The sequence below is a fragment of the Mangifera indica genome, chromosome 10, assembly GCF_011075055.1.
Source record: "Mangifera indica cultivar Alphonso chromosome 10, CATAS_Mindica_2.1, whole genome shotgun sequence".
Classification (NCBI taxonomy): Eukaryota; Viridiplantae; Streptophyta; class Magnoliopsida; order Sapindales; family Anacardiaceae; genus Mangifera; species Mangifera indica.
In genome coordinates, this window is record NC_058146.1 from 8,741,053 (window position 1) to 8,813,141 (window position 72,089).

The following is a 72,089-nucleotide window of genomic DNA, read 5'->3' on the forward strand; positions in this document are numbered from 1 at the left end:
TATTAATCGAGTGGTCATGATGTCTTACTAGATGCCAATCTCGGTTTATGTTTAGATTTGACCTAAATTCAGATACTGTTGGTTTGATAGAAAACTTGTAAGTCACACACATATAAGAGTTGATTTAGATTCTAAAGAAAAAAAATATTTGGTGATAATCTTAGTGTATATGGGATGGAATAAATTTTGACCTAGTGAATTTTGACCTAATATGAAAAGCCATGTATGGTCATACATAGTTGATATCTTAGTGTATTTGGTGATAATCTTAGTGTAAATGGTCATACATAGGTTAAAATTAAACATTCTTATTTGTTTTCAATCCATTTCCAAATCCACAATCAACATAAGTCAAAACACATGGAAAAGATTATTTTATCCCTAAACATACCTATAAGTGTTACAACTCATGTTATGTGAATAAAATGAGATCAATTGTAGATTAACCATGATTTTATTCATTGCCAATATATTAAGGAATCTACAGGTTACATACATATGGTTATCAAAATATCCCGCAATTAGTGAATTTAGATCTTTGAAATTATGTTTTGAAAATATTTAGAAATAAATATTAAAACATAATTATGAGCTAATTAACCAAAATTAAAGGATTGAGTCAATTGTGCAATTACCCAAAGATTTGGGATAAAGTATATAAAGAAACTACTAGGCTATAATATAAACACGTAACTTATTATTACCATTGCCACCACATAGAGAAAAGAAAATTTCTATTCAATATTTCTTATCGTTCTCTCTTTCACATGTACTCAATTTTTATATCACAAGCTAGTATCTATGTGTCTCTAACTGTCATGGAACCCCTATATAGATGAGTTAGGTCTTACAAAAGAGGTGTTTTTTAAAAGGAGAATGAATAGAAAAGATACAAAACATGTCATACATGAACAAAAGAGAAAGAATCAACGCATGCAAAAACAACCAAAGAAAGTTAGGAGATTTACCTATTCATTTGCCTCATATAGGCATATAAGATGATGGATAAGCCTCCCAAATAAGCAAGCCTCTGAAGAAAGTCCACCCCGAGCTTTTTCTTCACCTTTGCTGAGAGACACAAAGAAAGAGAGAGAGAGAGAAAAAAAAGATTTTGTTTTTCTTTAGTGAGAGAGAGATTTTGTGCAAATGAACTTAGTTAGTTCAAAATAAACTAAAGACATTTTTTTTTTTTATAATGATTGCTCAAATGTAATTTTAAAATTCTCTTCTTGCCCATCAAATTCTTAATTCAAAGTTTTTTCATGCATGTATACCCATCATATATTGTATCCACCCAAAATCTATCTCATTAACATTTTAGCTTTTAAAATGTTATTTTTGCACCTATCCAACATTTATATGATTTTTTTTATCCTTCAAAAGGTGCTAGCTAACCTTGGATAATTATTCCTTATTCTTGAAAGTTTGGTTTATTAGTGTGACCTTTTAGGTTTACCATGGTGTAGTCGTGAGCTTACTTTTGAACAATCCAAAAGGCATTCAAAAACTCAATAACTGTAGTAAACATTTAACAAAGTATCATAGCTCCCAAACCATGATAAAGAAATACTCTATCAAATCTAATGTCTCTAATCATACGTTCTATGTAGGTAATATCTTTTCGTTATTTAATTCGAAAGGATTTCAAATTCATTAATCATTAAAGCCCTAATTCTGATTTTATATGAATCATTGATTTAAATGTTCAGAACATATCATTACAAATAACATTTGCATGACTTACATTATACTCTAGCTAGAAATTCAATTTCTTATATTCATTGGCATTTGCTCTAGAATTTAGATTCGGGTCGAATTAAAAAATATTTATGACCCATTACTTTCCAAGTCAATAGATCTCATCTTGACTGTCATTCTTCTCCATATAAAAATAACACATGACCAATATAGTTTGTCTTATAGGATATGGTTGACCTCGTATTTATACACCATATGAATCATGCGTATTCGTATCGAATCTGACCATGATGTCTCAAGTCAAAAGATTATTTCGTACACTAATATGATCTTATGATATATCTTTGATTATGATTTAATGATCATGTGACTTATCGTTATCAGTCATGTTCAAAAAATAATTCTCTAACTGTTGATCTATATTGATACCCTAATGACATGACTATCATCATCATTTACACTAATGTTATCTCATGACATTCAACAAAGGTATTTGATATGTCTTATATGTCACATATTTGCTCAAGTTATGTCACGTCTATAAAGAAAGTTTGATGACTTAGTTTATATATTAAATGAGTCATCCGAACAGTTCACATACGTATTTTACATTATCGTAAATAAAGGAAACAACTTATGCATATGAACCAAAAGACTACTTGTTTTATTAATAAGTCATGATAAGTGTACATATAAGATAAAATGATCTTACAATTGACAACATGAATGGTTCCTAAGGTATACAGTAACAAAACTCTTAATTGCATTAGAGTCATTCGTTGTTATATCGCATACCTATCTTCTCAAGATAATGGTCTAGTTATTTCAGTATCATCACCTTAGATAGTGGGTCAACTATATTTTCTACTAATAGTGTCTTCTATATCATTATCTCTCTAGTTTTAACAAATTCTCTCAAAAATGATATTTTCACTAAATATGTTTGGACTTCTGATGCGCCTTGATTCCTTTACCTGTGTTGTAACACTGGTATTGTCACAAAACATGGTTATTAGATAAGCTATGTTTAGAACCACACCAAGTTCAGATACAAAACTTATGTATCCATGTGGCCTCTTTTGTTGCTTCTGAATCAGTAATATATTTAACTTCCGTAGTAGTGCCAACTGTGGTTGACTATTTGAAACTTTTCCAACTAATTATACCTCTATTAAAAATAAAAATAAACCCTAATGTAGACTTTCTATTATTAACATCTGATTAAAAATCAGAGTTCGAGTACCCTTGAATGTTTAAGTCTAAACCCCTATAATTTAAAACAAGATCCTTAGTCCTTTTTAAGTACTTAAACATTGATTTCATGGCTGACCAATGTTTTTTTCCTAGACTGGCATACTATCTGCTTGTAACACTTACAATAAATGTTATATCAGGTCTTGTACATAACATTGTGTACATGAACTCTTCCATTGCTAAAGCATAGGGCACATTACACATTTGTTATCACTCTTTATCAGTCTTTGGATCTTAAGAAAGATGAAGATCGTGAGTGAAAGGCAAAAGTCTTCTTTTCGAGTTTTCCATGTTGAAACTTTTCAACAATTTTTCTATGTATAATTTTTTAGACAATCCAATTATCCTTTTTGCTCTATCTCTATAGACATGGATTCCAAGGACATAAAACGTATCTCTTAAGTATATCATCAAAAAGAATCTAGATAACCAAATTTTAGCCTCATTCATCATTTTAATATCATTACTTATCAGTAATATATTATCTACATATAATATAATAAATGTAATGACATGATCCTTGACTTATTTATAAACATAAGGTTTATCCTGAATCTTTTTTAAAACAAATGATTTAATTGTTTCATCAAATCGGATGTTTCATATTTAATAAAGTACAATTTCTCTTTTTAGATGCACCATTATGTTGAGGTGTGTATGAAATAGTTATTTGGGAAATAATTTCATTGTCTTTCAAGAATTCCTAAAATTTTGTACTCAAGTATTTTCCTTCACGATCTAATCATAGAATTTTAATACTCTTTTCAGTTTGTTTTTCTATTTCATTTTTGAATTTTCTGAATTTTTCAAAGGTTTCTAATTTGTGTTTCATCAAATATAGATACTTGTACTGAGAATAATCATTAGTAAAGGTAATGAAGCAGTGAAAACCTCCCTTGACTATGTGATTAAATGGTCCACATACATTTGTATATACTAACTCTAATAATTCTTTGGCACATTCCCCTTTACTCTTGAAGGGAGAGTTGGTCATCTTGCCTTGGAGACATGATTCACATGTTGGATAAGGTTCATAACCCAATGAACTTAAAACCTCACTTTCTCCAAGTTAAATCAAAATTTTTTCCCCGATGTGACCTAATCTATAGTGTCATAGAATCTTAAGAATTGTTTCATTTCAAATTCTTTTATTAGTGATAAAATTTATATGATAATCATTTAATTCCAATACATACAAACCATTTGTATTTATATCTTTGCTCGCTACAACATTTTCAAAAAATACCAAATATTCATTTCAATTAAATTGAATATTCTAACCAAGCTTACATAATGCATAAATAGAAATGATATTTCTAGTGACTTTTGCAAAATACAAAACTTTATAAAGTCTCAAAATGTGCCCTGATGGTAGTCGAACTTGGCAAGTTCCCATGGCTTCAGCTGCAACCTTTGCCCTATTTGTCATCTTCAAAATGATCTCATCCTCTGTGACAAAATAGAACTATCCTATAGTGTTTGCATAGAAACACACACATGAGATATAGTTATTGAATCTATAATCCATGAATGATTATCTAAATCCAAAATCAATTCAAATTCAATGGCTTGATAGTGGATTATACCCGTTTTCTTCTACTTAAGATTGTTCAGGTATAAAGGATAGTTTCGCTTCCAATGTCTATTATGTTGACAATGGAAACACTCTTCTTTTGTTTTTGCCTTTTCGACCTTGGTAGCTCATTTCTTAAGATTCCTTTTCTTGGGTCTAACATTTGGACCTTTTTTTGGTTACTTTTTGGGCCTCTTATTAGCCAAGTTGGTAGAAGGTGCATAGACATCCTCATGTCTAGAGTTATTCTTCCCTTGCTTGTAGAACTTTTGGGGCTCATAAGCAACTCAGGGAGTGTCCACTCTATCTGATTCAAATTATAATTGGTTATAAATGATTTATAACTCAGTTGGAGGGACAGTAAAATCAAATTCACTTTGACACGGTCTGGTAGAACCACACCCCAAACATCCATCTACCCTAATGCATTGATCATCTTTATGACATGTTCATATGAGAGGCATGTCTTCCTTTAATCTTATACAGTGAAGCACATAACTTGTACTCGACTACTCTTGAGTTTTCTTGGTACAACTTAGGGATGGCAATAGGGAGGGGATATCAATCCTCGTCCCCGTTACAGGGATAACAAAGAATCCCCGTCCCCTTCCCGTGAAGGAAAATCCCCTCACCATCCCCTCCCCGTCCTCGCGGGGAAAAATCCCCTCCCCATCCCTTCCCCATACCCAAGTCAATAAATTTTAATTTCTCAATATTTTATGAATATACACTCTTCAATTATGCATTATTAATAATTCTAATAATCAATAAATAAATTTTACGAATTGATAAGTGGATAATGTCAACTTATTGTTCTCTCTATGGGATCCCACAAGCAACTTCTGTGATACATCATGATATTTTCTCTTTGGACAAATTTTATGATGATCATGTAAATGTCTAGTGCCATTTTTTCCCCCACTAACCAATTGTTTGTGACAATAGTTACACTCCGCCTTGTCTTTTTCATCAACCTTTACTTTCTTGAAATGTTGTCATACAATTGATTTACACCTTCCAGTAGGATCAGTAACAAGAGAGTTGTCAGGTGCATTTTGCAGAGGGCTTGAACAAGGACTATCCAACTCTTGACTTGATTTATTAATTTCATCAACGGGTAATTGTATCTGATTACTTCCTATCGGAGTTGCAGTATAAGGACCATTTTCAGAAGATGTTACTTTTTTAAAGGATTAAGAATTTTGCATGTCAACATCTTCAATGTTTTTTCTCTTATTAACCAAAGAGTTTTCAGCAAACATTCCTATCAAATAGTCCAAAATTTAGAATACAAGTTAATATAGAACATAAATATTAAAACCCATAATGTGAATCACAATCAATAAACTTTACTTATACTAAAACTAAGTTCAAAAAATTTGGGTCAAATACAAGCACTTAAATAAGAATAATTATAACACACAAGTCACATTTCAGCCGTACTGAATACACAAAATCAAAGACACAACTAGAATAAAATTTGACCGTTGTTTATCTGCTTGTAGCTTGACTCTATTCTTGTCAGTTAACATTTTTCTATGTTTTTAATCACTTACCTCTCAAGATGTTTATAAATCTGTATACAAAATATGCAATAGTTTGTATAAACCAAGCTTTCAGTCTGAATAATTGAATATTTGAATTATTGTAAACCTATTAGTTATGAATAACCAATAAACCTCACACCAATAACTAAGCTTTTAGTGTGAACAATGACATCTATAAAAAATAATGTGAATAGAACGAGTCTGAATAGCTTTCAGTGTAAGTTTGATTTAAATAAAAAGAAATTTGCGATTCAATGGTTTGAATTTGTTTATTGTTTGGATTAGTAATTTAATAGAATGATACTTTAATTTACATATGGATAAATGAAGAACAAATACCATCAACCAGTCTTACAGAAATTGTTCTGAGCATGCAAACAAGCAAACAAGTTCAGATGTATTTGTCTGTCTGTGTGTAGTGTGCAAGGGCAGGCAATGTTACTTAATACTACACCAGTGGTTCCATTAATAATTTTTGTGGCCATGCCAAGAGCTGAAAATTAATAAACAAAATACATAGGAAAAAAAAAATGGGGTCAACACCAAAAGGTTGTGCATCAAGTAATGCAGACACGACTTACAGAAAAACACTAGAGCAGGAAAATGAGTTTAGCTGATTACACAGGAAAAATAGAGAAATAAGGTACACTCATCAAGCAACAATTAGCTAAGTCTCTGTACAAAAATTATCTAAGAAAGTCATATTTGCTGAAAAATCAATCTTACTGAATAGGAATCTTTTAGGTAAACCAAAGAGTATAAGAAGGTAGAAAAGATTAAAAAACAGAGGTATCACTAGATTATGTTTCATAGAAAATAGAGAAACAAAGAAAATGTTAAAGAAAAAAACTGAGAAATAGAACTCCACCGAGGTAATCATAATACTTTAATTTACATATGGATAAACGAAGAAGAATTAAAAGATGGAAGGAAGAAGCCTACCTCTAACTACAAGACAAAAAAGCTTTGGCTGGGAAAGAGAGTGTGCAGCTGTGGAGTGAAAAATGGAAGCTTTGGCTGGGAGAGGGAGTGTGCAGCTGTGGAGTGAAAAATGGAAGGAAAAGGAGATTTAGATTTAAGGTTAAAAGATGGGTGGTAATTTTGTAATAAAAATTATTAAGGTTATAGTTTTTAGTAAATATGTATGTGATTTAGGGTAATTTTGTAATAACATTAAATTTAACACTTTTCATTCACTTCAATTGATTTTATCAAGTTTATAATTTGTTTTTTTTTTTGTAAAACCTGGTAGATTGGCTGAGTAAGTTTTGAAGTTGAAATATAATTAATTTGGTGCATTTGTATTTTATGATAATGAGACTCTGAGGTTTTTTTTAATATATTAGATTAATAGTTCAGAAATTAGTAAAAACTGATAATTGATAATTAAAAAATTAGTCAAATTAAAGTTATAATTTTAATAAATCATAATGTAAAAGTTTATAGAATTTAATAGTTCAAAAATAATTATATTAGATTTAGGAGGTAGGGAGGGGAGGGGAGGGGAGGGCCGGGGCGGGGCAGGGACATATGTATCACCGTCCCCGACCCGTCCCCGATTATGGGGATTTTTTTCATCCCTATCCCCACCGATTTCCCTGTTTTTATCAGGGAATCCCCTCCCCATTAGGGTCGGAGAGGGTCGGGGCCCCTAAATTCGGGTTCAAATTGTCATCCCTTGTACAACTCTTGTAAAACAATGAAGATATCATAAGCCCTTGAAATATTTTCATGCTTGGTTTGAAGCTCTTTATTCATTAAGGCTAGCATGTAGCCCTTGAGCTTTCCTGATATCCTTAACTCATGCCTCGAATGTCTTACGTTCCTCATCATAGGCATCTGGAGTTATATCGATAGAAAGTGATGCTTCTAAGATGTAGGCAATTTTTTTGAAATCTAGTACTGTTCGAAGGTTTCTTAGCCAGTTTTTGAAGTTAGGTCTAATCAAAATATTATTATCCATGATCCTTAGGAGTACATTGTTGGCCATTTTTCGAATATATCACACTTAAACGAAATTACTACAAAGAGAAATAGTTCTATTAGTGAATCAAACATGTGAATTTAAACCATTCTTAATTGTATAATCTTATTAGCTTCTACTATTTTATTCGAATCTCACACTCCCTTTAGATAGGATTCGAAAATTCTATTAGATTAAATTTCTAGTGGGAAATCAAATTCTTATTAAAAGTAATTAACTTCATATAATAGAAATCTTAGTTAATTAAATTTAAGAAGTATGAAACCCTTTCCATTTATATTGCTATGCAAGACTCGATCCATTTTCATGCCTTTTGCTTCAGATACCTTACATAATAGAAATCTTAGTACTCTCAGCTAGTTAAATTCGAACCATCATGCTTTCCCTAAATGACATTTTTATCATGTCCTCATATAATAGAAATCTCAGTTATGATGAGAATAACCATCTAATAACAAAATAAATTTAATTCTATGACATAAATTTCACGTCCTTCACGTACTAGAAACTTATGATATAGAAATTCATGATATAAAATTTAATTATCTCATAATAAGAGATATAGATTTAATAATTTTAATTAGAGAGATTTAAGTTTAACTTAATATTTAATCAAGTTTATTTTTACATGACATACATACATCACATATATGCATAATATAAATCATGGTGGGATGATCATGGGGTTTTTGAAATTACAACTTAATGACAAACTATTCACCTAGGCCTAAGTCTTCATTCGCCTTCAGGTTCTTGTCCATTCGTTTCGATTACATTCGAAACATAGGCATGCATGCCCCATAAATATAATTAAATTAAATTAATGAGATGGAATTATTTAATACAAACCCCGTAATAAAAGAATATTACAACCCAATTAGTTAAATTTTGGAAAATGATAAATTACACCCATAATTATCCCTAAATAATTCATCCATCTAACTAAACTAATATTTAATATAAAATAAAAATTCATTCACATTCAATTAAATATTAATCCATAAAATTTGATCTAATAAAAAAAATAACATGCAATGATTCAATTACAAATGGTATAATATTTAACATAAATATTCTCTAATATTTATTTTAGATAATTTTTATCTAATAATAGGTCATGATGTCATGTATACTCATACAATTTAATATTATTAATTTTTAAATTGTCATCAAATGATTATATTAACTCTCACACTCAATCACCATCAAGAGTTAGTTGGTATTTATGCATGACATCATCATTTGATAAACACTAAACAAAGCAAAATGACACATGCGTCATTTTACAAGCCTTCTAAAATGTTCAATTTCATGCCAACATTAGATCATATCTTAACACCTAATCATCATTAGTGTAAATTGATATACATGCAAATCAAATTAAACTAAATTAAACACTAATCATACATAACCATTTAAACAAAATATGTCAATTCTCTCAACATGTATCATAACCGTTATTGATTATATGTAACTACATTAATCACATATACCATAATCTTAATCTAAATGTCTTAATCAACATTAAGACATCATTTAGCATGCTCAAATCAAAATTTAAAAAATACAAAATTTTTAATATGAACCATTCCTCACCTATATGCTCATATATTAACATGTCATCATATATTAATATTTTTAATGCATATACTATACTTATACACCTCTAATACGTGTATTAGATGTACAATAGATAAAATAACATCAAGGAAAAATTCACCAAGCATATCATATGCACATGGCCAAGACACATAATATAAGTTCAAGCTTTGTTTCTTCAATCTTTTCAAGCCAAATCACGTAACAAGCTATACATACATGCCCCTAAATCATATTATTTATACATTAAGCACAAAATGAATTCAAAGCAAAATGTATATCACAATATACATGGCTGCCGTGACATGCATCCTTATTTCATGAATCAAAATTCAGTCTACAAGGCAAAAATGCACATTTATGTCAAGAACAAGTCTATTAACATGCATCCAATGAACATTTCATCATGTACATGCAAAATATAACATGTTTTTCATCTCAAAATCATTAATACATGAAAATAAAATTAAAATCCAACGAAGAACATCCATCCGAGACATTTGAGGAAGAGTTCATGCTTGGAAAAGTGATTTTAAGGCGAAAAGACAAGATGCATGCATATATCTAATACATATACATATTCTTATGAACATCAAACATATTCTGGCTTAAAATGAACATGCAAGGAGCTGTTTCATCTCTAATACCATTTTGAAAAGAAGATGAAGAGAAAAAGATGTTGAACATGTCATACATGAACAAGAGAGAAAAAATCAATGCATGCAAAAACAACCATAGAAAATTAGGAGATTTACCCACTCCTTTACCTCTTATAAATATATAGGATGATGGATAAACCTCCTAAGTGAGTAAGCCTCCAAAGAAAGTCCACCCCAAGCTTTTTCTTCACCTTAGCTGAAAGACATAGAAAGAAAGAGAGAGAGGATTTTGTTTTTCTTTAGTGAGAGAGAGATTTTGTACAAATGAACTAAAAAATATGCTTTCATAATGGTGGCTCAATTGTAATTTTAAAATTCTCTTTTTGCTTATCAAATTCTTAATTTGAAGTTTTGTCATGCATGTATATCAACCATATATTTTAGCCATGCAAAATCTATCTTATTAACATGTTAACTTTTAAAATGTTATCTTTGCACCCATATAACATTTATCTAATTTTTTTTTATTGTGTAAAAGGTGTTATCTAACTTTGGATAATCAATCCTCATTCTCAAAAGCTTAGTTTATTGGTATGACTCTTTAGGTTTACTGTGGAGTAACCATGAGTTTACTTTCAGACAATCCAAAAACTTAACGATTATGGTAAACATTTAGTAATATACAATGACCTTTAAACCGTGATGACAAAATACTCTATCGAATCTAATGTCTCCAATCATATGTTCCATATAGGTAATATCATTTTGTTGTCTAATTCAGATCGATTTTAGACTTATGAATAGTCAAAATCCTAATTTTGATTCTATACTAATTATCGATTTAAATATTCAAAACACATCATTATCAACAACCTTTGCATGATTTATATTATACTCTGGTCAGAGATTTAATTTTTAATATTCATCGACATTTGCTTCAGAACTAATATCCAGATTGAATCATTGGGTATTCAAAACCTAATACTTTTTTAGTCAACAAATTCGATCTTGCTATCATTCTTTTTTATATACAAATAACATATGACCAATATGGTTTGTTTTATTGGATATGGTTAACCCATATGAATTACGCGTATCCATATTATATCTGCCCATAACATCTCAAGTCAAAGGATTATTTTGCACACTAGTATGATCTTATGATAAGTCTTTGACTGTGATTTAATGATTATGCGATTTATCGTTATCGGTCATGTTAAAAAAACAGTTCTTTAACTGTTAATCCATACCGATACCTAATAACATGACCATAATTGTCATTTGCACTAATGTCATCTCATGACATTTAATGGAGGTATTCAATATATTAAGTGAACAGTTTGATAACTTAGTTTATATATTAAGTGAATAGTTTGATGACTCAGTTTATATATTAAGTGAGTCATCTAAATAATTCACATATATATTTTATATCATCATAAATAAAGGAAACATCTTATACATTTAAACCAAAAGACTATTTCTTTTGTTAATAAGTCATGATAAGTATACATATAAGATAAAATGCTTCCGGAACCAACAATACAAATGGTTCATAGGGCATACATTAACAATTTCATCTTAGGCAAATTTAGGACGAATTTAAAAAGATAAAGCCACCAAACACAAACATTGAGGTTCCTAACCCTTAATTTACATGTATAATTGCCGCTTGATCCAATGACATAGGTTTTGTGCAACAATTTCAAATATTCATTTACCACAACATGTTTTATGTGATTATAATGCACGAAAAACATTACACATCCTTCAACCACAACATTGGAATGGTTGTAGTTTGACCGGATCTAAGCGACTACGTTCGCCTTGCTTTGTCTCAATCATACCATGATATATCCAAATCATTCTTGTTGTCACCATCACTGTATTTTCTCCATCATTCTCAATGTGCACACTCCATTGCAGATAGCCAAGTGCTCTTGCATTTGTGCTAAAGTCGACGATAGTGGTGGTTTGCGATAGTGTTTTGGTGAGGTTTTCCATAAAGGGATGAAATGTGAGAAAAAAGAGAGATTACATTATTCATGTCTAAATTTCATTTTTTTAATGTTTAAACAAATCCACAAATTTACTCTTTCACTTTGCATTTCCATTAACAAAGTTTAGTTTTAGAAGAAAAATTGTTATTTATGTAATTGAAAGGTGAAAAAAACGCTTTTTGCAGTCAACCTTGCGTGGAACAATGTTCACTCTAGAATAAAGTACATTAATTCAATATAAGGTACACGGTAAAGCCACATGTGAGTTGTGTAACAGCTCTTTATCAGCTAGTAGGAGGTCTTCAACAATTCGCAAAATGTCGGGGGTCTAATTAACCAAAACCTTAAGGGGTGATGCGTAGAGGACTTTAAGATGAATTTCAGAAAACTTCACTTAGTTTGCTACTTTTCAAAAAAGCCCTTTATATAAAAGCAGACTGCATTTGCCTTCCCGATTATACTTTCAATTCCGAACCCGAACACCACAAGAGGGAGGAGTCCGTGAAAGCTTAAGCCCTGGATTCTCTTCAAATACTTGCGTTTCAGTTCAATACAGCCTCATTGGATCCAACAACCTGAGGCTTTTGAACTCACAATAATGTTCGAAGGGCTGGTGCGCCAGCTGTTGCTGGGGTATTTAGGTCGATACGTGAAAGATATCCAGAAAGAACAGCTGAAAATCACTCTTTGGAACGAAGAAGTTTTGCTGGAGAACGTGGACTTGATTCTTGAAGCCTTCGATTATCTCCAGTTGCCTTTCGCTCTTAAACAAGGGCGTGTTGGGAGATTGAGCATCAAAATTCCGTGGAAAAAACTGGGCTGGGACCCGCTTATTATCACTTTGGAAGATGTTTTTGTTTCTGCATCTCAACGGGATGACCAAGAGGTAACTTTTGATACCCACTTGCGGAAATGTTAGTTGATGAGTTCTAATGAAAAGGGTCATTTTTACTTTGTCACGTTTCGCATTATTTGTTACTGAAATATTAATTTGTTTTAGTTTTTAAATTTAGTTTATATAAAATATATTAACTAATTTTTGGAACCCACATTGTTAATGGTGGAGTATTGGTCTGGTAATGTTACTGGATCAGTTGTTCATTTTTTATTTTTCTAAAATGATATTGTTTGTTATTATTGATATAACTTACTTATTCAGTGCTTAATGGAATGCAAAAATGTTATGCAATGAACAAATTTGTTACATTTAGCAGTTATGTTACAGAATTTGTTTTACTAGAATGAGAGTATTATTAGCATTGATATTTTGGAATTAGAATAGTTAAATGTGATGCTCAGATGGTATTATTATCAATTGTGAGGTTTATGTTTATTAAAAGGGGGGTTGTGTTATTTTTTGGTTTAGTTAATGATTTAATGTTGAATGTTAGGGAAGTGACATTTTGAGATAATGGAATCTGTTGTTGTTAGCAATGTTACTAGGATATGGCATTTCCTTATATGTTTATCAAAGACATGATATTGATGTCTCTACTTCAATTGATCTATATATATATATTTTTTAAAAATTTGTGGTAGTGGAGTTTGGAGGAAGTTGAAAAAAGAGAATTTGCTGGAAAAAAGGCTAAACTTGCTGCTGCAGAGCTGGCAAAGTTGTCAAGGCGCGTATGTGGTGAGCTATTGACTTCCATGTTAAAGTTTCAGTAATGTTTCTGAATTCATAGAATGCTTTCTGGAATGCAATTGAATGCATTGGTTATACAATTATAGTTGGAAAATCAGGGTGCTGATTGAGAAAGAGAGATTCTGAGGTGTTTTATTAGGAATTTGTTTGCTTATAGGAACCATGAAACCTTTGAGAAATATGCTAGCGAATTGACCATTGTAAGGTTTTGCAATCAAGATTATTTAAATAAGTTCTTGTTTGTGTTGGGTGATTTATTTATTAAGCATTTGAATTTGTTGTGTTCATACATCTTCTTGTTCTGTATATATTTATTTATTTTTGGGATAAGATGTGGTAATCTTCTGGGTAAAATAGTTGCTTGTAATTCACTTTGGAGCACTTGTTTGCTGATACTTTGTTCTACCATTTGCAGATAATCAGACTGGGCAATCATTTATTTCATACATCACTGCTAAGGTGACATGAATTCTAAATGGCAATTTGTTATGTCTACTTGTTAAGGATACAAAGCAATTGAAGGGGTTTTTTTTCAAAAAAAAATTTATCTAAAGGGATTGGATGGTTGTGCCATAATTTCCTTTTTGGAGGAGCTCCTGTTTGAGTTGTTGAAATCTTTTTTATTTATTTAAATTTTTTCTATTTATGGACATTGGTTCACCTCTCCATTTATATTTTAATAAGATTATTTGGTTTGTTGTCAAAACGAAAGACCTATTTTATTATGTCAATTAATTTTGATGCATTGTATTTGAATTTAATGATTCTATTCTTCTATAACTTCTCTCTTTTACTTCTAGGTTCTTGATAGCATCCAAGTTTCAATTAGAAACTTCCACATTTTGTACAGTAATATGCAACTTAACTCGGTATGTCACCCATATGTTCACTTGGTTCTCAGTGCTTTTGATTTCTTCTGTTGTTTATTGATTTATGAGATTAAATTCTGCAAAAGCTTGGATTGTAAATGATGTTGGTATTGGAATCCTTATATGATAAATGAATAGTTAAAAATAGATGTTCCCTTGTAGGGGTGTTAAAAACTATACAAAATCAAATATAAGAAGTATATATGAGAAGTTGAATTGTCAACATTTAAAAAAAGGTGGGGTCAAAGGTAAAAAAACGGAGTCTAAGGGATGAAATTGATACATTTATACAAATTTTTAGAAATTTGTCAGACAGGTCTTCCACCCCAAAAATTTATATTAAAACTAGACCATTCTCATTAAGGTGAATAGAGAAGTATATGGAAGCTTTGGGTGCATTGTTTTCCTTTTGGCTTTTGTGTACCATTAAGCTGAATTTCCATATAAAACATGCTTCCCCTGAACTTTAAAAACTAAATTACTTGGTCAAACCTTTCTTAATGGAGTATCATGTCTCAATAGTGATCTTGAGTAAAAATGTATTTATTTAAAAAAGAGCTTGAATTTCTAAGCATGAAGCCAAAATGATTGTAATGTATGCAGGTGCATATGATGTTTGGCTTGAGGCTTTCCAGCTTGACAATTATGAAGCAAAATATGGTTGGGTAATCTTTTCTGTTGTTTCCCTGCATTCTATATTTTGTTTTTCTTCTTTAATTTTTTTTTCTTACTCTTTTCTTTTCTTAGATGCTTTGTTATGGTTCGGACTATATAATATATTCTAAAGTGCAGATCTTGTTAGTGACAGGGCTAGAGGGGGGCAAGTAAACAAAAGTATTGAGGTTAAAGGATTGGAGATTTATTGTAGTATAATCCAATCAGATGTTAATTTCATGAGTTCGGACAACACTGGAGATTCCAAATGCTGGAGCATTATAACAGCTGAAGGTGATGAACACAATAAATTCGACCATATATTGAAGCCATTGGATGTCTCAATATCGCTTACGGTAAGCATGCTTCCACATAGTGATGTTGTGCTTCAGCGACCTAATTTTGCAGTTGTTCTTGAGTTGTTGTGGATAGTAGGTATAAACTTGAGTGTGTTTTTTTATTGTGTTTTGCTTAATTATGTTCTTTCATGTAGGTGAACAGATCAGGAAAGCTCGATAATGAACCTCAGTATTCTATCAATGCTGAGATAGCTAGATTGGTTAGTTCAGATTTTGCATTGCTTGTTATCTTCCATTTGCTTGCTAAATAACTAATCAATTAATCTTACAATTTTCTATTCTATATTTTTATTTTTATAGGTCTTGTCCTTGGATGAGGTTCAGTTGCAACAAATATTTTCTCTATTAGATTACTTATGCACAAGTCGATTAAGGGAAAAGTGAGTTATGTTTTTATTAATAATTAATTTTATTGCTCTATTGTTAGTTAATGCTTTTATTTGCTATGCTTTCATAGTTTTATATAGTTATGGGAAGATGCCATTTTGAGGGGGTTGATTTGGTTTGGGTAAGGTTGATTTGGCTTGGGATAAAGTTCAATGTTTAGTATCTTTATGTGCTTCAGTTTCTAAAAGATTTTATGATGATTCTTTTGTTTAAATTCTTACAAATTAGGAGCTGGATTTGATTTAAGTTTGTCTTTTACCTTTGGGGGTTTTGATTGAAATGTGAAGCTGTCCTTATTGGTGGTGGACTGCTGGTTTCACCTGTTTAGCTTCATTTCTTTTTGTTAATAAAATTTGCCTCCAATTTCATGTTAAAAGAACTGGAATTCTCAAATTGATCATTTATATAATTTTATCATAGAGTGTAGTTGACATCAGCTTTGTATCTTTATACAGTGGCTATATTCCTACTTTTCCATAATAAAATAGCTTTTTTGTTTTTGAGATGCAAATTTTATAAAGCATCAATATGCATGTGATCAAGGTGTTAACTTTGTTTATTGGATGTAGATATGGACGCTATCGTCCTAGGTTCAGTCCTTTATCAAGAAAACCAGATGGTTGGCAAAAGTTGTGGTGGCAATATGCTCAGCAATCTATCTTATCAGATGTTCGTAAGAAATTGAAGAAAACTTCTTGGAGATACCTTGGACAGCGACTGTAAGTTTATTGTCCCATTAATTAGATTATTTTATAGGCATCATGCCACATGAATGATTAATTCATTATTTAATATTTCATATTTGTTACAGAGATCATGGTTTTATAAAAAAATCTAGTGAAGTTTGAATTTTAGTTATTTAAATGACCATGTTTTAAGGACTGCATTATGCTCATACTTGGATTCTTTCTTTCATTTTTGCAATTTAATTAAACTCTTTTAAAGTTTTTCCGAAGGCAAAAAGTGTGTGAGCTAGTGTACATTAACCTTTCATCAATGCTTGCTTCCTCTGTGGTTAAAGTCATTCCACTATTTACAACTCTGGTTACTTGCACACATACACAACCCCATCCAGTCATCCATCCAAACCCACACCCCACCAACTGACAATTTAGTGTTTTACCTATTAGAGGTAATGTTTCTAACCAATGAGGCATAAGAGTTGATGTAAAACATCGAAGAATGCTCTCCCACCTGCAATTCTTAGGTGAGATATATTAGAAATCTTAGGCCCTTTAAACGTGGAGTGTGGATCAACATCTTTATTATTTATGGGTTTTAATATGTTTTGAGTTACAATTGTTAAAATGACTTAAGCCAATCTAACTTGGATAACCATTATATTATTTTTTTCTTCCCAATGTAAGACTTGTATGTTCCAACTAGCCACCCCGAGTGCAACTGGCCTACCCACTAACATTTGCCATTCATGGGGTGACTTATCTAAACTTGGGTTTAGCTTTATTGGTTCAGCTCGAAGCAAGTTCTAGCTTTTTTTGGCTAGTCCATTAAAACTTGGATTTGGCTTTTTATGACTCAACTTGAAACAAGGTCTAGCTCTTTTTGGCTAGCCCGTGGGTGGCTAACCTATGAGTCTACATGTGTTCTAACCTAAGGATCTAGCTTCTTTCAGCTTACCATATACTCAGATGGATCTTGGATTTACAAGCTCTGATATCATGTTCGAAATCTTGAGCCTTTTAAACTTGGGGTGTGGATCAATATCTTTATTAATTAAGTGCTTTGACATGTTTGATTCTAGTTGTTAAAATGACTTAAGCCAATGTAACTTCGATACCCATTATATTATATACCTTTCATTTCTATTTTTCTCCCCAATGAGAAATGTTCTTTAGCAAGCTTTATTGTTCTTATCTAATATTTATTATGACCCTAACTATTTTCGTAGCTATTTAAAATCAGTGAAATTTTTTGTTTTGAAAAAGGTAGGGTGGTTCTTGTAATAGGCTGGTATAGTATCTTTTAAGTTTTTCAATCTGGTAAATTGATTGTCAGTTTGGTTCTGGTTAGAAAAATTTTATCAAAATATTATTGAACTTCATATTTGATAACTTTTTCTTGATAACCCAATAGCAGATAGATTCAAGCAATTGTTGTAGCTGAAGATAGGACGAGATAAATTTCTCTATTGATTGTTAAAATCTCATTCAAAACAACTCTCTCAAAGTTTTATCTAAATACAAAAATAGATGTTAACTAAAATCCCTAAAAATAAAGAATTGACAATATCATATTAGATACAACAAAATCAACGTGTGACAACCAAATAAAAAAAGTCAAATAATAAAGATATGAAGAATCCTAGATTTCCCAATAGATGTTGACGAATAGATGTTTTTCACCCTCAACTTGGTAGTCAACTCCCAAAATCTTGCTGTGGGAGGTCTTTTTGTTAGAACATCTGCTAATTATTGTTGAGTAGGCACGTAAGGTGTACAAATCCGCCCTCTATCCATTTTTTCCTTAATTAAACGCCTATCAACTTCAATACGCTTTGTTCTATCATGTTGTATAAGATTGTGAGCTATACTTATTGTTGACTTGTTATCGCAAGGAAACTAGAATTGAGAAATTGAACGATTCTTGCTTCATTTTATTCATATAGGATAGGCAAATATATGTATAGCTTGCAATAAATTAGGTTGTAGAACATTAGGCTAAACTAGAAAAGAATAAAATGCAAAATTTACATAGTAGTTAATTTGAAAATGTATCCTAAACTTTCGGGATTTATTTTGGTTTCCACATTCCCTCTCAAGTTGGAGAATAGATTCTTTTCCTAGCTTGGATTGTTGATGATATTCCTCGTTTCCTCGAATAAATATCAGTTAGGATTCCTTAATTTTAGGAATTTGAATCTTAGTGTTAGGATATCTTAGTTTTAGGAATTTGAATCCTAATTTGATTTACTCTAATTATAGTAGGAGCATTATATTTTCTTTTATTATTTATTTTCCTTTATTCAAATTTCAAGTTGACCAAGCAATACAAGTCATAGTTGACTAAGGATTAGAAACTCTTTATCTACATAATGCCTTTTGGCTATTTTTCTCAAGCAGTAAAATATAATTCAAAACCTTTGGCCAATTTGGAGGTTGATTTTTTTGAAGTGATGAAATCCTTATCTTTTAAATTTTTTTTAATCAATTTTCCCAATTTTGTTTGATAAAACCTTAAGGTTTTATTATTTGTTATCAGAGCAGTATGAGAAAGAGACAAATCAATGTTATGTTGGATGAGAATAGGAGTTGGTTGTGGTTTTGACAATTGGAAGAATCGAAAGCTCGATATTTGTTGGAGAAAAGAATTTGTCTTCATTGTGAAGGCAAACTCGACTCTGATCACGACTATAGATTCAGGTGGTTAACAATGTTATTGCTGGACGAGGATGAATATGATGACGATGCTATTTTGATTGTGTCTGATGATAAGTGAGAGAGAGAAGTCCATCTAGTAAAGAAGAGTGGACCTAATTTTGTTGAGATGGAGGTTTTGATAGAAAAGTAGTAGTTTCTAATGACTAGAAGGTGAAATCTATAGATTTTAGCAACTTCAAACACAAATCAATAGGTTTCAATGAATTTACAAAGTTGACGATGACTCAAAAAGGTGATTCGATAGATTATGGAGGTAATTTAGTTGATTTTGATGAAAAATCGGCTATTTTTGACTAAGCCTAGCTACTAGAAATTGTTTATTTGCTTGACTGCCATGAGCTTCTGACATTAGGGATAAAGGTAGACTATATGCAAGGAGAGGGCGAAACGAGAGAACAGAGTTATCTAGGTGTTGGACTTGTCAAGGTGTCAGACCCAATTCAAAATATAATCCAACCCAATTCACCAATTTAAAGCACACCATTTGCCCAAACCTAATCTGCAACCCAAACACTTATAATACAAGCCCGAGCCTAACTTATCATATCAACTTAAACCAATACCAACCAAGTCCAAACCTTTTACCACTAAAAACAAGCCCAATCAATAGACTTGACCCAAAACCTAATTGGGTTAACCCAAAGGCGACTTATCCACCAAATTCAACTTACCCAATCATTGAAGGAGAAGTTTTTAGTATTCATTGTTGCTCAACCTTCTAGACAAGGCTATTTTAAAGAGGCAAAGAATGTTAGGATTCCTTAATTTTAGGGATTTGAATCCTAATGTTAAGATATTTTAATTTTAGGGATTTGATCAATGTGGAAATGACATTTCTTAAAGCTAGTTGGAAGATTTGTAGAGAAGAAGACAAACTTTCTTTGATCTAACTATTACTACTTATAATATAAATTCTTCTTCTTGAAGACAACTGCCATAAGGAGGAATTCTAAAAGTTGCCACAAAAGGGGTTTTTTAAAATTTTCTACGAGTGGGCCTTTTAAAATTTGTCAATAGAAGAGTGAAAATTGTTCAGTTGGCAATGATGACTATAGATGTTGATAGCTAAAACAATTGAAGATAAACTGGTGAAATAATTGGGTGAAAATTTTCAGCCAATCTGATGAGATCTAAAACTTCAAGATGTAGATTGACAACTTTTGATGACTTCTGAAAGTATATCAACAACTTCTGATTGCTTTTGATTGGAGATCGACAACTTCAAACCTTTTTTGGCTAGATTTGAATACTTTACCAATAAGGTCTATGGTTTTTAGCCGTGTTTGTGCTTTTTTGATAGATGGTGTGGACGTTTGGTGACTTTTGTGATGTTTGAGAAGAACTCTAGCAACATCTAATATTTGTAAAATTTTCTAGTTATATATCCTTAGGGTTCCTATAATACTTTGGTAGATTACCCCATTTTTTTGAAATGTATTTTACTAGCGATGTGGTTTGATGATGTCGACTCTACGGCCATTTTGGTGATTGTTTACTTACTCATCTTTCTATGTATTTGACGGTATGCTGTGCCAAACTGAGAAATTCATATTTCTACATAGGTGATAGTGTGAGTGTGCTTGTAAGACCTCCAATTAAGGTGTACAAGAGTTGACATAAAGATTCAACTTGAGGAGCACTCTTTTCTATTGAGTTGGCATAACTGGCACATTTTATTGCACAACCGACACATTCAAGTGCTCTTCCAACAAGAGTCATACACGTGTAGAAAGGACAATCGTTGGATAGAGCAAAACACAATTATAAAAAGGAGGAAAAGATAGAAGCCGAACATGAATTAAGTTAAGAGATTCTAGGGAAGGCAGTTGCCTTGTGAAGGATTTTGTCACCCTTTTTGCCAACTGTTACGAACTTGCAATAGTGGCAAGCAAGCTTCCAATCTGTTGGTTCCAGCACGCACAACAACTTCTTCAGAATGGTCCCAGGCTAAGCTCTTCCCACTCCAACCAATCAGGTAGAATCCACTCAACACAAACAGGTCGACAGCGGCAAAGAAAATTAGGAATTAATTGGAGTGATGCAACTAGTTTCAAGGAAAGAAACTATAAAATAATAATTCAATACTGATGTTATTAACTCAACATAAAATCCATGTGTCCTCAAGCCCCTTCAATAAGGCCTTTTAAATAACCACCAAGAGATAATACTAATTTACTTAGGAAACATATTAATAATAATATTTTAAATCTAAAGACAATATTTTCTAAGACAACTAATATTCTGTTGCCTATTTTCTTCTCTGTTTTCCATTATATGCTGCTGCTGAATATTCTGCTGCCTATTTTCTTTTCTGTTTTCCTTTATATGCTACTGCTGAATATCACTTTAGGACTCTCCAAATTGGTAGCTTCCATATCTTCTGAATTTCCCAAGCTGCCCCCTTCTGATTTTCCTAAATTGCTTTCCTGCTTCCTTTCTTCAATTGCATTTGTGGGCCTGTGCGTATAAACTTTTGTTATTAGGCTTCCATCACCAACACATTCATCAATTGTTCTGTGTTTGTTTTCCTGATACTGTAACGTTTGCATACATTAAAATAATTCTGTGAAGAATGTTGAGTTGAAGGTTGAATTAATAAAAACAACCTACATTTGTTGATATTCATCTTTATTTGGTTTTGTCATATTGTGTGGTGTTTGAGAAAATTGCTTGTTAGAGTAAACAAATTGCTATCAAATTGGTATCCAAGTGTTTACAAATTTTTGGGTTATGGCAAACACTTGCATGGAGTCTAGGATAGAACGTTTGGAAAGGAATTTGACGGACACGTTTGATGGAATCAAGTGTGAAATTTAGTTGATTAAGGTTGATTTTTGGGTGAGATTCAGTCATTGAAAAGGGAGTTGATGGAGATTAAGTATTTGTTGACTCTTGTTTATGAAAGCAATTGACTAGAAGAGAAGGGTAAGGTGCCGTTTGAACATTTTGTAGTACATGCTTGCGGGTTGTGCCTAGCCAAGGCTTGTTACATGCAGGCTAGGCAGCTTGCCACCTTAGGAGGGCTTGCGGCACGACCTTCACAATGAAGGGTTGTGGTGTGCTAGGCCCTAACCAGGCTAGTCTGTGGCCTTGTGGGTCGGCTTGTGTTTTAAAAGAAATATTTTTTTAGATAAATTTTTATGTATTACTAATCTATGTTCACTTTCAAACTAATACAATCGATGACAATATTTTGAAAATGGTGGGTTGACTCTCCCAATTACATTTTTTATTTATTCTCAAAGATGTAAAATCATTTGTGTTTGTATATTTCTATTACTTATTCTCATATTCTAATTAAAGGAAATTATAAAATTTTATTAAAAAAACCTCACCTCTAGATAACTCCAAAGTTTCTTTACTCTCTCAATCTCAAACTTGCTCAATCAAATTTTAATTATGTTTGACATCTTAGTTTTCATTTTGTTTTTACAATTTTATTAATTATTGATTTTTCTTCGGAATACTTTGATAATAAAAAAATTTAATATATTTTAAACGAAAAAAATATTCAAACGATTAGGACGAAATGAGAAAGAATAGGTTCAGTGTAAACGTTATACCAGAGATCTCATAGGAACAAATAAGAATGAAAACAAACCTCTCATTCTCATACATTATTACAAAGGTCCTCAAGTGTGAGAAATCCAAGTTGTGTAGTAAGAAAGCAAAAGTCGGAAGTGTTACTCTAAATTATTTGAAGTCTCATTTCTGGGTTTTGCTTTATCTGTTACTCTATTTGAATTTCTTAAACTAGAACATCTTTGTAATGATGTATGAAATTGAGAGGTTTGATTTAATTTTTATTTATTCCTACGAGGTCTCTCGTATAGTGTTTACACTGAACTTATTCGTTCTCATTTGAGTCTACAAAAATGAATTCGTCCCAATTGTTTGAACACTTTTTTTTTTAAAACATATTAAGTTTCTTCATTATCAAAATATTCTAAAAGAAAATATAATTGAAAAAGTACAAACTTGTTAAACAAATGAAAATTTAGTTGTTAGACATATTGAAATTTGATTGAAAGAGTTTGAGATTGAAGAAAATGTAGAGAGAGAGATTCGGAGATTATGTTTTGGAGAGGTGGGGAAGAATGGTTTATATAGAAAAAAAATAAAAAAATTATGCCCAACGACTATTGGCCAGTAGTCGTTGCCCAATTGTTTATAATTTGTTTTAATTATCTTTATTTTTTTATTTTTAATGGCCCACTATAGTAATAGGTTGTGCTAAGCCGGCCCACAGGCCTGATTTCCAAGCCCATAGGTCGAGCCAAATCCCAGCCTAACCCCTCTGCCATGTCTATGTTGAACCAAATGAGAGAAGCTAAAGGCGATAAGAGGAATGTAGAGGATGGAGTTCAACACTTGATCGATTGGTTAATGGTTCGGTAGGTATGATTGGAAAGTTAGAGATAGGTTTTGACTAAGAGGACATTCTTTTGTGAGTAACATGGTGCATATCCATCAAGGCAATGCAACAATTCATAAACTCAAATCTGGAAATTAATGTTCATATGGCACAGCAACACTTTGTCTTCCAATTTAACCAATCAAATGATCTCTAAAACATACAAAGTATAGATCATTGGAAAGAGTATTCAAAGAGCTTTCTAATGGTATATTGTAGCAATCACAACTCAACCAACAAGACATTCAAAACTTGTTTCAAAGTTTGATGACAAAATCTGAAAATGGCAAAATTACACACTGTGAACAACATCCGGGCATACAACACACATTCACACTTTGGATTTCAAGGGTAACAAGAAAGTTAACCAAGGCATAAAGGAAATTTCCACCAACCTTGGGGTCTTCCACCACCAATTCTTCCTCCAAGATGAATTGGATAAAAGAAAAAGCAACTAAAGAAAAGCTACAAAGCTTTACTTGAATATTTCATTATCAAAGAAGTCTAGGGCTTTACAAGTGAAAATCCACTTTCATATACAAGAGTAAGTGATGGCAAAAATTGGGCATTAATTTGACATGGAAGCTTTTCCCTTCATTTAAGCTTAACCATTCATTCAATACTAAGACCATACCATATTAATTGAAGAAAACAACAAAAGGGAATAATTTTTCCCTAAAAGGTGGAACTATGTCTACCAACTAAAGTTATTTGCTTCCTTTTTAGTTGCAATCCAACTAAATGGGTTTCATGGCATCTTGGGCTCTATTTAAGTGATGGAGGGCTGCCTCATCTACTTGGGCTTCAAGTGGGCTTGTAGTTGGCTTCTTAGACTCATTTAAGTTTCCATTTCATTAAGGCCTTGGATGCAAGTAATGAGATTGCACCCAAAAGTAAAGTTGGGCCAAGGTGGAAAAAGCAATGAATCTTTGGGCTTGCATGGAGCTAATTCTTCATTCTCAATGGTGGTTTGAGCCAAATGGAGATTTGATAGAGACTTGGAAGCTAGGGTTGGAGAGGTGGCCGAAAATACATCATAAGACAAGCAAGAAACCAAGAGATAAAAGGGAAGACTTGTGTGGTGAAAATGAAGGTTCAACACTACAGGCTAATAACATCAACTAGAAGACAATAGGTCCAAAAGTGAATTGTGACCAAACATTGAACGAGACTGGTTGTGAGATTGTTGGGGAAAAAAAATTTAAGAGCAGCCCAAATCTGCGCCGCTTTGATACCATGAAGATAGGAAGAAAGAAACTTTTCTATTGATTTTTTAAATGTCATTTGAAACAATTATCTCAAAGTTATTTCTAAATACAAAAATTGATGGTGACTAAAATCCCTAAGAATCAAGAATTAGCCATATGAGATATGATACAACAAAATCAACATATTAGAGCCGAATAAAAAAAATAAAATAATAAACATATAGAGAATTTGAGATTTCCCAGCAGTAGCATCACATGTTTAATTTTGTTATTTACTTGTTTTCTTCTGTAGCAATCTTTGGTAATATTATGTGTATCCTAATCTTACTTTTTTTAGCTTATGAATTTTTTTTTTCAATGGTTCCAGGAATTATCGTCGGAAATATGTTAACTTATACAAGACTAAACTAGATTGTCTTCAACAAGATCAGGTAACTTTATTTTTAATTTTAATTTTTTTAGTGTTTACACAAGGGGGCTCACCAATCTATTGACTATTTAAGATTTTTGAAAGAATAATTCAATGCTATTGAAATTTGTTGCTGCACACTCTGCCACTGCTTTGTTAAGTTGCCATCTAATGGAAACCCAACCAAAATGTTATTAATATAGAAATAAATACATTTGGCAACAAGAGGTGTCAACTCCTTCCAAAAGTAAATAGAGATGCCTTTCTTCTCCCAATCAGTTAAAAGCTACCCAAAAAACACAAATAACAATAATCTCCTCTCTTTTACAATACTCACTCCCCTTTATATATAACTCATTAAATATTATCATAATAATATCTTTATCAAATATTATCCTATAAATATTATGAAATATTGAATTGAATAATTTTTGTATATTTGATAGTGAATTAAATGCATCTATATATGCTGTTACAATAAACTATAATTGGAAACATTATAAATTAATTTCCTATTTTACAGATCCTAACCCTAATATAACTGTGTACAATTTAACAATAGCTTTATAAACACTCCCCTTCAAGTTGGAGCATATATATCATATGCATTAAGCTTACTACAAATAAAAACAATATGTGGGCTTCTGAGAGATTTTGTGAGGATATCCGCTAGCTAGTCATTTGAGCTGACGTGACTAGTAGTAATACAATTGGACTTAACTTTTTCTCGAATAAAATGACAATTAATTTCTATATGCTTAGTCCTTTCGTGAAACACTAGGTTGGAGACAATATGGAAAGTAGCTTGATTATCACAAAGCAATTTCATCTGTAATATTTCTGCAAATTTCAACTCTTGGATCAGTTGCTTTAGCCAAATAAACTCACAAGTTGTTAAGGCCATTGCACAATATTTTACCTTTTCACTCGATCTAATAACATCTTGCGTTTTACTTTTCCAAGATACTAGGTTTTCTTCAACAAAAACACAAAAACCTAAAGTGGAACATCTATCAGATGAAGTGCCTACCCAATTAGTATCAGAATATCCGATAATTTGTGTATGACCCTGTTTTCATATAACAACCCTTTGCTTAGTGAACCCTTGATATACCTCAAAATTCGAACAACTGCATCCTAATGACTATCACATGGAGATTGTAGGAATTGACTAACGCATTGACAGAGAAGGAGATGTCAGACCATGTGATGGTGAGGTAATTAAACTTACTAAACAGTCTTTGGTATTTTCCATGGTCTGCAAGGGGCTCTCCTTGTTCAGGTAAGATCTTGAACTTATGATCCATAAGAGAGTTTATCAGTTGCAATTTGACATCCCTGTTTCTTCAGGAGTATCCAATGCATACTTTCTCTAAGAGATGACAATATTAGGGTTGGATTGAACGACCTTTATACTGAGGAAGTATCTTAGCAATCCCAAATTTTTGGTTTGAAAGTAGCTGAATAAGTGTTTCTTTAATTGCTCAATATCATTTTGATCACTTCCCGTGATATCATGTGAAATATTGAATTAAATAATTTTTGTATATTTGATAATGAGTATAATGCATCTATATATATTGTTACAATAAACTATAATTGAAAATATAATAAACTAATTTTTTATTTTACAGATCCTCATCCTAATATAACTGCATACAATTCAACAATAGCTCGATACAACTCAACAAATATTATTCTAATCTTATATAAAATATTCTAATCTTATCCTAATCATATATTTTATCCTAATCTAATATGTTCTTCTAATCTAATGTTATCTTAATCAATTAATATTAATGTTAATATTATTATTTATTAAGTCCTAACACCATCCTGTGGATTTTTTCTTTTTCAAATGGATATTTATAACTGAAATTCAAATATACTTAATGTCTGGTGTTCTTCACATGTCAAACGAGGCTATCTGTCTCTAAATGATCTTGACATATGAAGTTTAATTGCTTCTGCGCTCTCCTCTTAGCAGTATATTTCCTTATATAAAGATTAGATTTTCTATTAAAAGTGAAAGTTGTGATGGTAGATTAGATAGGAAAAATTGCATGCTAGAAGTTGGTCAATTGAGAGGAATATACAATTTACAAGATCAGTAAGCCGCAGAAACAGTATGTTAAAGTAATTCATTAAAACCGTTTGCAAATTGTGTTATCTATGGAAAGTTAAGATTTCAGTATGTAGAGCAGGAAACAAATCGTATGACATAACAAGCAGTATAAGTGCTATATTTTTCTTATTCAATATGAGTTATGTTTGTGCTCTGAAATTGTTGGATCGAAAGTGGAGCGTGGTTGCAGTTTGTCTCAAGTTTAAAATTTCCTAACATAAAAGGATCCATTCAGCCCAGTTTAAAACTAGAAGCTAATTAGAAATTTATTTAGTCTTTTTGATTGTTTTATCATCCTTTATAAATTTTCTATTTTGTTGTTTTTTCTGCTGGTTTATTTGGGGTATTATCAGAGTTGATTAAATGTTTACCTGCTTGTGTTTTGTCTCTTGTGATCATCAGGCAATCGAGGAATCTGTTATTCTTGAATTGGAGAAAATGGAGAAAGATTGTGATATAGATGACATCTTAAGCTATAGATCAGCTGCTGAATATGAGCTGCAGGTATAAATGCTTCTGATGACAGGCTAGTATTCACATTTGCATGCAAAGATAGGATTCTGTATTCACAGTTGAAATATATAATTAGTTTATATTAAGTATAATATTTGACCATTTTGGTTAGGATGGCAGGTGGCATTTTTGCAACTTTGTTACATCATTGGTGTAAGCATCATTTATATTGTTAATTTTTACGCAATTGTGTGTCCACAGGAAGTCTTAATGAACCCTTCAAATTCCAATATGGGAATGAATAGTGGCACTTCCTCTATTGAAAAATCACGAAATGATGATCGTTCATCTAGCAGGTCCCGTGGATGGTTAAATTGGCTGTCCCGTGGTATGCTTGGTGCTGGAGGGACGGATGATTATAGTCAATTCTCTGGAGTAGTCTCTGATGAAGTTGTCAAGGTAGCTGTCCTGTGTTGTAAATAGTTAAAATTTCTGTTCTATAAAACTTAATGACCTTTTTGTGCAGGACATATATGAGGCGACAAAGTTCCATCCTCTGATTGTACCCAGTGTTGATGAAGATGGAAATAATAAGTTCCACACTTGTGCCATAAGGTTCAGCATAGCTCGAATTTCTGCATCACTTTGGAGCAGGTATTGTTGGATTGTATTCAAACTCTTTTTTGAGAAAATGGACCATCGATTAATCACAGATAACCAAATGTTTTAGAGAAGTCAATTGCTTTTTCTGAGTAGATGATAATGTCTCTTAAGGATGAATAAGGTGTATCTGTAAGGAATTTGAAGGTCTTTTTTGTTTTTAAAGATATTTGGAGCAGTCTTGGCTTGAACCGGAGCTTCTTTTTTTCTGTATTAATGTCTTGCAGTTTTTGATATTTTGGTTGGACTCTTTGTTCATTATCTTTTTACCTTTTTACATTTTAATATTTAATGTATTCCATCATTTTTTGAAGAAAAAAATTGGTGTCTTGAATCTACGTGATGTCTTTACTTGATGGTAATTTCTGTTTTAACACAATTACAGCTTTCAGAGATATAAAAATTTTCCTAAGCATTGTTGTATGTTACTCAGATTTTTAATGTTCAGTGACATTTTTCTTGCTCCTACTTGCTGTATTTTATAGATGGTGGAAATACATGAATAGTGAAATTACGGTTTGTGCTTGTGTTTCAGGGGTTCTGGTCAAAAAATTGCCAAGCTTGTCCTTGAAGGTGCAGTTATTGATTGCAATATTTGGGAAGAGTTGGCTAGCCTCATTACTGTCATCAAGTCAACGAAGATGGTTTTTCCATTTAACAAGAAAGTCATTCTACTGATCTTTGAGGTTTGTATTATAAATTGCACTTGTTTATGCATATAAAGTTGTTGGTGAATTTAACAGTTCTTGCTTATTTTAATTTTGCACATTGGTTTTTTGTTGAGGAAATGTTCTTGGGATCTTTTAGTGAGAAAATTTTCAATAAAAATTGGAAATCACACAAGGGAAAACGGAACAAGAAGTCTGGACCATCAAGATTATTAAGCAAAGGCCTTAATAAAAGTTGACTTAAATAGAAAAAGCATCTAACAACTGAATCTCCATTTTCTTAATAGTGAGAGGGGTTTGTCGTATTTTCCTCTTTATGTGATTGTTTGGTATAAATCATCCTTTTCATTTAGAAAATATTAAATACCTCTCTATCAGGTGTTTTTGATAATTTTGTAAGGGGGGGTTATAGGGGAAGGGGTGAATTAAAATAAACTTTTTTTTCTAAGCCCTTTCAAGTTCATGATCTTCCTTGTGCTTTTTCAAAAATTCTTCTATTCCTTTCCTACAGGATGACCTGAAAAATTCCAAATTTGATGCAATCCCTTCAAAATGAGTCTTTTCTACCTTCTTGAAAGCAATACAAAGATAAACATGTAGTCATACATATACTCTTAGGTTGTGCTTGGTTAACTGTAGTAAAACATTATTTTAATAATCTATTTTTTTATTTATATTATTTTTTTGGTTTGTAAGTAATAAAAGATTCTGATAATCTTTTATTATCAATGATGATATGACAGGTAATATAAGAGATAATCTTATTATCACTTTCACTTTAGGTATTAAAAACTTAGTTAGGTAATTTTAATTTTATTATAATTATATCCTTATTAATTTTTTAGGACAAAAATAATCTTTTTGATTAATATAATAAATAATATAAAAAATATTTTAAAATAATTATACCTAATGACATTTAAGTAAAAAAATATCTTGTATTCTTTTATTACCTTTAACTAAATACAATATTTATTTATACCTATCAATTTTTATTAAATATAGTAATAATTTATACTTAATAATTATCTAGGTAGTCTATCTTTATTACCAGAACCAAACGCGCTTTTACAACATCATTTAATGAATCTAACTGAATATGGTTGTTGAAAATTTCAATTCTCTTGCTACTTTTGTGATTAGGTTTATAGGCTAATAATACATTTTGTCTTTGGCTGTCATGTAAGGAAAATGCACTGCAAAATGAAGAATCTTCTTTAAGTGTACAGGTAGATTTCTCTTCAAAGGAAGATGTTCAATTATCAGTGAAGGTACTTCTAGCGATTGCTTATTTCTTTTTTGGGAATAAGTTAGTGCATAGTGCTTTGAAATTCCCTATGATTTAAAAGTGATGAACTCTGTCAATTTTTGGGTATTCTTTTGCCTATTTAGAAATAATTTTGTGTTCCTGTACTGTAACTTGTCTGTTTAGGTCAGGCTGCAACCACTTGAAGCTACATTTGATACAGAATTTTTACTGAACTTTGTGGAATTGTTTTCTCTATTGAAGTCTTTCAAATCTCTGCATGAAAGGGTAAGCTGTTGTATACACTAATCACACTTTATGTGTATTTAATTGTGCTTCTTTTTCTGTGGTTTAAACTTGATTGAATTTATTGTTGATGATTCTAAAATACTGTCAACAAGTTGGTCTTATATGATTTTCCCTTTTAAACATTTTCAGTTGCTTTTCTTCTTTATATGTATTACTTTTTCTTATTTTATGATTGTGTGGAGCATCAGAATGCATGCCATTTTTTGCTTAAAATAATACTAAAAGTTGAAAATGACGTAATTTTGGAACATTATAGGAATCCTAGCTAATTCAACTTAAAATGGCAAACATAACAATTAAACAAACAAAGATGATTTTATTGATAAAAGAGAATTATAATAGGATAAATAGACAATTCGAGGAGTCGAGGCCTCCCAGCGCTGACCATTCTAGACATCGGAAACCTCCCTAATTAGCCCTAGGTTGCCCACAACTAACTTACCCAAAATTCTAATTTTCTTTTTCCTTATTGCCACTTCCCCTTTTATTCTTCTCGTTTTATAATATCCTATCCTATTCAAACTCTATTAAGATCTTGAATTTTCTATAATTTATTCAATCAGTATCCTAATATTTCATTATTCAGATATTATCCAATTCCATTATTTCAATTATTATCCTAATTCTATTATTCAAATATTATCCTAATCCTTAATTTCCATTATTTCTATTTTTATTCTAATCCTAACATTATCGGCCTTTTGAGAATCGCTTTGTCCTCAAGGAAATACAAAATGTGGAGCAGCATAGCATAGCCTTACAATGCCTCAAATGGTGTCATCTTGATGTTAGAGTGGTATGATTTGTTGTACTAGTACTCTACCAGTGGTAGCTATCGAGCCTAGGTATGTGGCATATCCCCTGTCATGCAACGTAAGTAGTTCTCCATACACCTATTAACCACCTTTGTCTAGTTGTTTGTATGTGGATGTGTGATGGTTATGTGGTAATCTGTAGGACGATGCAAGGTTAGGGGTTTTGGTTAAAGGCTTAAGTTGTTCCTTGAGAGCAGTTATGGTAGTTTCTTGAAGCTCAGCTAGTGAATAAGCTTTAGCCAATGTTCGGAGTTTAAACATCTGAACTAACATTTGTAGCGTGTCAATAAGTCTGGACAAGAAAAAATGGAGGGCCTGATTCTCATAGATTTTGGCCCTAGGATAGAGCTCATCGAATGCATCAAGATAGTCTTTTAAAGGGCCTACTGTATGAGGTTTCGTAAATCTGAGAGTGGATCATCATATGCGTGGATCGTCATATGCATGGATCCCGAATCTGGCACTGAGACACTACATGTGCTATTCTCACATCACTTGTTGATCCCCATGAGCCTTAATGGAGCCTTGGTGCCATTGAATTGTCTTTCCTTCCAAGTGTAGAGCTGCAATCTTTACTCGATTATCCTTTGGAGTACCATCCACCTCAAAGAAGTACTCTACTATGAGCAACCGGTTGTCTAGCTCTTCTCCATTGAGTTTGGAAATTCCAGCTTAGTCGACCTACTTTAGGATGGTTTTTGCTCAATGCTCTCCTCCATTGATAGATCAACTGCTTTCTACTTGTTGAATATTTTTTATTATTAATTGAGGCCTCCTATCAAACTCTTAATCTCTTCAATCAATTCCTTTAGCATCATCTAGTGTCTCAATTTTGACTCCTATACCAACTGCATCATCTTTGGCGGCAACTCTTGATTCATGTTACCTTCCACCATGGCTAGAACTGGTGCTCTGATACCAAATATTGCATTGTGGGAATTTAATTATCAAAAGGAAAAGATTTAGAGAGAGAAAGAGAAATTGTAGCCACGAGGAAGATGACTAACTGTATATTCTATATCATGCTTTGTTCATTGCAATTGTTATTTATATGAAGGTTTTTCCTTCCAAATACAATTTGATAACTAGCTGTTTAAGCTAACAATTTATTAAAATGTATCAAACTATTAAAATCCAGTTCATTTCTAGATTCATTCCTTCCTCAGAAAACGACATTGCATTCCTAAATGAAACGATGCATTCGACGCCCACCTTTAACTGACTGCTAGTTCCGCGACGTCGTTTTGAAGCTGACAGTTCAAATTATGAACAAAATATTATCTTAATCTTTACTTTCCATTATTTTCATTATTATCCTAATTTATCCTAATCCTAATAGAATATCAATATTTACACTTTAGCTTGAATCACTAATGTAAAAATTTGTTTCTTTGGAGAATTGTGGTTCATTACAGAACATTATATCATGTGTTGAAATTATATGTCAAGAGAATTCATGTAGTAAATTTGGGCTTAAGAGTTCAAATGTTTAACTCTTTCTACATGGTATTGGAGGTTCTTTGAGAGTAAATTTGGATGAACATAGCTAAAAACGATCAAACTGGATCTGCATGGAAGCAATTACTTTTTATATGAACATTTTTTCTCCTCTGGTCATTGTTGCACAGCAGGATATCTTCTTGGGAGTATGATGTTTGGTAGAATAGATAAAGACATATAAGACAAAGGGTGATTTTTATTCTGATGAAATGAAGTGACTCCCCTATGAATGCCCTGTGATTGGGAAAGCAGATATCTATCCTTGTGTGGGTGTATTATGCAGCTGCTTTTATGAGGGTTTGTTTGATATAAATAATGCTAAATATCTCAATTGTTTACCCAAATTCTCAACTCCAGGTGATGAGTCACCCTATGTAGTATCACTATATCATTTACCATATTAAGTCATCATTTACACATAAGATTCACATTTATCCTGGCTTAGGTCCTCACTTCCTTAAATGGGATCAGAGATGTCAAGGCTCGATTGTCATCAAAAGCTGGGTGAGTTTTGTCAAATTGCATGTGATATTCCTTTTATCAATAAGATTGTTTTTCTGTTATGTTGTTTGTTATCTGTTTCAGTTGCTATATTGCATACAATTGAGTTTAATGTACATCTTTATATGATGCAGATACATTTTATCAAGTCATAAGAAAGTGATATGGGATGTTAATATCACTAGTATTACCGTAAATGTTCCTTGGAGAAATGTGATTGCAGAAGAAAGTAATCTGGTAACTCCTTTACACATTTCGTTATGCTTTACTAGAATTGCTTCAGTATTCTATTATCATCGTTGTTCTTTGTTTCTCATGTGGGATCAAGCTATGCAGTACTGATATTTTCGTTCCATTACCCTGGGATATGTTCACACTTATTTACTCTCTTATGATGTTGAAAATATTTGAGTTCATGTCTTCAGGTTGCTCTGTTAAATGTAAAAAGTCCCTTGATATTGTATATTTTCCATGTTAATAAAATAAAAAATAATCTTCATATACAATTAAGTGAATGAAGTTTTCTTTCTTCTCATGAAAAACTTGAAATAAACTTGTGTCATATTCTGTTTGATATTAGTCAGCTACTATGTGGAGGATTTAGAACATGTTTATCTTATGACTTCCTTTCAGGGAAAAAGCTCTAAGAGAAACCAAGCCCTTTTCTTAAACACTGAAATGCAATTAATAATAACACTCCTGTCTTTAAATTACCCAGTGTTTTTGTGCTTTACAGCTTTTCTACCGTTCTCCAGCTAATATGGATTCTGGTAATTTAATTCATGTCAGTAGAAACGCCATGTAATCTAGCTTCATTTTTAATCTTGTATTGTTTTATTTTTCTAATTTCGGGTTCCCTAGATTGGTTGCTTCTGGTATTTGTAGTTCAGTCTAATAAAAATCTGGCTTAATATTTATTAGCTTCATTGTGGTTGTCCATCAATGTCTCTTTTATGATGACCTACTATGACATGCAGGTTTTTAAATTGGGATCTCTTCTTGTAAAATCAAGTTCTGATCTAGATTCTCTTGCATTAAATAATGAAGAACAATCGTCTAGCCTGAAACTCTTGTTGAATTCTGCTTGTTCTGAGGACTTTACGATAGGTTTTCGACTTCAGGATCTATATAACCACTTTGAGGTTAAACTAAATGATTGTGAGGTTCGTATCCTGTATTTTGTTTGTACTTTAGGTTGCATGTTCACAGTATAATTTCTGATTCAATAAGTTGAAATTATGCAGATAAAGCTAGGGTTGCCTCATTATCCTGAGAAAGTCCCTATCTTGGAGAAATTTTGCGCTAAAATTACATTGGCGATTTGCATTATTCCTGATGAATCAATATTAAATCAGTTGGAGGTAGTAAAGTTAAATGTTTATGGTATACATTTATTTCAATATCAGATAGTTTAAGAATTCAAGTATCAGATATTGTGATTATCGCTTTCCAATTTATGTTGATTGCCTTAATATAAAATGTCATATTTCTAGTATTTGATCTTTAGATCTTGAGCACTATATAAAATCAGTAAATTAGGTACTTGACATTTCCTGATTAATATAAAGAATATCCAGGATTGGTTGGAAATTGTCTCTTTTCTTATGTATGAGTAATTTTACAAAAATTTTCATTTTTAGTGTTGCAAGTTAATATATCTTAGCATTGGGTCCTGTGTAAAAGATTCACAAAATCAAATGAAGAATATAGTAGGGATACTCAATTGAGGTCACATTTCAAATGAAACTTTTCTCAATATTCAGCTCTTTAATGAGAAACAACTTTTGATGATAGACAATATACCGTTTGAAGTGAGTTGATAATAGATGAGATATCATAAGAATAAGTGTCAGTAATCATTGACTTACCATTTCCTGTTTTAGAATAGTTGGTTAAAGTATCATGCAGCTCAAAAACTTCATAAATTTTTTAAAATATATCTATTTATGTGAATATCTAAATGAGGTTGGTGTTTTCCTTGATGATCTTTCTTATTTATTCTTTTTGTTCAGGTAAATATTGTTGCATCATTGCTTCATGCACACTTTTCTCCATCTATATATGAGTCAGTTGTGTCATTGATTCTTCATCTAGATATTCTGCAATCAAGGACTGAGTCTGGGACATTAAAGCAGTCTGGTTCACCAAATATCATATTGGATCAAATTGAGACTTCTGTTTTTGGATTCTCTGTATCTGCAAGTTTGGAGTCAGCCAGTTTATACATTGACCTGGCAAATGATGGAGAAAACAGTTCTGTTCTCATGTTTACTCTGCAAGAATTAGATTACTGGTTTGTGATTACATATTACTTTTGTGCTTGTTTTCCATTTAGCTGTTACTCCCAATATCATACAACATTGCTTGAGTTTTATAATTTGATGTTTGTATCTTTTAATCTTCATTTTCTTTATGTTGGTTAGAGGTGTGTTACTCACAATCATTTGACTTCACATATGTCTTTTCCTCTTGCTGCTACTTTAGGCTAATTAAGATATCAAATATTTCTCCCACTAGAGTATTTATATTTAAAACCCCGATTTTTTTCCCTTTTCCAGATTTTGTTTAGATCCTTTTTAATTTGTTCCTGTGTTTTAATCTGAACTGTTGAAAACAAATTACAGCTATTCTCTGAAAGGAGTTGAAGACTGCTTGATCAATGTGAAAGCCTTGAAGATAATTTCTTATCCTTTGAGAGGTAAAGGTGACAGTCATACTTTGGTCTCATGTGGGGATGCATTTGCTTCCAGTTCACCAAATCAGCAGAATGGGACTTTTGACGTTAGTGAGCAAATTGATAATACTTTTAAGAAGAGCTCATCCTCTGAAGTTTGCCTTTTTTTACATTATGAAGCTGGCAAGCAAGTAAATAACACTTACAACAAGTGTGCAGTATCCTTGAAGGATGCTGATCTCCACTGCTATCCATATATATTTGGTTTACTGATGGGATTTCTTGATAAAATATCTTCTCACAGTGCTTCTGGTACTAGTGAGAATTCCTCTATTCCCACTGTGGATGATAAAAGCACAAAAACTGTGCCTCATTTTGGATTTCAGAAGTTTGGTTTCTCAAATTTCTTTGAAACTGGATCCTCTGATTATGAAGACATTTCTTTGGATAATTATCCATTCATTACGATCTGCAATTCTGGTTATCTTGGTAGGCTTGATGGTTCTCTTCTTAATCCTATTCCCGAGTGGAGGAAGATATTCACTTTAAGGGACCAAACGTTCAAAAGTCTGAGATGCAATTTAAAAAAGGGGTCAAAAATGCTTAATGCCTCATCGTGGAAATCCTTGTCTGATATGCTTACATTCCCTGGTTCAGGAAGTTTTAATGACACAAGTCAGTTTCTTATTGATATCAATCTTTATGAAATCAGAGTTCATTTCCATGATTCTTCATGTATTGTTGGAACTGTTTCAGTACCATCCTCTAAATCTTCAGTTTTGATTTATGAAAATTGTGTGGATTTATTGTCTTCCAATGTGGGATTAGTTCTCACTTCTTCCTTGTGCACTAAAAATTTCCATGAATTTCTATGGGGCCCATCATTACCATACCTATCTCCTATTTTGAATTTACGAGTGAGGAAAGGCAATAGTGGATTGAATTCTCAGGTTGAAGTCAGCTTTGGCATTCAGCATGTTTGCTGCGTTTTGCCACCTGAAATTTTGGCAATATTGATTGGTTACTTTTCATTGCCTGACTGGAGTTTAAATATAGGTGAGCAAACTGTTGCCGAACAATCAAATGATCTGTTATACAAGTTTGAAATCTTGGACTCTGCTTTGATTGTACCGGTGGAAAATGATGACCACCAGTTCCTGAAGGTTGAAATTCAACAGCTGTATTGTAGTTATATTCATAATTGTTCGTTAAATAATATATTGATGGACATTCCTCCTGACTATATGGTTCCGGCACATAAACTTGCAAAACATAATCACTGTTTAAATATATTTGGACGTGATTTATTCCTATCATTTCTGCTGTTCAAGGATGATGGATATGGCTTCTTGGTGGTTGATAAAGATACTGGATATGGAAATAATATCTTGATTGCACCACTTAGTGCTGATGTTTGGCTGAGAATACCCTGGGAAGGCGAATCTACTTATGAAAGTTCTTCAGCTCCCATATGTGTCATGTCAAGAATTTACCATTGTCAAATTGTTGCTAATGGTAGGACAATTAAGTGTTCTAATCTCTCTTTTGTTTATGATTTTTTTTATAGTCATTTTGCTCTCTGAAAAATAGAAATAATAACTATTTCTTTTTGTGCTTTCTTTCTTCTTCCTTTTCTCTTCATTTTGACAGATTGCTACGCATTTGATGGATTTAAGGCTCTGCTAGATGTCATAGATCAGTTTGCCTCTGTTGATGTAGAATCCAAAATGTTTACATCTGATGTTCTACATTATCTTCAGCTAAAGAAGTGTCTAGGGGGAAAGGATGTGGTTTCACCTGTTGCCAGGGACGTGATCTTCACAGAGGTCAAATGTTGTGTTGATTCGGTGTTAATACAACTGCTTCACTTGAGAAAAGACTCAGTTTTACTTAAACCATTTGCTAAGGTGGATATGCACTTTATGTGCTCTGTGTCACTCATGAATGAGACACCCATAAGCTTGGACTTCAGTTGTTCTTTTTTAGCACTATATTCATCTGTTAGTTCTGCCCTTTTAGCAAGATGCACCAGCAGCTGCAGCACCGCATCAGCTCTTGGTATCTGTCTCTCAAAATCTGAGCATGGTGAAAACATACTTCAAGTTTCTCTTCCTTCACTTGATATTTGGCTGCATTTTTCTGATTGGGCTGAGGTAATTGACTTTTATGATTCACTTTCTCAAAAAATTTCAAGAACTGCAAATACAGGTGTATCAACAAAGTCTTCAGGTATAGATGCTGAGGGTCATATTGAAAATTTGGCGATAACTGTTTCTCAAAGTGCTCTTCCAAGTTCCTGTATGTCAACTTCTCATGTCTCGGAAAACATAAAGGATGCAGCTGTCTTTATTATAAAGTCAGAAAATATAGGCATTACAGCACATTTACCTATCTGGGTCAGTGAAGCAGCATTTCAAGAGAATGGTATGGCTAAAATTCAAGGTGATATTCTCCAAAAGGATTCACTTAACATGGCTGTTGGGACGCACAATAAATATATTTCTATTACAACACATAGTAAATGTAGTGAAATGCTGATATGTGGTAGAAATGCCAAATTGAAGATCTTGCTGGAGAAGACAAGTTGCGTGCTGGGAACATGTGAGGAAAAGAGTGTTAATTCTTGGCCTTTTTTCCAGATATTACAAGTTAACGTGGAAACTGAATTTTGTAGAGACCAACTGGATCTTGTGCATGTTAATGCCTATGTGCACTGTGATAGATTGGATCTGTTGCTTTCACATAAAGTTCTCTACTTTTGGCATGATGTGGTTTTTGACACTCCTAAAGCAGGGTCTTCACAACTTGCATTTCCTTGTATGGATTTTGAAATCCAGTTAAGCAAGGTTTCTCTTCTAATATCTGATGGAAGGGTATGCTTTCAATTTTACTACTTTTGTTACAAGTTCTATTCATTTATTTTTTGTTAGTTATATTGGTGTATTTTCTTTAATATCGAAGTCCCTTTTGTCAATGTTAGAGCTTAAAACTGTTTTTCAGCTTGAAAATACTTGGGTTATAAGTTCCTCTGCCATCTGTGTGTCTTTGTAAATTAAACTATATTTTTGTTTGATCCATACATGAGGAAGCCTGTTAGTTTAATTTCTACCTTCCCGTCAGGTTAAGCTGTTGGGATTGATGGTTCCTTACCATAATTCAAATCTTTGTGAAAGCTTGTTCATTCTACATTACACAACTGTCTTGTATATATTAATTGCTTGAAACTTTTTTCTTTGTTAATTATATGTTATTGTCTTTGTGAAGTGGAGCTCTAGTGGGCATCTGTTGCAAATCATTATAAGAAACTCCAGGTTACATTTTTGTCTGACTGAAAGCAGCATGGAGAGCTCTGTAGCAACTGAACTTCATGTGAACTACAGTAACATACGGAAGGTATTGAGCCACCAAATTATGGTTATATTGTTTTTGGTATAGAATGCTGATATGGGTGTCAGTTCTGTTGATTTTAGGTCTCATGGGAGCCTTTTATCGAACCTTGGAAGTTTGAAATGAAAATAATCAGAAAACACGAGATGATTGCTCTCCTAAACAGCTCCATTTTTACAGATATTTATCTCACAGCAACAGCACAGCTTAATTTGAATGTCACAGAATCCCTTGTTGAGGTAAATATTTTATATTTCTTTGAAAAATTCATGGATGAATTGTACTTTCTGTCTTAAGTTACCAATGCATCTTTTTTTTCTTTTTTATTTTTATGGACATATCTGACAAAATCTGTCCTATAGATTGTTGTAAAATATTGATAAATTTTCTTGCGGAACTTTTTTTAACACTAGTTCTGGATATTACATATTGATATTCTTGTTTATTTCTTTTTTTGGGTAAGTGCATATAGATATTCTTGATAGTTAAATCTTTTTATTTGTATGTATCATCTTTGAATGCTCCTTAGTAGACCTGGCCACGGGCCGGTTTGGCCCATGAACTAGACCGAAACCGGCCCGGATAAAATCGGAACTGGAACCGGCAAACCTGGAACCGGAACTGAAATCGGGGTTCTGCGGTTCGGTTTCGGTTTACATAAATTGGAACCGTGAAACCGCCAGTTCACATCCGGTTTATGAACCGACATATGAACCGGCAGTTTACTGTGCTGAACCGAAAAAATTTGAATTTTTTTTGAATTTTTTTGAATTTTATTTAAACAGCCAACGGTTCAGGGAACTGTTGGCTTGCTGCTGAAGCTTGAAGGGGAAAATTGTAGGGGACCACGGTCCCCTGCAATTTTCAGAGAAGTTGTAGGGGACCGTTGGTCCCTTGCAATTTTTAAAATCTCAATTCACCCCCCTATTTTGAATTTTTTTCAAAAAAGTTTTTCCTATATTTACCCCTTCAAATTCCATTCTCTCAAATTTCAATCTCTCCACTCTCTCACTCAATCCTTTAAACTCTCATTTTCATTCTTTCAACTCTTAATACTCTCTCAATTTTTCAATTCAATCAAATTTTCTTAAATTTAATTAAAATCTTTCTTAATTTTTTATAAATTTCAATTTCAATTTTTATTATACAATTCATAATTAATTATAGAATTTATTTCTATAATTAATTTTATTTATTATTTTTTTATTATCTTTTATAATTAATCATATAATTTATTTATATAATTGATTTTATTTATTATCAAAAAATGACAAGTAGTGGAAATTCTTCCGGTAATAAGAGATTTTGTCAATATTCACATATATCAAATGTGAATGAAAATCAACTTATAGATGATTTTTCAACACAAGAAAGTGAAAGCCAATATGAAGAGGTGGAGCAACAACAACAACATCAACAACAGATGAAGATGGAAAGGTAAGGGGTACTGCCAGCTATTAGATATGCAAAGGTAAGAGAACTATGTAGACTTTGATTCTTCTAAACCGCAAGAAGATACGTAGGAAGCGTAATTGAAAAATTAAGTCTAAGCCTTTCTTTTAATTTTCAATTATTGTAATTAATAATTTAAAAATTAAATCAAGATCATGTATTAGAATTGACGTTCAATATCGGTTTCGAACCAAAACCGTCGGTTCCGAACCGGGGCCATGAACCGGAACCGTCGGTTCCGAACAGTGGACGAACCGTCCTGTTACGGTTTCGGTTTCGGTTTAGGGTCCTTATGTTTTCGAACCGTGAACTGGCGGTTTCGAACCGAAACCGACAGTTCATGAACCGTGGTCAGGTCTACTCCTCAGGATTGCATTGGGGACATTTAGATACAGTAGGCATTTATATGTCTGATAATGATTTCAAATATTGTTCATGGTCTATGAACATTAAGTAACTTGATCAAATTATGGTTTATTTTTCCATGTGTTTTACATCACATGACATAGTTGTTAGGTGTGCCTAGGTAGGGTTTTACTTTAGGCAATGTATCTATCCCCTTTCAATGGTCAGGGTGACTAGTGTTTCAAAAGCAATTGCTTTTAGCGTTTTTCTAGTGCCTTTAGAGAAGTTTTAGGCATCATAAAAACGCACTTTATTACCATTGTAGACTCTCTAACTAGATTTGAGGGTTACCAATAATTACTAAGTTGTTTCTGGCTAGATTAGAGGGTTATTGACAATTTCTGAGTTGTATTTGACATGGTCTTTGTTATTTCGGTAGCTTTTGGGCAATTTCCTACCATATATGAGGGTTGCTGACAATCCTCTCAACCCATCTTCACCCCCATTTGTTGCCTCTAACAACTTCTTTGCCTTCACAATGCACATGAAAACTATTGTACATCTCCATCCCTTTGCTTGTAATACTTCACCGGTGCAAGGCCTAATGAGATCTTGGCTAGAGTTAGGGGTGAATTCGAACTGAGATTGTTTGAGCTCAAGGTTAGCTCGAACTAGCCCGAAACAAGCTTAACTTAAGTGAGCTCGAACTTGAGCCTAAAAATTTAATATTTTCGATCTCGAGTTTTAGAGAAGCTTGACTTATCAAGCTTGTAAGTCTAAAAAATTTGAAACAAAAGAACGTTGTTTTGACTAATATGCATTAAAATGGTGTCGTTTTATTGACGAGTGGAGCTCAAAGCTCGCGACGAGCTTGAATTTAAGTTAAACTCGAGCTTGACTCCTTTGAAGTGAGCTCGATGAGCTCAAACTCAAGCTCGAGCTTAGTTCCATACAAATCGGCTCGAATCCAGCCCTAGTTGGAGTGGTCTTACGAGCCTAAGGCATGGTTGGATCTTGGCTTGCATGGCTTTGTTGGTGTGACGCATAGCTAATATTTAGCATGAGCTGTGCAATCTCCTATAATGCCCCTCCTTCATTCCATCTCTTCGCGTCTTTCAGATTTTTTTTCTTTTTTTTTTCCGTTGCTTAGGTTTGATTTGTTTGGTCATTTTGTTACGGTAGGTTTTTGTGATTTTGTTTAGTTGCTCTAAATTGGGTTTGAAATAGATAAATTTATGGGTTTGTCATTGGTTTATTTGTGAATTGATTTTCTTATTTAGTAGTGTAAAAATAAAGTTGTTTTGATGTTGAGATAATTGTGTATTACGACAAATTAGTAGAACTGTTCCAAAGACAGACAAAATGGTTGAGATTTCAAAGAAGAATTCAGTAGCGATGGACAGTGGTGTTAGACCAAAAATCAAAGTAGTAATTCACTCTATTAATTTCACAAACATAACACAACCACAAAATTTTCAATTTCTACTTCCATCAAGATAGCACACAAGTTGCCACACTCCAAGCCCTATTAATCAATTAAGTTTATCAATCCTACCAATCTATTGCAGATAGGATCTTAATTTGTGAAGCAGTTAAAGTCATGAGTACATTACTTCTCACATTAATTACATAAAATTAACATTATTTAGATAATCTAGAATGTAAGTCTCTGCTCAGACACACTCCAAAAGAAATAAAGTAGACAATCTTCCAAATACATGAACCTTCATGTCCTTCCATCCCTTTCCATCTTCACTTCAGAAATCTTCCTTATCCTCATCTATCTGCATGCGGCAGCTAGATTCCAGACTCAACCCAAAACAATCAAATTTATCATGCTGCATGTGAAAGATCTATCACAACCCCATACAAGTTACTACCCTGTCTACAGAAATAATATGTATACAACCAAACCAAACAGTACTTGAAGAAATCAGAATAATAGGGAAAGAGATATCAATTTTCTCATCTAAAAAATTCAAATGTGTGTGTGTATATAATAGTACTTGTAGACTGTGATTCATCACGTAAAGAATACAATTTTTAATTGCCTTAGGTAAAAAGACGATGCCTTTGCTTCGCTTTCTTGCCTAGGGTCTCTCATTGTCTTTTGGCGCTTTTCACATTTAACAATTATGTCACATGACATTGGTGAAAATTTTTTACCAACATTGAGTTCTTTTTCATTCCTTAAGGTTATTATTTCTTCATGACTTCAGACAGTAATTATCTTTGTTTTTTTCGTGTCTTATAGTGTGTTTTCAGGATAGTTGAGATGGTCAAGGATGCTTGGGGACTGATGGGGCCTGACAATCATTGTGAAAACCCGATATTCTTAAATTCTCAAATGAGTGAAAATATATCTGAAGGAAGATATGCTCCCTACGTACTGCAAAATTTGACCTCTTTGCCCATTGTGTACAATGTGTACCAGGGGACATTCAGTTCTGGTGGATTTGGTGTCTCAGAGCTGAAGGATGGAAAATCTGTGCAGCCAGGAGCTTCTGTTCCAATTTATCTTAATGAAACTCCTGATGAACAACTTTTTTGTTATAGGAATGCATATTCATCTGACAGGCTCAGTGACAAGCAATCAGATGCAGTGACTCATCATTTCATGACCATTCAACTTGATGGCACTTCTGTCCCTTCTGGTCCTATTTCAATGGATCTTGTAGGACTTACTTACTTTGAGGTTGATTTTTCTAAGGCCTCAAAAACAGAAGAAATTAAAAGATCTGAGCATATGTTAAAACGCAATCGCGACAATATAGGGAATGTTAACTCCAGTACTAATAGCGGATTTGTTGTCCCTGTTGTGTTTGATGTTTCAGTACAGCGCTATAGCAAATTAATACGGTTGTACTCAACGGTAGGTGTGCAATATACAATTTTTGTTGTCTGTTGTACTGTTCAATCATTAGTTACCCCTTATATTACTTGATTTCAGGTCATACTTTCAAATGCAACTTCAATACCCTTGGAGTTAAGGTTTGATATTCCATTTGGCCTAGCCCCAAAGGTACAGGAAAAATAATTAAAATTGGTTACGTTCCAATTCCAGCTCTACACTTGTCTGTAATGTTTTACAATTTGAACTTCGCAATTATTTTGTTTCTTCAGATCCTGGACCCAATATATCCTGGTCAGGAATTTCCACTACCTCTACATTTGGCTGAAGCTGGTCGCATGAGGTGGCGCCCTCTGGGAAAGTCTTATCTGTGGAGTGAAGCACATACAGTGTCTACTATTATCTCACAGGAGGGCAAAATTGGATATCATAGATCTTTTGTTTGTTACCCATCTCATCCAAGTAGTGATCCCTTTCGCTGTTGCATATCGGTTCAGAATATTATTTTACCTTCATCCAGTAGCTCAAAACAATCTTCAGGTTTTCATGTTAATAGTACGTTGAAGCAGTCAGTTGAAAGTGGTGGGCAAGTATATCATGAGTTTGGTCACTCAAAGAATCGATACATTCACCAGGTGACCTTCAGTATACCCTTTTTAGTGAACAATTACCTTCCTGAGGCAGCTTCATTGACAATTGAAGCTGGTGGAATCACTCGCACCGCATTGCTTTCAGAGGTATGTGACTAGCATTGCTTAGTGATAGATATTTAGCTTGATTCTTTCTCTTTCAATCCTTAATTAAGATGATGCAATCATTTAATTTGTTTCTTTTTGCTTCCAGGTGCAAACTCCATTTCATGATATTGATCCTTCCCATGACCTAGGATTGGAGTTCAATTTGCACAGTTTCAGACCTTCAGTTTTTAAGTTTCCACGTGCGGAAACATTCAGTGCAATGGCCAAGTTCAGTGGAACTAAGTTTTCATTATCTGAAACCATGACCCTGGATCCTGAAATATCTAGTGGTAATTCATACTTGATGTTAATTTCTTTTAGAGATGATTATATGTTAACTGTATTATTTTTTATTTTTTGCCAGATCCAACATATGTTATTCTTGAAAAGACTATGGACGCATTTTCTGGTTCGCGAGAGCTCTTCATTTTTGTTCCATTTCTGTTATATAATTGCACTGGTTTTCCACTTCTTATTTCACACTCTGCTGTGGAAAAGAAAGGAAGTGGCACCACTGTCCCATGCTGTTATGATTTGTTTGATCAGGAACCACTACAAGGCAAAAAAGATGGTCTAAGCCTTATATCCTCAGATCAGGATACTGATTCTAGAGCTCCATTGATGAGTAGGAAGGGGAGTTCCTTATTGAAAAAACACATTGTTTCAAGAAGGAATTTAAATCGTCATTTTGGGAAATCTCTGAGCAAGCCTTTTATTTCTTCTGGTTCGTCTGAATGTCTACCTGAGCAGTCAGTAAGACATGAATTAGTGGGTCAAAAAGTTTCTTTATCTGATACGAGAAATAGTTTTTGTTCTTCCAGTCAACTAAATTTAAGGGAATCTGATTTTCTTGGTAATGGGGATGGAAAGGTTCATGCATGCATGTATTCTCCTCTTCCCTGTACAAGTGAAATTTTGGTTCGTATAAGTAGGCGACTTTCTGAATATGTCACACAGAGCATGCCAAATCATTCGTGGTCAACACCATTTCATCTTGTCCCACCAAGTGGTTCAACAAGTGTTGTTGTTCCTCAAACATCATCAAATGCTGCTTTTATAATTTCTGTAACAGCTAGTAGTCTAGCTGGACCATTTGCTGGAAGAACACGAGCCATTACTTTCCAACCTAGGTGATAATTTTTCCATATGTTCAATAATTAATTTTCATTTGCAAGAATTATTTTTCATACTAATTCAATCTTGTTTCTCACGTTTGTTAATATTGTTTTCCTCTGCAGATATGTAATTAGTAATGCATGTAGCAAGGCGTTATGTTACAGGCAGAAGGGAACTGATCTTGTGTTTCATTTGGGTGTGGGACAACATTCTCATCTTCACTGGACTGATACAACTAGGTATTTTGCCTTCTTTAATTCATAAAATGCCATGATCTTGAAAATGTATATGCGTTAAAGTTGAACATTTATTTATTTTTTTTATATTTCATTACCTCCCCTTAGTTTTGCTTACACCAATTGATTTCAAAACTCTTTAGAGACCTCACCATAATTAGGCTTTTGAGTTTCTTCCTGCTTTCTTTTTCTTTTTTGTCTAGAAATCCAGTTATATTTTATTTATATTCTTTGATAACTAAAATGAATAACATGTTGTACTAGAAATTGGTTAAAGTTTTGTGTTAATTTAACTAATATTGCTTTCTTAAAATTTCAAATTTAGAAAAAAATTTAGGGTGTAATCATTTTTATTGAAAATACTTTTCCCTTTTTTTGACTGTAGTACTTCTTGTTCTACTTTCAACTTATAAGAGATTTTGTCTACAAATTGCATTTTGTATGTTTCACGTTTATAAAAGTTGAATGGTAAATTAATCTTATTATTCTTCAAGAATGATCTTGGATTATATATAATTGATAATAGAACATAAAATGGAAATTAGAAATTAACTTGATTGACTTTCCTATTGAAAAATAGGGTACAAAATAAAAAAATCTAAATTGACTAATAAAACTGCAACTAAATCCCTAACAAAATAGTGACAATCTACAATTTTCTAAATAAGGGAGAAAATTGTAGTTCTAAAACACATCCCCTCAAGTCGTTGAGTGGATGCCTTTCATTCCAAGCTTGCTCTGTAACTTTGGATAAACCGCACTAGGTAACCTTTTTGTGAAAATATTTGCAACTTAACCACCAATAGGCACAAATGGAATACATTTTAAACCACAATACAATTTCTCCTTTATAAAATATTATCAGCAATGTCAATAGCTAATTTATTATAAAAAATAAGCCTCATTGTGACTATTTAATCTACAATTCAACCAAGATTATTTTAAGACATAATTACTCACAGATTCCCAACACCATTGATTTGAACTTGGCTTTTGCACTTGATCGAGCTAGAACATTTTGCTTTTTACTCTTCCATGTTACGAGATTGCCTCCCTGAAAGTTACAATACACTGAAGTTGATCTTCTATTGATAATAGATCATGCATAGTCTATATCAATATAGATTTCAAGTGATAATTCTTATCTTTTCTTGAATAAAATTCTTTTTTCTAGTGATCTTTTATATATTGTAAAATTTGGTTAACTACCTTGAGATGTGGTTCCTTAGGGTTATGCATGAACTGGCTTACAACGATCATAACATAAGTGATATTTGGTCTAGTGTATGATAAATAAATGAGTTTTCCAACAAGTCTTTGATAAGAGCTTTTATGAGTAAGTAGATTGGATAGAATAGGCTCAGACTAAGGTAGCATAGGAGATTCAAACTCAAATAGAGTAAGTGTATGAGATGTAATAGGAGTGGAGATTGGATTCAAAGACTTTGGAAATTAAAGGAACGAACATGAATTGTCCTTTTCCGAGGGTAATATGCCCCTTTGAAGAAGCTTAGCAAAAAAAAAGGTTCATTTTCAACAAATATGATACCGATAGCAATATCAAATTTTTTTGTTTGTAGATGATAACACTTATAACATTTTTAAATAGAACAGTACGAAATAAATATGAATTTGAGGGCTTGTGAGTCAAGTTTTCCTTTGATTTGATAATCAACATTTACAAATAACAAACAACCAAATATTTTAGGGATTAAACTATTGGAGACCCTAAAGGCTGGAAAGAATATTTTGAGGAGTTGTATCAGACTTTGGTAATCAAGAGTTTTCTAGGGTAATCTGTTTATGAGATGGGTATATGTCAAAACTGCTTTCCTCCAATATTATTTTGAAACATTATTTTGAAATAAAAATGTTCTTTCAATTGATAGAAAATGTCCATTATTTTTTTCAACAATTCCATTTTGTTGTGGTGTATCGACACATGACGACTCATAGCTAATGACTCATTGAGGTAATACTTCACATTATCTGAACGAAATTTGTTAATTGCACCGTTGAATTGTGTTTGAATCATGTTGTAGAAGACTGTAAAAATTGAGCTCACTATAGATTTATGATTGAAAAGAAATAATTGTTCATGTGGGTACAATCATCAATAAAGAAAACAAACCACTGAACTGCAAAAATATTAGGAATGGTGGAAGGTTCTCAAATATCACTTTGAACAATTGTAAAAGGATAAAAAACTTCTTTTATAATCAATTAGGAATTGATCTTGCTTATGTTTCGCAATTTTACAGACATTGCAATTAAAATCGTCAACAACTAATCCTTTTATCAATAAAGGAAACATTATTTTGAGAATATTAAAGGAGGGATGACCAAAAGGAAGGTGGTGAAGCTAGATTTTGTCTTTACTGGATTTGGTGACTAAACATGAAATGATAAAGGTGAAACAATCGTTGGATTAACATGCCCATTGGTTTCTTCAAGTTAGGAAAGTCCACCTCTCTCTCTACCATGTCCAATCATCTTCCTTATGCCCTTTTTTTGAAACTCACGATGAGATAGATGAAAAATAACACTACAATTATAATCTTTGGTGAGTTAACGATCTAGGCACATGACTTATATTTTTCAGAGTGAGATACTTATTTATACGAACATCTCCTTGACCAGCAACGATGGTTATTATCCTATTGCTTGGCATGGTGTATATGAAACAAATTTGTGAGAAAAACAAGTCATATGGTGTGTGGCTCTTGAGTCAAGTATCCATAGATTTGGGTGGGTTATATCCGAAACATTAAGTGCATAAAGAGGGAGAAATACGTGGAAAGTGGGTCACCCATTAAGGTGTATCAGAGGAAGAAGGGTTGGATCAGTATAAGAGATATGGTGAAGTGGTTGGATAAAAATAAGAGATAATGTGTTTAAATTGGAAGATTGACAAGATAATGAGGTAGATAAGATAATCAGAGGGAGAAGTTGGCAGTAATCATCAAGGAAAAACATAAAGATTTCAAGGGTTTTTTGGGGGCTTAGGACTAGTAGGAGGTTGGCATTATACTGTCAACTTCCATTTGGGATTTAATTTATGTTATTACATTTGGTTCTGTCTCTTGTTCATGATACAATAAATCACAGTAGAATTTGGGTTGTATTCATTAAATATCAATCAATAAGGTCATTCGTTTCTATTGAATTGAGCTACTTGAGACAGGTATCTGTCAGAAAGCTAGAGTACAACTACTTGTTTCTGTTGGTTTCTCAAATGACTCTGACAAACTTATCAATTTTTCAATCTCTTTTCAGTTGAACCTACCGTTCTTGAATGTGCTTGATGACCCTCTTCAATCATTTGTTGAGTTTTGCCACATATATTTGTCTTTGCCCCTTTGATTGTCCATTCCTAAGAGGTTTACCATGAAGTTTTCAACACTTGTTTATTGTGTGATGAGCCTTTTTTCAATAATTGCACCATTAGGAGTCCATATCAATAGAAAAAAATCCAGTCCAAGAACAATGAACCTAGGGCTCTGATACCATGATAAAAGTTGCATGGTAAATTAGCCTTATTATTCTTTTAAAATAATTCTGGATTACTTATAATTGATAATGGAACATAGAATGGAAACTAGGAACTAACTTGATTGACTTTTCTATTGAAAAACAGGAAACAAAATAAAGGAATCTAAACTAAATAATTAAATTGCTACTGAATCTCTAATAAAATAGTAATAATCCACGGTTTCCTAACTAAGAGGAAAAATTGCATTTCTCAACACATATTATCACATTACTTATTCAATAACCTGCACCTCTCTCGTCTACATTGTAATTTAAGTGCCATCTAAACCACTTGCATGAGTTTTTGCTCCTTGGGTAGGGCACTATGGTTGTTTGACCCATGGTCTACATTTACATTTTAGTGTTTCATCTTAATCTGGACCAATTGATGGTTCAAAGTTGCACCCTTTGGGCTGGGAATTATTGGTTGAAATAACAATATATTACTTGATTGGAAAACATGATTCTCAGACAAGTTTCTTTTGCTTTATCATAATAATTGGAAGAACATGTTTCTTGGGCGAGTTTCTTATGTATTGTTTTCCATTACTTGGAGATATCATGTAATTAATTCTCTCTTTACCACTGGTTGTACATTCAATAATCTACTTATCACAGGGAGTTACTGGTTTCCATTCGCTTTAATGAACCTGGATGGCAGTGGTCTGGCAGCTTCTTACCAGATCATCTTGGTGATACTCAATTAAAACTGTGGAATTATGTTTCTGGTGTGCTGAATATGATAAGAGTGGAAATTCAGAATCCTGATCTTTCCATTAGGGATGAAAAGATTATTGGAAGTCCAGATGGGAATTCTGGGACAAATTTGATTCTCTTATCAGATGACGATACTGGATATATGCCATACAGAATTGATAATTTCTCAAAGGAGGTGGGTAATTGTTTTATGTCTTAGATAATGAAATTTACAATTCTCTTGGTTTGGCAATTCCCAGGCCTTTTGCCTCAATTGTGTATCTGTATATGAGCCAGAAATTTATAAATAAAGTGTTAATTTAAGGTTGCAATTGCTTGTTGTTTTGTTTAATATCATGTTTTATCTACATAAATATATTGGCTAAACATGGTAGACAGAAAAGATCAATCCTAGAATCACAAAATTTATAATGCTAAAAGGCTACTTGAATTTCACTTGTAGATTTCCTTCTTGTATTGACTTTTAATGATATTTTTGCTACTTTGTAGAGGTTACGGGTTTACCAACAAAGGTGTGAAACTTTTGATACTATTATTCACCCTTATAGTTCTTGCCCTTATGCATGGGATGAACCATGTTATCCTCATCGTCTCACTATTGAGGTATGCTAATACTCATATTTATAGTTGTGGATGGTTTTGTAAATTTTAGTAATGAGCTTTTGTTTGAGAATTGTAAGGTTCCTGGTGAGCGAGTTGTGGGGTCATATGTTCTCGATGATCTAAAGGATTATATACCTGTTCACTTACCATTGACGGCTGAGGTATATTTGTTTACTCCTTATTCAATATGTTTATCAGCTGTAATGGTAGTTTGGAATAGATAATTTTGCATGCACATGGTGTGGTCTAGTCTATATAAACTTCATGAGGGAAGTTGACTGCACCAAAACTAATGGGATGGGTATGACAATTTATAAGTTGTGCTAGCATTTCGTAGCTGCACCCTTTAATAAGTAATTTATGGGTTAATCTGAATACTAGAACCTTGTTCAGAAGATAAAAATGTTATCATGTGTGGCCAAGAGTGACTTCCGTGCAACTTCACTTTCTAATGAAAAGATTGCGGAAAAATATTGGAAACAATTGTTGAAGGGAGAGGGAGGTTGCAGATGGTCCTTTTGTTGTATTTAATTAGTGAAAAGCTGGATGTTGTTAATTTGTTTTGATCTTTTCATATGTCTACTGTTCTGATACTTGAGTAAAATCTTACTTTGGATACTACTTTTCATACTTTATTACAAAATTGCTGAAGATCTGGAAAAATTTGGAAATGTACATATGAAATTGGGAGAGATTTCATCTGTATAATGACATGCATGTGCATCACTGCTCTTTATTTATTCATTTGAATGTCAGTCAAATACCTTTATCTTATACAGTAGTCTAATTTCAACAAGTTAGGCTTCACAATGTATTGATTTTCCTCTTGCTTCACTAAATTAAAAAATGAAGCCACGACAAAAAAAGCAGAGTGAGACCTGGTTTATTTAGTCATCTATTTTTCCATGCCTAAACTAGATACACTTTTATGGTTGCTAGTTTGCCTCCAAAGCTTTATTTTTTTGTTTGATCTAATGACCCTGACTAAATTTGTGGTCTCAGAAGCCTGAGAGAACATTGCGTTTATCAATCAGTGCTGAGGGAGCAACAAAGGTACTATTCTATTTCTTTCCTGCACTCTAAAAATTCAATGGAGTATTTTGTTGGTAGTCATTATTTCCATTTGTTGCAGGTCCTTAGCATCATTGACTCGAGTTACCATATTTTGAATGATGAGAAAAATCCTACCAACATGCAGTACCAAGAAAAAAAGAAACAAGAGCAGAAGCAGGAGAAGTTTGTTAATTATAGTGAGAGATTTGCTTTTAATATTCCATATATTGGTGTCTCCTTGATAAATTCGTATCCACAGGTAGATAAAATGTAAAATAAGGGTTTTGATTTCATTCTTCTTTTTTCATTTCCTTTTCTCTAAGCAGGTTATTTTAGTTTAGAACTTAGAAAATTCATCTTTCATTTTTTTCTATTTCAGGAATTACTTTTTGCTTGTGCAAAGAACATAACAATTGATGTACTTCAGAGTCTGGATCAACAAAAGCTCTGTTTTCAGATCTCTTCTTTACAAGTAGATAACCAGTTACAAACAACCCCATATCCTGTTATTCTGTCCTTCAATCATGAACAAAAAAGCAATGTAGCTGGCCACAAAATTAAGGATGGTGGTGTAATATCAAAAACTGAACGGCTTTTGCAAATTTCTTCTGATCGTACTTTTGAACCTGTACTCTATCTATCTGTTGTGAAGTGGAGGAAGAAAGATGCTGCATTGGTTTCATTTGAACATATAAGTTTGAGGTGCCCTCTGCTGCATTAGATATTTGTTAATTGTTTTTCAATATTGTCTAGCACTCATTATATTTGTTGAATGCTTGCAGAATGGCTGATTTTGCCCTTGAACTTGAGCAAGAAGTAATATTAAGTGTGCTTGACTTCATTAAAACTGTCTCTCAAAGTTCTCAGACTACAGTCTTGCCATTTGCAGATTCCACAGTGAACCCTGTTACATATGAGTCGGGTTCTGTAAAAGACTCATCTGTCCATGGTCAAAATTTTGAGTATTTCAAGGCAATGCAGGACCAACATTATCGAATGAATGATCCTGCACTTGGTAAAAGTCAGAGATGTGCTGCATCACTACCTTCAGTTGTTCCTATTGGTGCTCCTTGGCAGCAAATCTACCTTTTGGCTAGAAGACAGAAGAAAATCTATGTTCAATTATTTGATTTGTTCCCTATCAAGTGTATATTAAGGTGAATGAATAATTTGGTCATAGTATAACTGTATAAGTGCTATACTTGTAACTACCTTTAACATCTCCACTCCTTCTTGCGTACTGACCCTCAAATGTGTCATTTTACAGCTTTTCTAGCACTCCATGGACACTTAGAAATGGGGTTCCCACCTCTGGAGAATCACTTATCCATGTAAGTGGACTATCTTAGTAGGCAAAGTTATCTAAATGTGTTTTTCCTTTGTATTTGGAAGTATATGATTGTTCATTACTTTAGCTCATATGATATAGGCTTAAAAAACTTATCCTACTTGTAACATTGGTTAATTGCAGAGAGGTCTTCTGGCTCTTGCTGATGTAGAGGGAGCACGAATTCATCTCAAAGAATTGACAATTGCACATCATATGGCTAGTTGGGAATCCATACAAGAAATCCTTATGAGGCACTACACTCGGCAACTTCTCCATGAAATGTACAAGGTAAGCATGGTGTGCTTAATCTAGTGGGTTTGTTTGTTCACAGGTTTTTAGTTCATCACTTGTTATAGACAGAATCATTAGTTATCCACACCTCTTATGCTTGTAATTTGAAGAAAATAGTACCTATGGTGGTACAATGATGTGTTGATTTGAATTTGACTTTTTTCTAGTGGACAGTAAATATATTTTCCCTTTAACCATTGTGCTTTCAAAGCTTGGTGCTGACTAGACTCATTGAACTCTTTGGTTGATTTTACCTCAGGAGTCGTGGAATACTTGTTCCTGTATTACACTGACCACGTCTGACTTAATCTTGATTATGAAATTCAAACATGTGATAATTTGTAGTTTCCATTAGGGAGTCTGACTACACCAATCACAATTTGGTGGCTTTTCTAATGACAATTTTACATGTTACGTCCAACAATAATCTAGCTATCATGATTTAAAGTCTTTTCTTTCTCCTTTTAATTGCATAATTGCAGGTATTTGGGTCTGCGGGTGTTATAGGTAATCCCATGGGATTTGCAAGGAGTTTGGGGCTTGGCATCAGAGATTTCTTATCAGTTCCTGCCAAGGGTGTGTTGCAGGTAGTAAAATGTTATAACTTGATTGAAGCTTGTGCTGTTAGCAGAAAGTTGAATCTATTGCTGTTGCTTCTGCAGAGCCCTACGGGACTTATTTCTGGCATGGCACAAGGGACTAGCAGTCTTGTGAGCAACACAGTATATGCACTCAGTGATGCTGCCACTCAATTCAGTAAAGCTGCACACAAGGTATGTCTAAAGTATGATAAAACTTTTACAACTGGCAGGAAGTTGATGGATAGTATAATTATTTTCTTCTTGTAGGGTATTGTTGCACTTACGTTTGATGACCAGGCTGTTGCAAGAATGGAAAAGCAGCAAAAAGGAGTAGCTTCACACAGTAAAGGTGTGATAAGTGAAGTTTTCGAGGTACTTCACAATGTTCCACAATTCCTTCTATCTATTTGTGTTCTACAAAATTACAATCTCTGATGTGAACAATAATTGTGAAAGAGGGGGAGCTGTTTGGGAGGATTTCTGTTTAAACCAAAGTGTCTTAATAGTTGGTTTCATAAAAGCACTCAGACAGAAGGCAACGCATTTTCTAACCGTCTTCATTAAGCTTGTATTTTGATAACATAACTTTAAGCATAGCATCAGTCCTTCTTGAGAGGAAATACGTCCTTACATCTGTAAAAATTCATACAGTATTGCAGGCAAATTAATCTTATAATGCTGATTGATTGTAGGGACTTACTGGTGTCCTTCAGAAGCCAATTAAAGAAGCTGAGAAACATGGTCTTCCTGGTCTCTTATCAGGTAACCCACCAGAAGCATTATTTTCATGGTACCTTTGTTTAATATTTTTTAATCACCTTATGAGGTCAATGAGCAAGCATGCTACTTGAGATACATCATTGGAACTGTTGGCTTCTGTTTTGTCACATTACTACTCTTTTTTCCCTTTACTCAGGAATTGCATTAGGAGTGACTGGACTTGTGGCAAGACCAGCTGCTAGTATTCTTGAGGTTACTGGGAAAACTGCTCAAAGTATTAGAAACAGAAGTAGGCTCCACCACGTTAGATCACAGCGGTATCGGGTCCGCCTTCCCAGGCCTCTAAGTAGAGAACTTCCACTGCGGCCTTACTCATGGGAAGAAGCAATTGGAACATCTGTACTTGTGGAGGTTGATGATGGCTTGAAGTTCAAGGATGAGGTGCTTGTTGACTGCAAAGAACTTAAGCAAGCTGGGAAATTTGTGGTTCTCACAGAGAGACTGATACTTATAGTTAGTTGTTCCAGTTTGGTGGACCTTGGGAAGCCTGAATTTCAAGGTGTGGCAATTGATCCAGAATGGGTTATAGAATCTGAAATCAGTTTGGACAGTGTAATCCACACTGATACTGTTGAAGATGTGGTACATATCGTTGGAAGCAGTTCAGATAGTTTAGCGAGGCAGAACCAGCACCCCTCTAAAAGTGGAAGCAGCATAACACGGACAAATTGGTGGAATAACCCTTCAACCCCCCTCCCACTTTTCCAAACTAACTTGGAATTGAAATCCAGGGAAGATGCTGCAGAATTGTTACAGAAATTGTTGGCTACAATTGAACAAGGCAAAGGAAGAGGGTGGGGTAGCGGGTATCTTTTGCATCAAAGTAATATCAGATAAGAATATTGTTGCTGATCATAAACATAGCTTTTAGCGGTGAACCCTCCATCCCATTCCTAAAGGAAAAAGTCTTTTGAACATAGCTTTTTAACTAATGGAAATAGGTTTTGAGGGTTCACTTGTAGAAGACAATTTATCAAAACGTGCCATCTTGGTGATTAATGTTTTGAACTAGATATTGATCTAGTCAGGTCTTGATTGGCCGGATAGGTGAATTGTTCAATTAAATAATAAAACAATATTCAACAAAGAGAATTATGATTTAGTGGTATATGGTATATGTTCCTTAATAGATAGACTTGGTTTGAATTTTCAATAATTACAAAATTTTTTGAAAACATTTTTACCTATTTGATGAGTAAATATGAAATAAGAATTACATTTAATCAAAATTGAATTTAGTTTGGTGGCAGGCATGATCACGTCACGTCGTTCAAGCGTCAAGTTTGAGCCCTAATCGGCATAAAGTTTTACGAAAAAAACTTTGGTCTGTCAACGCAATAGTTTGACTAGATTGACCACGGGGTCCTCATCAAACCAGTGCACCAATAAGTACGATCATAACCTAAAATACACGGATCATTTTCTCCCTTAGTCTGGGCATTGTTGTGTGAGTATATTTTTGTGCCATCTTTGTACATATTTGAGCAACAGGGTCTCAGTGTTTGCCACAGAAAGTTGCTAGTTTTGCAATGGAAAGTGTTTCCCTTTTTCCCTCTTGAAGAATCATATATATATATATATACACGTGCGCGCACGCATGCATTTGTAGAGAATATGATTCTTTAAACTCCAGAATGGACTGAAATTAGAATATTTTAACATTTGGTTCATGCTTTATTAATTTGCAACCTTAGAAAATAATGTGCAACACAAATTCGCAAAAGTTTTAGAAATTAATGTATAAAGAGATGATGAAGGTTTAATATGCTTTCACTTTAAAGAATCAAACAAGGTGAGAGCATTGCAATCTAACTATTCAGCAAGAGTGCATCAAGATTTCTTTTTCCTTCTGGACCCTTTGTATACCAAGATGATACATAGTCTCCATAAAAAATGTCCTGATAATGGCAAGGAGAAGATTCACTGACAAGCTCAGAAGCAGGGGATATTTTCACAGTCTTTGCTGGGTCATGAAATGCAGCAACTGAGAGCCGTGCCCTGTTGGCATTTGTTATGGCCCGATGTATGGCACTTATGTACTCTCCATTGGTTATAACCTGCAGCCAACAAAGCCTCATACTGGGAATAAAATGAAACTGATGCCATACTACAAGACAAAATATTCCATACAAAGCAGTTTTCTGAGAATTTTTCTACTAATGGAATCACTATGCTAAAACAATTTGCATAGATGAACATGTTTCATAAGCATGTGGAAACCTGTGAGTTTTATGGTCTAATGTTGAGTTGAATTAGTGAAATTCAAATTTGGCATCAAAAGTAAGCTCAGAACTATTATCTGTTTGATAAGGTAAAGTTCAAATTTGAAATTCAAATTTGACATCAAAAGTAAGTTAACTGCTATCTATTTGATAAGGTAAAAATAGTCAAACTATAAATTTCCAAATATACCAGAACCACCTAGTTCAGTCAAACCAATCAAACGCCGAGGATTGGAAGCAGTGATCTTATATGACATCTGTTCATGTTATTATCATCCACAAAAAGTAATTGTGCTGGATAAATCTTTTTTTTTTGCTGAGACAATGACTTGACACTCTAGCAAGACAGATGATTTAAAAACAAAACTAACCAACAAACTAAACACCAAAATGGAAGCTCTTCACCGGTAATGCACAATTTGATTTAACAGGAATGAAATGAGCACATTACATAATTGACAAGAACAAAATCTGCATTCAATTCAACACAGCTGCTTCTGATCCCCATTAACATGAAAATCAACTTATCTCTTCACCATTTTCTATCACTTTTGGAAACGAGCTTTAAAATTAAGACAGGACAAACACAAAAACATGATTTGCAATTCCTCAACAATTTGTTAAAGATTTGTTGGCAATAAATAGATTTCACTGTTTCAGATTCATGTCATATGCCTTTACAAAAGTTGTAATTCCTTGCACAACAGCTCTGGCCTAATTCACTTCCCTAACAACTTCAGAAGAATGAAAAATCTACCTAAACCAAATGTAAACCATGAATTCTGGCTGGTTCCGATTTCTAAATCTTTTAAACATTACTCATTTTTTGAACATCTTCATAACGAGGAAAGCCACTAATACAGTAAATCGTGAGTACTAGCTAAATCAGCTGTTCAACTCCCTTAATATTAAACATTCCTGAAGAATCTCCATGACAAAGAAAACTACTTAAGCCAAAGTAAATTGAAATTGTGGATACTAGCTAGTTCAGCGGATTGAATCACTTCAGGATTGAAATTTTGCCAACAACTTAATCTAAATGTAGATCATAAACTACAAATTCTATTCAATTCAGCTGATTGATTGGATTGAATTTATAAGTTACAAATATTATTGAAATATTATAACAAGAATGCAGGGCTTGAAACTATAAACCAATACCTGAGTTTGATCAGACAAAATAACAACAATGGCATCATCCAAAGGCTCAACAGTCACCCACTCTCCATCTTTCAAAACCTGCAACCCTCCAACATCATCTTGAATCAGCAGCGTTATAACGCCCATATCAGAATGTGACTGCAACCCAAGCGTCAGCTCTGGCTGCGGACACTCTGGATAATAACTAACCGTTATATTCTGGTAGAATTCACCCACCAAATCCTTAAAATAATCTCTTTTCAACCCTAAACTTTCCGAAATCAAGCCCAAAAGCCTCTTCGCCAAAGCGTTCATTTGGTCACTGTACTCCTCTATCGTTCGCCGATAATCGGCCGGAGACTCCGGCCACTTAAGTGGGTTGCGGCGGGATATGGGCAATGTGTGGTGGTCAAAGTAGTCTCTCCAGTCTAAGACGGTGTCGTTTTTGCTGACTAACATTTTGCTGCCGTAACCCTCGGAGGCGGCGGAGGTGGGGTCGCAGGCGTACTTGAGCTTGCCGGACATGGGGGTTTCTTCGAAGAAGGAGCGACCGAGACACCGCATGCGGCGGAGGAGTTCGAGATTGACTCCGTGGTTGGTGACGTGGAATGCGCCCCACTCTCTGCAGGCAAGGCGCAGGGAATTGGTAGGGGCCGATAAATCGATGTTGGGAATGTTGAGGGAGGAGTTTTGAGAGGTGGGTCGGTCGTGAAGAGGCTGAATGTATTGAGCAGGGACGTGGGGTAGTTTAGATTCAGCAAAGCTTTGAACCCTTGTCACTGCTTCCATGATGACGATGGAAACAACAAAATAAATCCCATCTATATATATAGGCCAAAAGACTTGTTCCCACCCAAGGTATGGTGAACTTGCAGCTTCACCCTCCAACTTTTAAAAACCTAAACACCCACCCATGATTTGGAAAACTAACACTTACCCTTTAAAATGAAGTTAAGGTTAAAGACAAAATCATCATTTAATAATAATTTAAAGTTTACATCATTTTAATCCTTTAATTTGAAAAACTAATAATTTCTCAAAAAATTAAATTTTGAAAAGTAACATTTTCCCCCTACCTAGGGTTTTCGATTTTGCCGGTGAATTGCTGGCCAATGATGGTCGCTCTCTCTCCCTCCTGGTTTTGATTTGAATTTCATCTGGATTCTATCGAATCTAGATATCGTTGGTTTGATATTGAGCACTGAAGAGAGAGATGACATCGAGAGAGAGAGAGATCGGCTATTGTTGACCGAAAATTCACCGACGAAATTGGAAACCCTAGGTGAGGGAAAATGTCACTTTTTAAAACTTAATTTTGAGAAAAATTACTAGTTTTTCAAATTAAAGGGTTAAAAGGATGTAAACTTTAAATATTATTATTAAATAACTATTTTACCCTTAACCCTAACTTAATTTTGGAGGGTAGGTGTTAGTTTTTCAAATCATGAGTAGGTGTTTGAGTTTTTGAAAGTTAGATCATGGGAGTTTGGAAATTCACTATACCTTGGATCGGAATAAGTCTTTTGGCCTATATATATGTATGTATGTATGTATATATATACACACATGCACGTGTATGTATATATATGTGTGTGTATATATATATATATATATATATATATATATATATATATATATATATATATATATATATATAAACTTTACGGGTATTATGCATACTTACTAAATGTAGGGATCTCTTATAATTAATGAGTTTTCCAAACTAAATTATAAAAAATAGATTAAATTTTTTTAATATATATACAATATATATGTAAAAAAAATATTAAAAAAATATAAAAAATAAGTTATATACTTAATTGTTTATTGAAAATTTTTGTTAAATATAATTATATATATGTTTTTAAAAAAATATGATTTACGATTTGATTCGATTTAAAAATCACTCAAACTATAATTTTAATTTAAAACTGTTTTTAAAATTTATCAACTCAAACAAAACTATTTTATAAACTAAACTAAATTTTAATTTTTAAGTAATTTGATCTGATTTAATATTTTAAACTGAATTATACACATTTCTATCTAACAAGCAAGGGATCTCTATTTGTCAATCTGTTTATTGTTTGAAATTTTAATGGGTAAATTTATATTAGCCTTAGAATGTGGATAATGGGGTTTTACTTATGACAAGTAATAATTTGCAGACTTTAGAGATGTTAAATATAGAGTTATAATTCTCCTTGTTAGTAAATATGAGAATTGAAAAAAAAAAAAAAGTATAGGAATGACACGGGTATGATATGACAAATGACAAAAAAATATGTTTATAAAAATATATTCATAAAATTTAGATATAAAAAAAATTACGAAACTATATATAACATATTGTCAAAAATACATTTAAAAAAAAAAGGGTAATATTAATCGCAATTTTAGTATTTTTCATGAAAATCTGGTTAAAATCAACAAAACATTTCAAATCAAATTATTTAATTGATTATTACAACTAACATATCAGTATAACATTATACATAAACAAATTTTAAATTATAGTATTAATGTTTTCAAATACAATGCATAGTTAATGTTCAAAACATAACTAATTAACTATCACAATATTTGATTATTCTATTTTATATGAAAAAATTTAACAAGATTTGATAATTTATATTCTACTTTTATCGTTTATAGTCCAATCAAATTGAAGTCATGTAAATATTATTCTCAATAATAAAAAATCATTTTAGAAGTAAATATTAATTAAAAAAAAACCTTAAACTCTTTTTAAAAAAATCTCAAAAAATTACGTTATATCTCCAAAATATTTATTTCTTTCTACATAATTTGCCTAACTTGAAATGTATTTTAAGTTATAATGATAGTGTTATAAAATAAAATTAATTAGGTTTGAATATTTTTTCATTTATGAATTAAGAATGCTAAATGATAGAGGTTAAAAACGATTTATCATTTCATTATCAATGAAGTTCAAGTTTTCCTTACCACCAAAATATTGAAGGCTAAAATCTATTATTTCAACACTATTCCAATATCAATTCAGCAAAATAATAGATTTTTAAGTTTGATTAAATCACCAGTGCGAATTGTTATTTCCAAATATTGATAAATTAAACGATAAAATGATAAGTTGATGGTAAGAAATAGAAATATATATATATCTGTGTGTGTGTGTGAGATTATGAGGGATTTCAAGTTTGAAAGAAAAATGAACGTAACTTATCGATATTTGGGTTGGGTTTGATATAATTTATGTAAAACGATGTTATTTTGTGTCTTATAAAACAATATTGTTTTATCTTTTATAAAAGAAAAAAATTAAAAAATATGATAACATATAATATAGACGATTAATATGAGTTTAATGCGGCAAGTATATAAAAATACACATTTTATATGTTTTAGGGTAAAAAGTGTGATGGAACATGTTTAAAACAGTAAAATGCGACAAATGCATATCATATACAAATTTATTAACTAGAACGATTCTTTGTAAAAGTTTTAAAACTTAAAAGAGGTAAGTTATTATTTTTTGTCTTCAATTTATATATCTTCGCACTAGGAAGCAATCATGTGACACATTGGGGCAAGAATCAACAGTATAAATATAGATCAATAGAATATATTGCATAGGAGGGAGGCATTGTTGGGGAAAAAGTTAAAGTGAAAAAGTCAAATAGCCGTGAGAAGGATTTATTTGGTGACGTACTAATTAATATGTACAGCAAATTTTTTGTTAGTATTGCAGTCTACAGCTTGTAAGAATTCTGCTTGAGACACATCCTCGAATGAATCCCGAATATCTTGCAGGAGACTAACGATTAGATGATTCCTTCTGATCACTCATTGAGAAAAATGAAAGTCTCTCTAGATCGAGACAATAACTACGTTTCCCCTGAAATAAAAAGCAATCCAAAATTTTCTACAGAATATTCTCAAAATGTTTATCTAATAAGAATATATGAACATCTCTCCTAACCAAGATACTGATGATAGTTGTAATATTTTCTATTCATTTGACTTAAATTAGGAATATGTCCATTATAATCCTCAGAGGATAAAAAAATCCCAATTCTGCCAAAATTTGAACGTACTTTTTTGGCCAAAGAATTCATTATATGCATATTGTTAGAATATATGCTTTAAAGTCAATTATTAAGGGTAATCTTGTAATATCATTCAAATATTGTATCGTGTTTTAATAATAATAAATTGACATTGCCTCATCTATTTCTACATGTATATGTATGTACATGTGTATGATGAATATTCTTAGATTAGTGATATTGTGATAAGAGGATTAATGTGTAGCTTAATTATGAAAACCCTATGAGCACATATGGTAACTAATCTAGAAACATTTGAGGTCTCAACATATTATGCACAAAGGTATAGATAATATGAAAAAACTATAATAGTATTGAACAACCTTACCAAAAAGATATTAACAAATCTCAAGTGTTAAAGTTGTTGACGTCAACCTATGCAACACATATATGTATGTTGACTGTATGTTCATCGAATTAACCCATTAGAGAAGTCCACATAGATGGTAATTCTAATGTCTAATAGATAGTGGTGTATGTGATTTTCAAACTTAAGATCATCGAAGTGTCTTATGCACCAATCAATTTAGTTTGTGTTAGGGTAGTACCCTAAAGTTAATCGTCACCAATGTATAATTAGATGTAATCCTGATTTTGAATTAATAAAATGACATTTTTTTATCTTATATTTTGTGTATGACATAGATAAATATTGTTAAAATAGTTGAGTCATGATGAAGGGATCGGTGTGTGTTAACTAATCATGAAAACGCTATATTCACATAAGGTGATTGTTCTTAAAACATTCATAGTTTTGATTATTACTTTAACTAAAAGCATATTTAATATATTAAAGATTATCATAGTATTGAGTGACCTTATCAAAAGGTGATGACAGATTTCACATGTTAAAGTTGTTCGTAGATAACTTGATACAACACATAGGTTGTATATTATAGATTTGTTCATCACATAAACCTAATAAGAGGATTTCATATGAATAGTTACTCTAGTATCTATGAAATATATCATTTTAGCAAACGGTGGTACATATGATCTTTATTAAAAAGCAAGGATGACAATTTTGACTAGAAGTTGTAAATGTATTTAGCAAACTATGAATAGCGTGTGGACTAGTAGCTAGTGTTTATGAAATATATCATCTTAACGAATGGTGGCACATGCGTGGACATAGTGGTCGTGTGGTTTAATCACTTATTCTAAAGGAATCCACTTTGAGGAAAAAAAAAACAAGATACAAATTAGAGAGAAATGAAACAAGAAGCAAACAAAACTAAAAATCTAGAAACTAAACCCAAGAGGTCTATTGAATATAAGCAAATTCAAAACTCATTATGATACCAATTATAAGATTTCTCTTGAATAAGTAATATTGGTTTGGTTAGATTTGTTTATATTTGAGCTTAAAGTTAACTAAGATTGAAATGTTCACTCATCCATAAATAACATGCACAATGGGAACAAATTAACAGTGCAAAAATATAAAGGGGACAAAGTAATTTCTACATAGTTTGACTACAATCAAGATAACATACATCCATGAAACTTCGTCCAACAAAATCAAATCCACTATGAAATAAACTCACTGATAATAACAAACTAAAATTAATCAAAAATGAAACTTCTAGTTCACACAACTAATGTCTAACTTATCATAAAATATTAGTCTATTGTCAAATCTTACATACACCAAGCATCCCATTTGAAATAGTTTAAACTCCTCTAAAACTTTAAGGCTACAATTCCTTAAGCCTCTAGTTTTGAAATCTGTTCGAACACTAGTCCAATATCGTTTCTCACAATCTATTCAGTCAACCTAATATGCAAGAAATCGTGGAACAAGAAAGTAGTACTGAGCAGCAAAAATAAAAGAACTTGACCAAGCAAATTTCAAAGTTCAAATTGTCAAAAAAAAATAATAATAATAAAGTTAGTCTTAACATGAAGATTGATTTAATTACCCAACTCAAATAGACAAAATCATGATACTTGTCTATCTTGTAATAGTGCACCTATTAAATCAAAACATAATCAAATAAAGAAAAAATATTTATTAGGTGTAAAGTATGAAAGGGTCAATACAATTGTGATCACGAAGTGTTTCCTATGCCCACTCATTATTCATAGTTTGTTAATACATTTACAATTTATCTGGTTATACTTTTGGAAGTAGCTTTTGGTGTACAACTAAACATCTTTTTCTAGAGTGCTTGAAAGATTGTAACTTTTCAATGAAAAATCAAGAAAAATAACAAGATGTAAATTGGAAATGCCTCATTTTTCATATATCAACTAATTTACAAAGTACAAGTTTATTTATAGACATATTCAAATAGCACTTCAACAAAACTAACTGTTTGAGTTAATCTCTAATGTACAGTAAAAACAAAAAGAAAACTAAATTAAAACTACTCATTTAACTAGCTTGATTGTTTGATCTTTAGTTACAACTAACAACATCAAGGTCAATGCAACGGGAAGACAAAGGTTTAACCTTAATTTACTTTGCTTCACACAAATACAAAGTGAAAAGTAGTTAGACTCTTTTCGTCTATTTGAAAAACTAAAATGGTGTGTTTTGTATTAGTGCAAAATGCACCGTTTTCAACATCACCATTTAACATCCTTTTTTAAGTAAAGATGACAAAATGTCATGGTAGGCTTGCACACCAACTACAAACTAAGCGTTTTAGCACCATAGGTCAACAAAGACCCACAACATAAACTCTGTTCCTCATGGTGTAAATTCCTTCTCGTTTAGCATTATAACAAGTCAACCAAAACACAATATACCCAGAAGATTACCAAGCAAGATAAATCAACATCACTCCTATTTTCAACTTAATCAGTTTAATCGCCAAGTTCAACCAGCGATAACCTATATTCGGATACTCACAACCATCAAACTGACTTACCAATTATGAACAACAACCAACTGCAAATTGAATGGATTTTCCTTTATTCATGAGAAAAGATCAATCATGTTATAAGCTATAAACTATCTTCTCTTAAATAGAGGATTCGTTGAAAAGTAATCCTCCCTCAAGTGTTGCTTTCGTAGAAATTGCATAGTCACATAAGCTTAGTATTGTTCATTTAATAATCAGAATTTCCAAGTCTAGACATGCACTAACTCAAAAAAAAAAAAAAAAAGGAAAAGGCAAGGAACTAGAATCTTCAACCATTATTTCCTTAACTATCCATTTTTTCCTCACAACATATGGCACATAATAAAATTCGAGGCTATAATCTAGTTGCAAACTCATGATTACTCTGTTTAGAATCATTATCAAACTTTTTTTTGAGATAACTCTTTTATATTTGAGCTTTCTCTTTCTCCCTTGCAATCACCATCACCTTACTAATAACACAAAACTTTTTACTTCGTTTTTCAAACTTGGACACAGATAATGTAACACCCCAGATTCTAACCTCACTTGAAAATGCAAAACTAATTTAATTCATGACTTCATTCTAAAAAAAAAAAAAATTTTATAGCATAATATATTCTTATTTTTGCCAAAATAATCCCCAAAAAGAAAATAATTAAACATAATCACATCTTATAAATAATCCACAATTACAATATTCATAAACAATAAAATCTAGACATCAAAACTCTTCAATCTCCCAACTCAGTTTGAATTCATTTTATTCCACTCCTCCTAGCTAATATAGAAAACTTATTCTGCAAAATAAAGGAGACGAGGAGTGAGCCGTCAACTCGGTAAATAAAAACAAACATAATACATAACTTTTTAATAAATAACATCATAAAACTTCTTTATTTTCAAAATAATTAGTCAAAATAAATAAATAAAACCCTTGATATTCCTTAACTATAACGGAACTAAAACATTTCCACAAATTTTAAGAAAAAAAACAATATAAACAAGTTCATATTTATTATCCTAAGGAGAAACAAACATAAATATTTTATATCAATCATAAGAGAAAATCTTAAAATAGTTCATAAACATTACTCATAAATAAATAAATTAAAAAATAAAATTTGTACTTAGCCTTTGTCACATAGTGTCACATACATTCGTGGTGACTTAGTTCGATTCTTATTCATATTCATCATAAGTCCGCAGACTTTTCATAATTCATATTCTTATTCATATTGGTCCGCAGACCCTTCATCGTATTCATAGTCGTAATAGGTCCGCAGACCTTTCATCGTTTTCATAATAGGTCCGCAGACCCTTCATTGTGTTCATATTCATAATTGGTCCGCAGACCTTTCATCATTCAACATATGTCCCTGGATGTTTTATGATCCGATCATATTTATCGATCCAAAAATCCTATGGACATTTGGCAAAATAATCTTATAAAACTTGTTTTTGTAACAAATCTTTATCTTTGAAAAATAGCATAAAATCTTTATTCAAGGAATTCATTCAAATATTTTTATCTTAACAACAGTATAATATAACATAAGTTTTCTTCTATAGAAAAATATCAAAACACTTTTTAAAAATATTTTAGATAACAAGATCATATACTTCTAAAATAAAACCATAATGTAACTTATCAATCTTAGTAAAAAGAATTTTATAACATAAATAATCATATAAACATTTTTCATATAAAACAAAAATCATTACATATTATGTAAGCTTTTACTTACCTCAACAATTCTAACTATGCCTTTAATCAACCAACGAGATACCAATATCTTCACGTTGTCCTAGCAATCATAATTCAAACTTAATACTATCAGATCTTAATCTTAGAAGTATCCATTAATAATCTATAAACCTTACAAATCATCACCCTAGTGTTAAATCATACTAAACTCCATTAAAACCAACTGTGCATATACAAACTTCTTACTGGACAGTTATGATTGCAAGATTTTTAATAAATTACTCACTCATGGTAAATTCACAAAATTCGGATAAATTAAAGTAGACATGTAGTAAAATATTGACAAAAAGTTTCAAATGAAACAAAGTTAAATTTCGTTTTGAAAACGTTCAATAAAGAGAGCACATCAACCCTGTCAAAGAAACCAGATCTTTACTGGACAGCCCTTATTTCTTGATTTTTAAAAATTTCTATAGGCATTGAAACTTTATGAAATTTGGGCATGTATGAATAGGCATATAATACAATTTGCAGAAAAATTTTCAGATAAAATTGAGTTCAAATACTTTGTCAAAATATTCAAGAAATTCAGATCATCAAATTGCCAGAATACAGATTTTTTTTTTTCTATTGAATAGTCATTGCTATAAGATTTTTAATAAATTCTGTACTAATAAAAAATTCACGAAAATTTGATATAATTGAAAACACATGTTATAAAATTTCCAGAAACTTTTTCGATTGCAAATAAAATAAATTTCTTCATCAAAATATTTAATAAAGATAAAATAACAAACCGTCCAGAATTTTTAGTTTCTAATATGCACAAACACAATTATTGACCTAACTATGATGCTAACATAATTTAAATCTAAATTTAGCTTAACTAAATAAAATAAAATTGAAAGATTAAACTTACTCAAATCTCCAACCCTTTTTGTTGATCCAAATAACTTTACACCTCTCCCTTTTTCAACTGCCAAGTATAAAAATAAAAACTAATATTGTTGATTTACTTATGAGGTCTAAACTTTTAGAGAAATAATTTTATAGCCAATAAAAATCTATTCAAAGGGGTAAATACTATTTTAATTAAAATCAATCAATATCTTCTTATCTCTCAATCAATCCAATCATATCCTTTCTTTCTATTTTAAAAAAAATCCATCAAATCCTAAAATCCTTATTTATAATCCTCCAACACATAATTTCCTTAATTTTTGCTTTGCAACCATATCTATTTACTCTTAATATCTCTTCATATCTTCTTTATCAAAAAGTATACTTGTTTCCTTTTTCCCTTTATACAAAAACTGTATATTACAGATAAGGCCTTTGTGAATATATCTGTTGTTTGATGCTTAGTTAGCACATATTAGACTTTAAACTTCTTTGCTATAACGTGTTCTCTTACAAAATGGATGCCAATTTCAATGTGTTTAGTTTTATTATAAAGGACATCATTAGAAGCCAAAGAGTCTGCACTAAGATTGTCACACCATACTATAGGAAGATTTTTATCTTAGCAAGAAAACTCTCCAACCATTTTATTTTAGTGGAAGCTTGATTGATAGCTCTGTATTCTACTTCTATGGAAGACAGTGCTATAAGCCTTTGCTTCCCTGAGCTCTATTGCACTAAATTTGGTTTGAACTAAACTGTAACCCTACTAGTTGATCTTCTATCCCCTTTACTACCAATCTACTCTACATTTGTGAAGGCTTTTATGGATAAAAGATGTGTTGGTCTGATAAACAACCCATAGGCTTAAGTCACCTTGATGTACCTTAGCACCCTCTTGCAAGATTACCACTGCAAGTATGTTGGCTCTATCAAGAACTGACTAAGCCTATTTACAATAGATGAAAGGATAGGTCTTGTCATGGTAAGGTATTGTACTGCCCCAACTGTATTTCTATAGTGAGCTGGGTTGGCATAAAGCTCACTATCTCCTAGGAACAACTTAGTTCCAACAACCATAGGTGTTTAACAGGGTTTAGAGTCCTACATTTGAGTCTTTTTAAACAACTCAGTAATGTACTTAGATTGTGTCAAGAGCAACCTCATCTGATTTCTTTGTGCTTTTATCCATAGAAAAAGTGAGTTCTCCTAAATTCTTTAATGAAAACTTAGTGTTGAAGTCTTGAATCAGTGAATGAACATAGCATAAATCAAGCCTAGTGAGAAGGATGCCATCCACATAGATTAGGACATACACCCTAACTTTTAAACTGCCTATAATGAATAAGCTAGAATTAGATACCACATTTACAAATCCTTTCATCACTAATGCATTTTTCAGCCTTTCGAATCAAAATCTAAGGGCTTGCTTGAGGCCATAGAGAGTTTTCTTGATCTTATACATAAACAATGGTTGATTGGGGTTGGGTCTACAAATCCTTTGGCTTGTTGCATATACACTTCCTTTGCTAAACCACTATTGAGAAAGACATTGTTAATGTCTATTTGGTAAACAGGCCACTTGTAAGTTATTGTTAGGGTGAGAATAATTCAACTTGTCACTGTTTTTATAACTGGACTAAAGGTGCCTAGATAGTTTACTCCTAAGGTTTATTGAAACCCCTTGACAACCAACATGGCCTTGAGCCTCTGCACAGTGTCATCAACATTTAATTTGGTCTTATAGACTAAATTATGACCTACCAAATTTTGACTTTTATCGGGGGGAACTAGCTTCCAAGTTTTATTTCTTTTAAGAGCTTCAAACTTCTCTTGCCTAGCCTTGAACCACTAAAGATTACCTAAAACCTCTATTACATTATCAAGTTCCTTGGGTGCAATGGTGGTAACAAGAGAAAACTTCTTAAGAGTAGGTAAGAGGCTTGATTTGGCTTTGGTTATCATGGGATGACAAGATTAAGCTTTAACAATCACTGTAATATACTTATCTAAAACATCATAAATCACAAGTATAGTAATAGTGGAATCAAAAGATACACATACTAGTTGTTCTTGGAGAGGGGGTAAGTCTGAATTTTGGGTGGATTATTGGCTCAAAATGGGAATGATATTTGTTGGGCTGAAAGGTTGGTTTATAGGACATTATGGAGAAATAGGAAGGTTAGAAGCTAATGGAGGGTGATTATGATCTGTGTAAGAGCTATGTTGATGTAAGAGAGGTGATGATGACAAGGTTTTTAGGTGGTCATGTTTAATGCCCAGTGATTGTCTAGAATGATTGTTATGAGAATTATTGGCTTCGGAGCTAACTGTTAGGACACTTATGATAATAGGAACTGAAGGACAACTTACTTTTAGAATATAAACACTAAAATAGGATTGGAGATATTACAAGTAAGAACACAAATAACCTTAGAAGACACAAAACCTAATGCAAACTCAGGATCATAAGCAAAAGGGAAATTAGACTCATCAAAGAAGACAAAAGTACAGATATAAATTCTTCTTGTTTTACTTAGACATTTATAGTCCTTTTGTATAAGATTATACCCTAAAAACACACATTTTTTTATATGATAATCAAATTTGTGTTTTTTGTATGGTCTTTGGTAAGGGTAACATGCACAACCAAAAACTTTTAGGAATTTATAATCAGACTTTTTTCGAAACAACAATTGAAAAGGAGAAATATTAGACAAGATAGAAGAAGAAAGTCTATTTATGAGGTACACAGAGGTTTGAAAGGCTTTTCACCAATAACTAAGGGGCATATTGGCTTAAGACAACAAAACAAGACCAAGTTCAACCACATGCCTATGCTTCCTCTCCACCATCGCATTTTGTTTGTGCATGTGTGGGCATGGATGCCTAAACATAATCCCATGAGTTGCTAAATAGAAGCCTAATGATCTAAACTTTATACCCTAGTCTGTTTGTGGGATTTTTACCTTCTTATCAAATTGTTTCTCAATGAATTTATGAAAACTTGGAAATAAAGAGGAACTTCAAACTTGGTTTAAAAGGAAAGATCCATGTGAATTTAGTAAAGTCATCTAAGAAATGAATGTAATATTAAACCTTTAATTGGAACTTATAGGTGTTAGACTCCACACATCGCTATAGAGTAGTTCTAGTGGTTGAGTGGCCTTAGATTTTGAGGCAGAGAAGTGTTGTTGGTGGTGTTTCCTATAAGGACAATCTTTACAAAAGGGCAATGCTGTAAAATTGGTAAAAAATGCATTTTTTGAAATATATTTTTAAGGTTTTTTTTCACAAGGGTGACCCAAACTTTTATGCCAAATAATTGTTTGTTTTATTAATGTGAAGAACTTTACACTAAGAACACAACCAAGATTTGACAGTAGATTCATCACAAGAATTAGACACTGTAATATCAACATGCTAGTTTTAGAAGCAATACAATCAGGACAGTTTAAGGGATATACAATAGACTTTTCACATGACTTAGACTCTGAGATTAAGACTTTGTTTTGATAATGTTAACAGGTCAAAATTTCAAAAGACTTGAAAAAGTTCAGATAGTCAAAAGGTGGCAGGAGTTAGTATAGGCCATCTTTAAAAATCCCTTGGAATAGTACAACC

The 72,089-nt window shown here is 32.5% G+C and overlaps 2 protein-coding genes across 5 annotated transcripts; one reads left to right on the plus strand and one right to left on the minus strand.

The window, feature by feature from the left end:
* The first annotated feature begins 12,711 nt into the window (after nucleotides 1–12,711).
* LOC123228248 lies at nucleotides 12,712–56,666 on the plus strand. 4 transcript variants are annotated; one of them, XM_044653582.1, is made up of 45 exons: nucleotides 12,712–13,140; nucleotides 13,794–13,887; nucleotides 14,315–14,358; nucleotides 14,700–14,768; nucleotides 15,372–15,433; nucleotides 15,571–15,778; nucleotides 15,916–15,981; nucleotides 16,082–16,161; nucleotides 16,738–16,887; nucleotides 25,556–25,619; nucleotides 28,125–28,226; nucleotides 28,437–28,634; nucleotides 28,702–28,829; nucleotides 29,371–29,521; nucleotides 30,691–30,774; nucleotides 30,936–31,037; nucleotides 33,819–33,877; nucleotides 34,009–34,111; nucleotides 34,852–35,037; nucleotides 35,119–35,235; nucleotides 35,887–36,167; nucleotides 36,499–38,063; nucleotides 38,199–39,421; nucleotides 39,813–39,941; nucleotides 40,019–40,174; nucleotides 43,987–44,604; nucleotides 44,683–44,754; nucleotides 44,856–45,320; nucleotides 45,427–45,610; nucleotides 45,685–46,450; nucleotides 46,559–46,675; nucleotides 50,822–51,095; nucleotides 51,410–51,523; nucleotides 51,601–51,684; nucleotides 52,526–52,576; nucleotides 52,656–52,835; nucleotides 52,956–53,278; nucleotides 53,359–53,733; nucleotides 53,844–53,907; nucleotides 54,048–54,194; nucleotides 54,680–54,784; nucleotides 54,860–54,970; nucleotides 55,046–55,150; nucleotides 55,471–55,540; nucleotides 55,695–56,666. In XM_044653582.1, exons 1-45 carry the CDS (start codon nucleotides 12,853–12,855, stop codon nucleotides 56,393–56,395), a joined length of 10,635 nt encoding a protein of 3,544 aa, XP_044509517.1. In that variant the 5' UTR covers nucleotides 12,712–12,852; the 3' UTR covers nucleotides 56,396–56,666. The 4 variants fall into 4 exon arrangements, with proteins under 4 accessions (XP_044509517.1, XP_044509518.1, XP_044509520.1 ...); XM_044653583.1 differs by having other exon boundaries at nucleotides 15,577–15,778; XM_044653585.1 differs by lacking the exon at nucleotides 13,794–13,887 and having other exon boundaries at nucleotides 13,023–13,140.
* Nucleotides 56,667–57,203: 537 nt separating this feature from the next.
* Nucleotides 57,204–59,714, minus strand: LOC123226862 (jasmonate-induced oxygenase 4). The gene is made up of 2 exons (XM_044651385.1): nucleotides 58,942–59,714; nucleotides 57,204–57,615 (listed from the first exon to the last, which is right to left on the minus strand). Exons 1-2 carry the CDS (start codon nucleotides 59,707–59,709, stop codon nucleotides 57,367–57,369), a joined length of 1,017 nt encoding a protein of 338 aa, XP_044507320.1. The 5' UTR covers nucleotides 59,710–59,714; the 3' UTR covers nucleotides 57,204–57,366.
* Between the last annotated feature and the right edge of the window lie 12,375 nt (nucleotides 59,715–72,089).

Excerpts from the sequence above, each read along its gene's own strand:
- LOC123228248 (XM_044653582.1), top strand. The coding sequence starts at position 12,853 with ATGTTCGAAGGGCTGGTGCGCCAGCTGTTGCTGGGGTATTTAGGTCGA. Across the intron at positions 38,064-38,198 it reads TTGTCAAATTGTTGCTAATG|ATTGCTACGCATTTGATGGA; the intron begins GTAGGACAATTA and ends TCATTTTGACAG. Across the intron at positions 53,734-53,843 it reads CCTATCAAGTGTATATTAAG|CTTTTCTAGCACTCCATGGA; the intron begins GTGAATGAATAA and ends GTCATTTTACAG.
- LOC123226862 (XM_044651385.1), bottom strand. The coding sequence starts at position 59,709 with ATGGAAGCAGTGACAAGGGTTCAAAGCTTTGCTGAATCTAAACTACCC. Across the intron at positions 57,616-58,941 it reads TTTTGTCTGATCAAACTCAG|GTTATAACCAATGGAGAGTA; the intron begins GTATTGGTTTAT and ends TGTTGGCTGCAG.